The following is a 72,089-nucleotide window of genomic DNA, read 5'->3' on the forward strand; positions in this document are numbered from 1 at the left end:
ATTCAAGTGAGAGTTGATATTTTCAATATAACAAATCTACTTATTGGAAGATCATTTATGTTTGTAACTTTAAATATATATTAAAGGATATTTTTAGAAAATTATATAGTAAGAGTGTTGATCTTTGGTATTATCATCTTAGAGATACATATACATATACACATACATCAAGTCAAATATTACCTAGATCACATTGAGATTGAAATATTTCGTGAAATAATTTTTTACAAAGCGGGTGTAACATCTTTGCAATCTACAAAGTTATCTTTATATTCAAGGATCTAACCTAAGATCTCCAAAGCATTGTTTTTATACAAACATTTTTAGGAGAATTGATAAAAGGGGTTTGTGTGTTAAAGCATATCATACATAAACGATTATATTGTTTCATACATTCTAAGCTTCAGATTTTATCATATGCTAATGTATTAGGAATTTGAATTGTATTCATGAGCTTTTGTTTGGAAGCATTTTTTAATGTTTTTACAAATTCTATTGTATACACGGTTCGGTGTGTGAGCTGGGGTTTGAGGAGAAAACTGTATCTCTTGTAAGCAGCGGAGGAGGAGGGAATTGTACCTCTTGTAAGTAGCGGATTGTAAGGGAAGCTCCGTCCCAATTTAAGGAGCAGGGATTTAGTGAAATCCTTAAGTGGTTGCTCAAGGCGAGGCGTAGGTCGAGTTGGCTGAACCTCATAAAAACCTCATTTCGCTTCTCTCTTCCCTTTACTATTTACTTTTAGCACTATATTTAAATTGGATGTATTGCATATGTAGGTGGAATAACCTTGCACACAATTAATTGGGTAATTAAGAACTCATTGGTAAATTGAATTTTCTTTTGTTATAAATCCCTGAAATTGGTTTGCTAAATATATAAGTATGGATTAAAAGGTAAATAGAGTCAAAGAATTTGAAAATACCCAATTCACCCCCCTCTTGGGATTACACCTAACTCAACAATTGGTATCTGAGTGAGTTTACATAGACTTAATAGTTTATTTGTAAAAAGATCACATGACACATATCAGTGTAACTTCATTCGGTGAGGGACACTCATCCACTAGATCACCAATTTTCTGTGGTGTAAATTACACCTATTGGAAACGTAGGATGAACATATATCTACTGAACGTAGATTGGAAGGTTTGGAAAATAGTGACTAAGGGAAATCACATTCCCATGAAAGTAATTGATAAGATTAATGTACCTAAAACTAAAGATGAATATACTGAAGAGGATTGAAAGTCAGTACAAATCAATGCCACTGCCATGAACTTACTTTTCTGTGCATTAGATGTCAATGAATTTAATAGGGTAATGACATGTAACTCAGCTAAAGAAATTTGGGAAAAATTAGAAGTTACACATGAAGACACTAAGGAAGTCATAGATAGTAGGATAGACATGCTCACTAGTAAAATATGAAGCATTTAAAATGACTACTGATGAATCTATACAATCCATGTACACTAGATTCACTCACATCATTAACTCTTTAAATGCTCTTGGAAAAACTTACCCTACTTATGAGTTGATCAGGAAAATACTCAAGGGATTACCTCCAGTGTGGGAAGCGAAAGCTATGGCAACAACAGAATGGAGAAATCTCAAGGAGATTTTGGTGGACGAACTCATTGGATCGCTCATCACCTATGAGCTGGCAATAAACAAGAGGAAAAATGAGCAAAGCAAAGCAAAGAAGGTCATTACACTTAAGGCATCATCAAACTACTCAAGTGAAGGAAGTGATTTCGAAACAGATGATGACATGGCCTTGCTAACAAAGAAATTTGGGAAGTTCTTGAAGAAGAACAAGAAGTTCAACAGAAGAAGACGCTGAAAGTTGGTTGGGATACTCACAGCACTAGTGGTTCAAAATCCAAATCCAGTGACGACGAGATTGCCAATCTGTGTTTAATGGCACATGATAACCTTGAGGTACAATCATAATTTTCATCATCTTCTAATTATTCTAGTGATTCTGAAAATGAAAACGATATGATTTCATATGATGAACTGAAACAAGAATATCTATACTTTATTAAAATACTTGAGAAGAAAACAAAGAAAATTTCTGAGTTAAGAAGCAAAGTCAAAGAACTTTCAAATTTAATTGAATGCCAAAATGAATCCCATGCATCTTTCATAAAAGATAAAGATTTGAAAATTGAGAACTTAGAAATGGATTTGAAAGATAAATCTGAAATTATTTGTAAATTTACTGAAGGACAAAATAATTTTGAAAAGCTCATAGGATCTCAAAGAAATTCCCTAGAAAAGGAAGGATTCGGTTTTAATGGAAAGGAAAATCTAAAGAATAGACATCTTTACATGGGTTATTTTAGAAGATTTTCAAAGTCATATGTTCCAACTAAGAATTATTATAGAAATACTACATGCTTTAAATGTAGAAAGTTAGGTTACATACAATTTGATTATCCTTTCAAAAATAAAGATGTAAAATTAAGAAAGTATGGAAGGTCAAAGGTCAATCTAGCACTAACCCCCCTAGACCCAAGAAATTTGGGTACCAAAGTTAGTTATTTGATTGTATCTTGCAGATATACTTAAGATCAGCATCCTCAAAAGAGAGATGGTATATGGATAGCGGATGCTCACGACGCATGATTGGGGATAAAGTGAAGTTCACATCCATCACACCCAAGGATGATGGGTTTGTTACTTTTGGAGATAATGCTAAGGGAAGGATCACAGGTCTAAGTAAAGTCGGTAATGATTCCTCACTCATTATAGATGATGTTTTGTTAGTTGAAGGTTTAAAACAAAACTTATTGAGCATAAACCAACTATGTGATAAAGATTACATGACAAGTGCACTGTTGAACACAAAACTAATAATAAGCTATTGTTCACTGCTAAGCGTCATGAGAATGTATATACCACAAGCTTTGATAACTCAACTTCACAGAGCATGACATGCTTATCTGCTATAAATGAAATTAGATGGATTTGGCATAGGAGACTAGGACATGCAAACATGAATTTAATCTCAAAACTTGTTAAGAAAGAATTAGTTAAGGGGCTGCCTAAGACTAAATTCGTGAATGATAAAATATGCGATGCATGCCAATTGGGAAAACAAGCAAGAACAAGATTTAAGAAGAAGAAAGTAATCTCCACTATTGGGCCACTCCAAATGCTATACTTAGACTTATTTGGTCTAAACCCAATTCAGAGCTTAGGAGGAAAATCATATGCCTTTGTCATAGTTGATAACTTTTCAAGATTCATATGGGTATTATTCTTAGGGCACAACAATGAAGCATGTGAAAAATTTATAAACCTGTGTAAGAAAATCCAAAATGAAAAGGGATATACAATTACTAAAATTAGAAGTGATAGGGGTAGAGAATTTAAAAATCAAGGCATGAAAGACTATTGTAATTCATTAGTAATTGCCCATAATTTTTTAGCTCCTAAAATACCACAATAGAATGGTGTAGTTGAAAGGAAGAATAAGTTTATACAAGAAATGGCCAGAACTATGCTTAACGAACATAAATTACCTAAGTACTTCTGGGCTGAGGCAATGAATACCGCTTGTTATATTCTAAAAAGAGTATTGATTAGACCATCTCTTAAAAAGACTCCTTACGAATTATGGAATGACCATAGACCAAACATATCATATTTTCATGCCTTTGACTGTAAATGTTTTCGTACTTAGAGACAATGAACACCTAGGAAAGTTTGATGTGAAATTTGATAAAGGTATCTTCTTAGGGTATGCATTAGATAGTAAAGCCTATAGAGTATATAACAAACGAACATTGACAGTCATAGAATCTATTCATGTAGTGTTCGATGAATCAAATCCCTTCTCCAAAAGAACTGATGAAGATGAAATTGAATTAAACAAGGAATTTGAAGAACTATCCATTAAGAATGACTCATAAAAGAAAAATGAACATAAGGAACCATCCATTGAAATTGATCAAACTAAAAATGAGGTTAATGAACCACCTAGAGAATGGAAATATATAAAGAATCATCCCATAGATCAAATAATTGGTGATCCATTACATGGAGTAGCCACTTGATCCTCTCTTAGGAATATGATGAGTCATTTTGCATTTCTATCTCAATAAGAACCTAAGAATGTGAGTGATGCTATAGAGGATGAATCTTGGGTGTTGTCCTTGCAAGAAGAGTTAAATCAGTTTCAGAGGAATAGCGTATGGACACTAGTTCCCAGACATGAGAATAAATCAATCATAGGAACCAAATGTATATATAAGAATAAGAAAGATGAACATGGAGTAGTTGTGAGAAACAAGGCTAGATTAGTAGCTCAAGGATATAATCAAGAAGAAGGTATAGATTTTGAAGAAACATTTGCACCTATAGCTAGAATGGAAGCCATTTGAATGGTTTTAGCATATGCAGCTTTTAAGGATTTCAAGTTATATCAAATGGATGTCAAAAACGCATTTTTAAATGGTTACATAAATGAAGAAGTGTATGTAGAACAACCTCCAGGTTTTGAAACCATAAGAATCTAGATCATGTTTATAAACTAACAAAAGTCTTGTACAGTTTAAAGCAAGCTCCTAGAGCTTGGCATGAAAGGCTAAGCGGGTTTCTATTAGAAAATGGGTTTATAAGAGGAAAGATTGATACAGCTCTATTCATAAAGACTAAGAAAGAAGATATTCTCCTAGTGCAAGTATATGTAGACGACATAATATTTGGAGCTACGAATAAAGAACTGTGCGATGAATTTGCCAATACCATGCAAAATGAATTTGAGATGAGCATGATGGGTGAACTAAATTTCTTCCTAAGACTTCAGGTCAAACAAGCAAAACATGGAATATTCATAAATCAATCAAAGTATATTAGAGACCTACTCAGAAAGTTTAATATGGAAGATGGAAAAATACTAGGTACACCTATGAACACTTCATTGAAATTAGACAAAGATAAACAAGGTATACCAATAGATGTCAAACTTTATCGTGGAATGATTGGTAGCTTATTATACCTGACTGCCAGTAGACCTGATATAATGTTTAGCGTATGTTCGTGCGCAAGATTTCAGTCTACCCAAAAGAGTCACATTTTTTAGCAGTTAAACGAATACTTGAATACCTAATAGGAACAGTGGAAATTGGATTACGACATCCTAAGTACACATCTTTTGAGATTCTCAGCTATTCAGATGCTGATTTTGCGGGTAGCAAAGTGGATAGGAAGAGCACAAGTGGTACTTGTCATTTCTTAGGAAATTCATTAGTCTCTTGGTTTTCCAAGAAACAAGATTCAGTAGTTCTTTGCATAGCTGAGGCTGAATACATAGCGGTAGGTAGTTGTTGTGCTCAAACACTATACATGAAGCAACAACTGAAGTATTTTGGATTAAGTTATGAAACAATTCCTATAAGATGCGATAATATGAGTGCAATTAACATCTCGAAGAATCCTATACTACATTCACGAACTAAGCATATAGAGATATGACATCACTTTCTTCATGATCATGTACAAAAAGGGGATGTAACACTTGAGTTTGTATGCACGGATGAACAATGGGCAAGTATATTCATGAAACCACTTGCGGAGGATAGGTTTATCCAAATTAGGCATGAATTAGGTCTCATGCAAAGTCGAGAGGTTGTCTAGAATTATGTTAGATGATATAATTCAGGGGGAGCAATGTCACTTACGATGTAATCACTTGGTATCATAATAATCAAATGTTCGGTATTGCATTAATCCACAATTGGTATCAATAATTCGACATAACATTTAATCAACATTTGGTATCCTCATGTAATCTTTGAAATTTATGCGTTAGTACGAGGGACAGTTGATGCCAAAAAGCATGAGAAGGTTTTTTTTTTTTTGAAACTAATGATTGAACACGTTTAAAATCTTAAGATTTATAAGGGGAGAAAAACATAAGGGTACGTCTACTAATGTTTTATTATTTTACACCTTTTTTTTTATGCCAAAATGGGGAGAAAATTAGGAGCAAAAATAATAAAAATTAGGACAAAAAGCATAAATAAGAGAAATTGAAAAATTAAAACTTGGTGTTGGGGAGAAATATCAGGAGCAAAAACTGTTGGCAAAACTAATTGTGCAAAAGGGGGGGGGGAAGTATAATAACAAAAATTGTTGAAACATCATGAGCATATTGTCATTCATTGAATATTTGATGCATTAATTGAGGGGGAGCCTTGTTTGGCAAAACCCATTATATATATTTTTGCTAGTGCATTTGTCATTATAAAAAAGGGGGAGATTGTTGACTTTACGAGTCTAATTCGGTTTTGATAATGACAAATCACTTGGTATTTGATCTGTGCATTGAGTTTGTGAATAAGACTTATATTAAGCGTGCACAGAAGGATAACGAGTCATGGAAGCCTTAAAGTAAAACTTACATATCTTGGTAAGATCCATGAAACTCAAAGAATACGAGAACCAAGATACAGGCGGCAAAATTCAAGCACATCTTGGGAATGGGTACTTAGACCTTATGTATTTACATTTTCGTATGATTTAATTTGAGGCTCAACATATACCTTATAGTGATTTTAGGACTCATGCATTTCATGAACATCATTAGGGGACATTCATGGACTTAGAAATAAAATCAAAACCCTGAAAAATGTTTTTATAAAAGAGCCAAGAAAAAAAGTAAAATAGATTTCTGAACCGGAAAGAAAATATACAAAATTGGGGACTTCGGTTGACTGAACTTTAAGTTCAGTTGATTGAAAAATTTCCTCAGACGTCTGAAGAATAAGCTCGGTCATCTGAAGTTTTATGGGTGAAAAACAGAAACTGGCAGAAGCACTTCGACCGTATGAACTTGACACTTCGGTCGTCTGAACTTGACCTCGGTTGTCTGACCCTGTGTCCAGGCTATTTTTTTTCGAAAGATAAAATGACTTCAATCGTCTGGGCTCTTGACCTTAGTCGTCTGAACTTGTAGGAAAACTTAAAATTTTAATTTTTATTAATAGAACTCACGAGCTATCTCATTGATCCAATGGTTGAGGTCAATTCTAAGGGTAATATACTATAAATTCTGAATATCTAAACCCTAATACGTTAGCTAAGACACACAAGAAGAGAAGAACACATCATATTGAAAGAGAATAGAGGAACTTATGTTGATTGATAAACAATTGTTTGCTTGTCACTCTACATTCATCTACGTTGGGCAAATCTACTCAGAATATCTAAGTGGAACTCAGTTACTCATTTGGTTCTTCATTCGGGTATTGAGGTTTGATAAATCATGTTTTTATTAAGAGTTAGTTGGATAGAGTTTTTCTTATACAATCTGATCTACTTGTTGATATCCATTTTTCATAGAGTATATAATTGCAAAATCTACTTTCGAATTCTTTTTAAGAAGTTAATCTTGTGTGTGCATCTAGAAAATCATTTCATTAAGAAGATTACCACTTGAGAAGAACTTTAGGTATTGATTAAACACTTTTGATTCAAGTGAGAGTTGATATTTTCAATATAACAAATCTACTTATTTGAAGATCATTTATGTTTGCAACTTTAAATATATATTAAAGGATATTTTCAAAAAATTATATAGTAAGAGTGTTGATCTTTGGTATTATCATCTTAGAGATACATATACATATACATATACATCAAGTCAAATATTACCTAGATCACATTGAGATTGAAATATCATTGAGATTGAAATATTTCATGAAATAATTTTTTACGAAGTGGGTGTAACATCTTTGCAATCTACAAAGTTATCTTTATATTCAAGGATCTAACCTAAGATCTCCAAAGCATTGTTTTTATACAAACATTTTTAGGAGAATTGATAAAAGGGGTTTGTGTGTTAAAGCATATCATACATAAACAATTATATCGTTTTATACATTCTGAGCTTCAGATTTTATCATATGTTAATGTATTAGAAATTTGAATTGTACTCATGAGCTTTTGTTTGGAAGCATTTTTTAATGTTTTTACAGATTCTATTGTGTACATGGTTCAGTGTGTGAACCGGAGTTTGAGGAGAAAGTCGTATCTCTTGTAAGCAGTGGAGTAGGAGGGAGCTGTACCTCTTGTAGGTAGCGGATTGTAAGGGAAGCTCCGTCCCAATTTAAGGAGCAGGGATTTAATAAAATCTTTGAGTAGTTGCTCAAGGTGAGGATGTAGGCCCAGTTGGCTGAACCTCATAAAAATCATGTTTGTCTTCTCTCTTCCCTTTACTATTTACTTTCAGCATTATATTTAAATTGGACGTATTGCATGTGTGGGTGGAATAACCTTGCACACAATTAATTGAGTAATTAAGAACTCATTGGTAAATTGAATTTGGTTTTGTTATAAATCCCTGAAATTGGTTTGCTAAATATACAAGTAGGGATTAAAAGGTAAATAGAGTCAAAGAATTTGAAAATACCCAATTCACCCCCTTCTTGGGATTACACCTAACTCAACAGACGATTTCCAAAACAATCACTAATAACTGGCTATTAGTGACGAATCCTCTGAACCATTATTAATAGTGTTAGACAAATTATTTTCATATTTTTTTAAATAAACAACTATTAGTGACAGTTTACAAAACCGTTACTAATAATTGGCTATTAGTGACAAATCCCCTGAACCGTCACTAATAGTGTTAAATAAATTATTTTCATATTTTTTTAAATAAAAAAACTATTAGTGACGGTTTCAAAAATTGTCACTAATAACTGGCTATTAGTGACGAATCCTTTGAACCGTCACTAATAGTGTTAAATAAATTATTTTCATATTTTTAAAATAAAAAAACTATTAGTGACGGTTTCAAAAATCGTCACTAATAACTGGCTATTAGTGACAAATCCTATGTACCGTCACTAATAGCGTTAAATAATTTTATATTCTTTAAATTAAAAACTATTAGTGATGGTTTAAAAAACGGTCACTACTAACCGGCTATTAGTGACAAATTCTCTGAATCATCAGTACTAGTAGTGCTAAATAAATTATTTTCATATTTTTTAAATAAAAAAAAAACTATTAGTGACAGTTTACAAAACCGTCACTACTAATTGACTATCAGTGACGAATTTTCTAAACCGTCACTAATAGTATTAAATAAATTATTTTTATTTATTAATAATGACTAGTAGTTACACTTAATCGTCACTATTAGTGACGAATTCAATTCGTCTCTAATAACCCAAGAATCGTCGCTAATGTTTTCATTGGATAATTTCTACGTGAAAAATGGCTTCCTATGATAGTTTGAGCGAGAAAACTGATTTTTAGTGACGAAATTATTGGTGACATTTTAAAACCATCACTAATAGTGTTGTATTAGTGACAGTTACTAAAACTGTCACTAATGCTTACACTATTAGTGACGGTTCTTAAAAACGATCACTAATACCCATTTTTAGTGATGAAATTGAATCCGTTACTAATACTTTCGTCACTAAAATCTAGTTTTTTTTGTAGTGATCAATCAACCGACCTTCAAAGGCTCAGTCAACCGGCCCTTGTGGCTAGCCAATTGAATCCACGAAGGGTTGGAAATCACCTAAACTCAGTCGATCGACACTTTGTTCAGTCCACCGAACCTCTCAGTTTTGACCATTTTTCCAGCACTAAACAAGTTTAATTTTCAATTAAACAAATTCTAAAATACCCTCTCCCTCAATGATAAAAAATTCCAAAATTCTATATATACTCCTTCCATAAGCTTTATTAGCAACTTTGATTAGCCAAGAAATTCTCTAAAATATGTTGGGTTATTTTTAATCAAAGTTCCCCCATACTCATTCTTTTTTAAAAATCTTTTTGGGGTAAATCTTTATACTCTCTCCTACTCTCTTTCACTCATTCTTTTGAAAAATCTTATTGGAAAGAGGGAATTTATTTTAGGGCATTTATTTCTTCATCCATAGCAATTACTCTCATTTAACTCTTCATTTTTGAAAATCATCTTTAGAGAGTAAAGCTTGTGTTTCTCCATATATTTCTTCTTGATAAATATTTCTGGAGAAACATCTTGCTGCTTTTGAATCTTTGAGCACTTATTTTCATATACATATTTTTACTCAAAGATCATCATTATCATTATGTACAAAAAGCTCTTGAAAGCAAAATCCTAAGTTCTCCTACATTTTTATTGAAAAGTATTGTTTGGAGAAATTTTATTGGGTTCAAATCTTTGAAATTTTTTATCATATACTTTATTTCTAAAAATAGCAAAATTATTTTGAGAAATATACTCTTACTTTACTGAGCCTAATTTCATATCATACTAGAATACATTTTAGAGCTTTCAATGTGCACATCTCTGCTTATTTTTAAAAGCATTCATTTGTAAAAAAATTTATTTGTAACGGTTTGGCTCAGCCTGAGATTGAGCCGGGGAGACTCCACCCCATAAGGAGAAACCAGTTTAGCTCAGCCTGGGTAATTGAGTTAGGAGGTGCACCTTCCTGTCAAAAGGTGTATGACTTGGTTTTGCTTGGAAAGTGAACCAAGGTGTCTCTACCTCGTAAAGAGAACTGGTTGTAACTCAGCCCTATAATTTGAGCTAGGGAAACTCCGCCCCATAAGGAGTACTGGTTATGGCTCAATCCTACAATTGAGTTGGGGAGTCTCCGCCTTGTAAGAAAAGTGTAAACAGCCTTTGCTTCGCCCGTTTAAGTGAGCAGGTTAGTGTAATCCTTGGAAGGTATGTCCAAGGCGGGGACGTAGGCAGTATTGGACAAACCTCGATAACAAATGTGTGTCTCTCTTTTTCTATCTCATTTAACTTTTGCACTTTAAATTCAGTATGTGTATGCTTGTTCATTTATGGTTATAATTATTTTGCATGCACACATTTAAATTAAATGAGATATGTTCCACACGTGTATGTCAGCACACATAGCTTAATCATTTTACATACACGATTATATTTTGAATGAGATATGATTTGTAGTGAATTGGTGTAATTTTAATTTAGTCAAATATTTTTAAAACCCAATTCACCTCTCCTCTTGGGATCACACCATAACTATCTAATCATGCACTTTGTCAACTTTAAGAAAAATAGATCATGCATTTAAATAAATCATGAAATACATGTTCAATTCCTTCTTCTTTTCCTTTATTTTATTTTATTTTTTTATTGCTACCTGTGCCTCTTCTTATCTATTTCTCCCCAGCTCGTACCTCTTGTTCTCAATCTAAAATCCTAAGCTCTGTAAAGATAGACCCTAATGCCAATCCTCTAGCCTCTTTTTGATCTCAATCTTTCAATCTTTCATTTTTTTTTTTTCAATCTCAGTATCCAATTCTTTCTTGATTTCAATGAGGTATTCCTGTTTTTCTTGTCTGTCTGTTTCTCCTTGTGCAACTCACTATTTACAGGTTAAAGAAAGAACTTTGCTTAAAATTTGATTGACCAATCAATTTTAAATTAATCAATCAAACTTAAAACTAATTTGTAAATTAAAATTGATATGTTAATTAAATTTAAAAATCAATTAGTTTTTAATTCTGATTTCCTAACTGAAATTCTCTTGAATGTGTGTGTGCAGGTGCATGCATGGAGAAGTTGGCCCACTAGATCCCTTTTTAAATTTTCTATTATTTTTTATTTTCCATGTAAAAATTTTATTTTTCATTATATTTTTTATTTTTTTATATTTTTTTTATTGTATTAATGGATATTTATCCAAATTATGTTCTATATGCTCCGGACAAAATGAGATGTACACAGGCGGATGCTTTTCTACTTTCTCTTTTTCAATTTCAAAACTCTCAGATAAAGAGATAGTAGTCATGCTTAATTCTGGCATCAAATGATTGGAAAAAAAAATTAGATATTAATTCCTTTAATGATCAAATTACTCAACTTGTGTTATATTAACAAAAATAATCAAAATGGATTCATTAAGTACTTCTCTTGCTTTCTTTGTTTAATCCAATTTATTTTGCATGGCACTCAGTCAATTGCTCCATCTGTTCTTTTCTTCTTCTTCTTTTTTTTTTTTCTTTTTTTTTTTTTCAAAATTATAGTGGGGATTCCTTGTCATGGCGTACCTTCACTCTGTGTTTGGAAACATAATATTCAAATTTAAAATTTAAAATTGAACAGATTTGAATAATAATAATAAATTAAATTAAACTTTTGCAAAATTCATACAAACACCACTTAAAACCTCAACATCTCCACTCCCAAACACCACCCCAGCCTCAGGAATTCTCTTACTTTGAGAAGCAGATCGAGGGGAGTAATAGCTGAGGTGAGTGCATACCCTTTTGGAAGCGTACTATTTAAAAAAATTGTTAGTATGTCTATATATATAAGAGAATTGATTGCTAGCTTATTATGTAACCATTAATACCACACCCATAAGAGAGACTAGGTGGCATAGAGTGAAGAGCGTTGAAACTTTCACTAGGCAAGATTAATAAATGCAGTGGAAACTGCTGCAATGGTTGCCAAATTGACTGAGCATAGCTTCCCAACTGTCTGCTTAATTAACTGCTTTAATGTCCATTAATCCCAATTTCACCTACCAGGATTCACAAGTGTCTGCATGGCTTTCCTTTTATATATGATTTTTGGATCCATTTTTGTTGGGTAGGAATTAATTAAACGTCTCTCATTGAAATTTTTACTTACCCCGACTGCAATAATAGTTTTTACTTTATACTGCTGCCCCACTCCTGAAGAGGCAAATCTCTCCCATGATAGATGTTCCAGCTTGAGTTTGAGTTTTTTGGGGCTCCAAGCATTTCAATTGACCTCAGACATCACCCTTAAATCGTCATTAATTGAAATTAAGGACTTCAGAAACCATGATATGATACTAGGAAAAAAAATCCCTCTGTCCACACAAGTGCGCACATAGTGCTTTGAAATCTTTCATTAAGTAATCCCTTCATCAATAGCAAAGTGCGATTATGGGCATCAACAATCTTTGTAGATTAAATGGTCATCATCTAGAAAGAAATTATTGATAGACATTTAAGAGTCAAATGTAACGCACACGGTTGTATGTGTGTATATATATATAGAGAGAGAGACAATTAATGCACACCCAAGTTGCAAGCTAATGGAAGTATTCGATCAAACTATACGTTAGTAGTAGTACTATAGTAGATGGTTAAGAAAACGTGCAGATCGAGACAAGCATAGCATATATATATATATATATATATAATATTATAGGGATAGGTTGAGTTGAAGATGGAACCCAGCTGGGAAGTGTGCATGCAATATATCTAAGGGGAAGTAGTAGTAGTAGGAGTCCTTGTGGGTTTACGACGTCCCTGGGTGTAGATGTAGTCCAAGTGAGCCTCTGCCACAACCCTTCTCTTCAAGCATTCCTCATCTCCACTCCCACAATCTTCCTCCCCTCCCATCAGCTGCTGCAACTGTTCCAAAACCACCACACGCATGCAGAGTGTTGTTATCGAAGATCAATAAAGTCAGATTCATTTGCTAATTAGAAGAAGAAGAAGAAGAAGAAGAAGAAGAAGAAGAGGAAGAAGAAGAAGAAGAAGCATACCCCTGAAGAATCGTTGTCTTCAATCTCTACATGATCAGAATTTCCACCGGTTGTTTCGTTGAGCTTCACCCCCTCTGACCCTGCAAGGATGATAAAATCTAAGTACTTGGACATCGAAGATAAGTTGATGATAATGATGACTGAGTCGATTGGTTACCTGTTTGTTTGGTTGGTGGGAAACGGGCTGATGTTTTTCCAGCTGAAATAATTAGGAATAGAAAGAGAATAAGAGGACGAAATTGATATTGCTTCATTGCTTCACCTTCAAATACACAGCTGAGAGAGAGAGAGAGAGAGAGAGAGAGAGAGGGTGTATACAGGGGTGAAGAATGGGGAATGGATGCTGGAATATAAATACATGGAAGTGAAAACTAGCTAGGGCCACAGTAAGTCACGAGATAAATGCGTAGCTCCCCGTAAAGGGAGTTAGCTAGAATGGCTCTATGCATGATGAGTTGGGTTGGGTGGGCCAAGCCCATTATCACCTCACAGCCACCCCCCCGCCACCCGCAGCTAGCCACTAGTGCATGCATGATGTATGTGTTTGTACCTGCGTCTGCGGAGAGAGAGAGAGAGAGAGAGAGAGAGAGAGAGAGAGAGAGAGTGCTAAGCCATTGTCACATGCAATGGTGGTCTAAGCAAAGTCCCAAAAATCCAAAAAATCAATGCAATACAGCAATGGTGTTGGACAGCATCTACAAGTCAACCTTTTGCGCTTGCTGACAGCTATTTGCCACAATCACATGCTTTGCCTTTTATAGTGATCTTACACGTGGCAGTAATCTCATATACAACTAGTTAATAGATACCTAACATTTATTATATTTTTACAAAAATAACAATGACAAATTATTATGCTCATTATTTTTCTAAAGCTCATATAATTTAATTTGAAACAAGCCTACACCAATAGCTTCAATAAAAAAAAGGCAAATATTTACTTAAATTAATTCCACTCTTAGGTAGATCCTCTTCCCATGAAACCTTAATTTAAAACCTTACCACTTCTTTTTAGAAGGTAAGAATATATCAAAACTAAAGTCCCTAATGTTGTAATAACTTATTGATGATAATATCTAATTAAATTGAAGAAATTGTTTGTTGTGTGAAGAAATTAACTCTATAAACTATTTAAAAAATTATTATAAGTTAATTAGTCTGTTTAAATGATAAAGAAAAAATTTGACTTTGATGATTTCAAATTTTAAGTATGATTCCTCAATTATGATTTGATTACTAAGTTACAAAAGATGTATTTCATTTCCTGATTTCATGTGTTCTAAATGAGTATGAAGGATTTGTTTGAAATTCTGAATCATCAAAATAAATAAATAACCCATGAGAAGACATTTATTTAGGGGTGAGTAAAAAACTTTATTCAGAAAAACACAAGTATAAATTCAATTAGATTGAAATGGCATCCCACGCATTGGTTACATATTGTAAGCCAACTGGTCTGCCTGCATGGGTGAGTATATTACATATTGTAAGCCAACTGGTCTGCCTGCATGGGTGAGTATAGTGGCCACGCCAGCACTATCCTCATTCCTCAGTGGTGTCAGACGATGCACCACCTTCTGCCATTGTCTTCTGTCCTTACTGCTTGATCAGCGTGCCATCTTACCACCAATCTCTCTCTCTCTCTCTCTCTCTCTCTCTCTCTCTGCGCTTGTCTTCTGTCCTTAATGCTTGATCAGTGTGCCATCTTACCACCAATCTCTCTCTCCCTCACACACACAAGCACACACACATACACACACAATTGCATGCATGTGCATGGATTATTAAGAAAAATCAGATCTATATTCTGTGAAGACAGATCGATATCTATTCTTTAGAAAGTATATATATATATATATATATATATATATATATATATATATATATATATATTGGGAATTGAGTTTGAATGAACGTTTGTAAGATGTTGGTCTGCTAGCCTCACGCTAGTCTGATTAGAAAACATGCATGGTTTAATTTAATCTATTTACCCATCTTACAATGAGAAGGCTGCAGGCATTGTACGTGCATAGGGCAACAATGGCTTTACAAAACTATTTTATTAAGTTAGAAGTGCAGCTCGTGACTTTGTTGATCCTAAAAACACGAGTTTGATTTCCCTTTAAGACATTACTCTAACGATTTCAAAAATATATACATAATTAGAGTAAAAAGTCTTTAAAAAAATATTTTTTATTATTATTAAAATAAATTAAATTAGTAATTAATTAATTAATTAATATAAGATATTATATATATATATATATATATATATATGATCACGATGAGGATGAATCCTGAACGATTGATTCGCCCATCTCGTCGCGGCCGCTTCTGCACTCTTCCTACCCTCATCGTGCCGCAACATTCTCTCCTCCCCCGGCGCCGCCACCACGTTCTCCCCTCTCTGCCGTCCGCCGCAGCTTCTGCACTCTTCCTACCCTGCTGTCACCATCGTGCATCTCTCCTCCCCTAGCGCCGCTGCTGCGTTCTCCCATCTCCGCCGTCCGCCGCCACTTCTGCACTCTTCCTACCCTGTCGTCACTGCCGTGCACTCTCCCCTCCCCCTCGCTACTAGCACTGAGCTGTTCGTGCCACTGCACTCTCGCAAGTCAATGGATGCATCTCAAACTTCTTTTGTCTTTTTGATTCATCCATCTCGCCGCTTGTCAAATCTCCAAGACATTGAATTACTTAATCAAGTATGTCTCTCTTCAACCATTGCATAGTCTAGGGTTTCGCTTAAGTTAGGCGCCTACGATGGCGGTGCCCGTCGACCCTCTAGTGGGTCCTCCACCAGTGGGGCCTCTTTCGAAAGTTGGTTCAGGACTTTTGTCATATACCCATGTAGTATCACGTTCTCATGTTGTTAACCCATCGTCTTCCTCTTTTAAACTAGCCATGAGATATCCTATCGATGTATATGGAGATATTGGATTCATTTTCTCTGAGGTTGAGATGAAGAAGGTGACAAAAGACTTCCGGTTTGCGTTAGTTTTGAAATTTTTGCGCTCTAGGCCATCCATTGATGTTATTCATTTGAATATCATAGTCTTGGGGCCTTTTGGAGATTCCTTCTGTTAATTTCATGGATGATTTTCACGTACTGGTTTAGATAAATAATGAACGAGATTTTCTTCATTGATGGTCTTGTGAAGGAAGGCTTTTGGCTAGGTTTCTGTTTCGTCTTTTTTGATAGAAAAGGATTTCAATTTGAAGTAGGAACCATCCTTGGCCCCTCAATGGTTATTTCTTCCCAGTCTTCTAATGCACATGTATAGGCCTGATTGTTTACAAATTCTAGCCACGAAGTTTGGTTGATATCAGGGAACAGGACAATATGCTCGGCTTAACCGTATTCACTAGGGCTACAAGATGAAGGAGAGTGCTACTGTGTGTTGGGAGAGGTAAATTTATTGCCAGATAGTCTCAGGTTCACAGATGCTGTCCCAATTGTGTTGTTTCGCCCCTCATGCAAATCAGATTTGGCGGCAGGAAGTGAGGTACGACCCGTAGAGGGGTGTTCGAGCGCCCCCAAAACGGTCATGCCCCCGCCTTCCCCCGGTGGCTTCCTGTATAGACAAGCGCCTTAAAGGTGTATATGACGGAGTGGGGGGTTACGCGAAGGAAACAGAAAATTGGGGTAAGACGTATCTAAGCGTCTCGCGATATGACAAAAGCCTACATAAAGAAATCGACAAGCCGTTGGCGTGTGAAGCCTTTGGATATAACGGGAAAAGAACGTTCAAAGAGAATTGATGCGAGATCCATGCATCACTACAAAAAACCTGTATGGGTATTAGTGCGGACCCCTCCATCACTAATACGCATAAATCGTCACCTAATATTAATGACGAATTTAATGCGTATTAGTGACGATTTTGGTAATAAAACGTGTCATATGTACCGTTAACGCCTACTAACTTTCCTGTGACGAATTAAATATTTCGTCTAATAATGGAGTATTAGTGACAGACTAATAACCGTCACTAAAACCCTAATACCGTCCACTATAAATTCTAGAACATCTACGGCTCACTCAACATTTTCACTAATAGTAGGGTATAGTGCCGGAATTACAAAATTGCGTCGGGATTCATCCTGGCCTTCGTAGCGGATTCAAATTCGTCATAATTTTGGTCTGGCTTCGTGACGACTACAAAATTCGTCACCAATGTATGCCTATCGTGCCGACTTTGAATCCTTTCACTCCTCAGTAGCCCCCTTCCCCCCTCTTACTCTCCTTTTTTTTCCGTCTCCCTTTTCTCTCACCCGTCTCTCCTCTCTTTTCGGCCTCCCCTCCCTTGCCCCCCCCCTCCTTCCTCCCCCTCTTGTCCCTCCTTCCCCCTTCCCCCCCTTCCCTCCCCTTCCCTTCCCCCCGACCTCTCCCGATCTGTCGGCTCCCCCCACCCCTTTCACCCTCTTCCCCCCGTCTCCCACCTTCTCCATCCCTTCGAGTCAGCTCCCCATTCTTCCCCTTCCCCCCCCAGTGTTTCTTAGATTCAACAACACATCCATGTCCCCCTTCCCCCCCCGATCACACCCTCGCCGGCCGTAGTACTCCGCCGCTGTGGTCTGGCCTGCCCTGACCGCGTATGTGTTCTGCCCCCCGCGCCTTCTCCCTTTAGAGCGTGCCCTTCCCACCACTTCGTCTCCACGCTGGCGGGACGCGTGCACGTTCCGTATCATCCCTGACCCTACTTCTCGCCCTCCTCACTTGTCCCCATTTCCTCCTCCTGCTCTTCCCCCCTTTGTTCAGTTCGGATCTCCATAATGAAACAAATCCTCTCATATTTCCCGCTCACCACGGCGTTCCCCTCTTTCCCCTCCCGTTGCACCCTTGCCCGGTCGCCTCTCCGTGACGGGCTGCCCGGGCTTGCCTCCCCCTGGCGCTACCCCCCCCCCCTCTTCCTACCACTCTCTTCCTCTGCTGGCGGTGACTTCCCCTTTTACCCTACTTTGCCATTGGTCCACCCGCGTGCCTTTTGTCCTGTTCTTCTTCTTTTTTTACCTAGACACCCCCGGCTATCTCCCGTAGGCCGGCCCTACGCAGTGGCTAAAAAGTGCAGGGAGAAGCCCAAACAGGACAACCAACCAAGGTGCACTATACACCAGTGGAGCAGCCAAACAACTCACTTAGCCCACCCCACACAACTGAGTAGCGAACAAAATCTAGAACACTGCCAACGCAGCGCAATCAACCCATCGAGAACTTTGCTTCTATTCATACTCATAGTGGCAAACATAAGTTATCTCTTCCGATTGCGACCCTTTAGTTATGGAGGTTGTTTTATCTTGTATTTTTTTTGTGTCGATAGATTTGAAGTCATTGCGTGTAAACAGGAATAGTCTAATGAAAACGATATTTTACAATCAGGGTTCTCTGCGTGTGTCTTACGACCTTTCAAATAGTTGATTACTTTTAGGCATGCAGGTTTAGTTTGTCCTTCTACATAATCTTCCACTTAATAAATTTATGTCTAATTGAGTCCATCTGTTGCCGTGATAAGCTAGGTTGCGTACCAGCGGTTTTAATTTGTTTTCCAACTTTCTTATTTTTAATTATTTAATTTTGTCTTCTTCTTCCTCCGTTGCATCCTACCCCCCCACCCCACCAATTTTGGAACCCTCAGATACGTTGGTCCTCGCGGGCCCGCTGTGCCCCTAGCCTTACCCTGAGGCGACGACTTAAACTAGGCGGGCCTCAACTAGGAGTCATGTTTCCTCTATGCTCTCCCTTTCGCTTCGCTGCCTTTGCCCAGGCGTAATTTGCAGGCCCTTGCCAACCTGCACAACCCATGACGCGGCACCGCTAGCATCGCAGAGCATACCATTCAATTTCGGGAGAACCTAGCTAATCCCCGGCGTGCGCATAGCTTATCTATACATACAGCACGACCTAGCATATACAAGTTTGGTCTTCCGTAGCCCCGGACTAGCTGGCTATCGCTGCCTCCACTCTTTGTAAAATACATTCCCAAGCGCCCGGTATATAATGCACACGGTTGGCACCCAGGTGAATCGCACAATGTAGGCCCAGTTTTGTCTATCAGGAAGTAGGAGTGCAAACCACTGCATTGTGAAACCACTCTTTGCCTCGGAGACAGGACTTTGATTCCTGCCAATGATGCTCAAGTAAAAAAACTCAATAATAAATACCCAATTGAACATCGTGCACTTCGCCTTTTGCATATTATCATAATTCCATATACAACTGTGCCTTGCATTGCCAACTTGACTCCGACCTTCTTTTGTCCCCTGTCTTATGCTCCAGGCATGAATGGGGATGCTCCACTCACCCACGTTATTCCTTTAACATTCATTTTACTATCCTTATCGTTGACATGATTTTTTGGGAAAATTTTTCACGCAAATTTTTTGGCCGCATGTTGTTTGTAAGAATTAGCATTATTTTCTAAGAACCTGTACTGCTATGTTCCAATAAGCTTATCCAGACTTCCCGGTACACGAGCACTTATCCCCTACTAGCATGCCCATCCACATCCCCTGCTTTTTTCACCGCCGAGGTGCAGCGCGACATTTGAGATAGCATGCACCATCATGAGAATAAAAACTTCCCGGACTTAAGTTAGTACATGTCTCACTTCACTTCAGGAATATCCATAGCTGCAAGAACACAGTGGAAATATGAGTCCGTGTCGTATATTATTCATTAGGGACTTGGACCATGAACTTATGATAGAAGATGCGAGCCTACTAATTTAAATAATTATGAGGATAATGCTTCCTCTGAGGTTATTAAGTCTCTTCCAACTTATGCCTTTTCACATTTTCACTCTTAGCCAAGTTGTTTCTAATATTTTCAATGATTCGGATCGGCCAATGGAGAATTTTATGAGGCTCTTCTAGAACCCAAAAACAATAAATGAAGTTCTTTGAATGACCTAAGCCTACATTGACCTCTCTAGTATGGCAATGCGCACGTTCACTCCTCTTTCCCCCCTAGTATTTACTAATTCCCTTCAATCAAACCGATTAAAGCATGTCTGGGCTAATTGCTCCGACAAGGACACGGACAAAGGCCACTCGAGGCCCTCCGGCACAAAGTAACCCAACACAAAATACGGCTCGGACACCGGAGTATACAGCGCATCAACCTGTCCCCTTCGATCACCTACCACATAAAAGGTGCCTTTGCACTGCTCCACGCCTAAAAGAAACGAAATCCTGGGGGGCGAAAACTAAATCGTAGCGCAACCAAGCCAGATGGTTTTCATGGAAGAGTTAATGTGCTATTCCTTGTTCTGAAATCATGATGCACCCCCATCATCGATCAATTTATTGTAATCTCGAATATTATAATGTAATCGTAGCAACATTAGTCTTGTTAAAGTAGATACAAATAAGATAGTTGCTCAGATAATCATTACAGTAAACCTAGAAAAGAAAAAAACAAATTCAGGGAATATAAAACATATTACATCTTTAGCAAAAACCCTAATTATCACAAGAATTTATTCTTTTTAGCTTAGTTTTGGCAATTTCAAACCTTCTTTTGCATAACACATTTTTAAAATACTCATATCAACACCATCACGCAACAAATTCGATAAGCTTAGCATGGCATTAAGAAAGCGTTGTAAATCCTGAACTTCAAACATAGAAAGAACTAAAAACAGGTCCACCATTGAAGAAAATTAGAAAAAAACAGAAGCCAAAAACAAAAGCACTAAACTTCATTGCCGGGCATTGAAGTAATAACATTACTTGGCCCAACCTTGAACAAGTTTTTTACCCACTGTAGCTTTAGCTTCCCAAACTTACCTTTTTTCCTTACAACATAAGGACATCAATTCATGTGCAATCAAAACATACCTGCTTGAAGGCTAGAAGGCTTCCGGCGGTTGATCTCCTCAGTGAAGGCGACGGGGATAGACCCGGAGCCTCAGCGGAGGCGACAAAGAGATGGCGAGACTGAGAGAGAGGGACCAGAGAGGTTGAGAGATATGGAGAGACTAAAAGTGTGTGTGTGTGTGTGTGTGTGTGTGTGTGTGAGAGAGAGAGAGAGAGAGAGAGAGAGAGCGGAGAGAGAGCGGAGAGAATGAGAATATACCTTGAAGGCCTCCGGCGGTTGATCTCCTTGGCGAAGGCGACAGGGATAGATCTGAGCGTCAGTGCCGGTGGGGAGGAATGGAGATGGACATACATCGGAGAGATGAAGAGAGATAAAGAGATTGAGAGAGATGAAGACAGATGGAGAGATTGAGAGATGGACATACTGAGAGAGAGATCGAAGAGATGAAGAGACATGGAGAGATTGAGAGATTGAGAGTGGAGGGAAATGAGGAGGCTTGGAGGGAAAGCTAGATTGGGGAACCCGCGTGCGGCTTTTTAGTGTAAAACTATTAGTGACGAATCTTAAAATTCGTCGCTAATAATGTTTAATAAAATTCATTTTTTTTAAAAAATAAGGGATTGATTAGTGACGATTCTCAAATCCGTCACTAATAAGGGTTCAATAGTAACGAATTTGTATAATCATCAATAATAGTCTGAAACAAATTTTTTTTTTATTTTTTTTAAATAAGTGAAGTATTAGTGACGGTTATAAAATCCATCACTAATAAGGGGCTAATAGTGACGAATATACAAATTCGTTACTAATAGTCTGAATTTGTTTTTTAATTTCTTTTAAATAAGGCAAGTATTAGTGACGGTTCTCAAACCCGTCACTAATAATAGGCCAATAGTGACGAATATGTATATTTGTCACTAATACACTAAAATAAAAATTTTTACTTTTTTTTAAAAAAAGGAAATATTAGTGACGGTTCTCAAATCTGTCACTAATAAGGGGCTAATAGTGACGAATCTTCACATTCGTCACTAATACTCTGAACTAAATTTTTTTCTATTTTTTTAATAAAAGAAGTATTAGTGATGGTTCCCAAACCCGTCACTAATAAGGGGTTAATAGTGACAAATCTGAAGATTCGTCACTAATACTCTAAACTAAATTTTTTTTTAAATAAATGAAGTATTAGTGATAGTTCTCAAATCCATCACTAATAAGAGGCTAATAGTGACGAATCTTTATATTCATCGCTAATACTCTGAACAATTTTTTTTTTATTTTTTTAAATAGTAGTAGTGACGGTTATTTAACCATCACTAATAAATGTCTTTTAGTGACGGATTTAATTCGTCACTAATACCGTAGAAATCGTTGCTAATATTTTTTTGAGATAATTTTTGTAGGAAAAATGGTTTCTCGCTATATTTTCAGGTTTTAGTGACGAAACTATTAGTGATGGTTTCTAATCTGTCACTAATAGTGCCGTATTAGTGACGGTTACCAAAACAGTCACTAATACCTACTTTTAGTGACGAAATTTTATCCGTCACTAATAGTTTCGTCACTAAAAACTAGTTTCTTTGTAGTGCATTGCTGAAGAACCTTTAGAGGTGGATCATGTTCAAGAGGGTGCAATGACATCACAAATTTTTCCAGTGGTTGAGACAGCTATGCAAAGTGAGATGGAAGAGGGCGAGTTTGTTTATGAAGAACCGAGGCTTGAAGTGGAGATTTTGCAGATGAACACAAAACAGTATGAGATTGAGCACAAGGTGGAGATTGTTGAACTAGTCCTAGGTGCTCTTGACATTGATATGTCGATAGTGTACAATATTATAGTAGTGCGTGATCAGTTGATGACATCTTGTAACATGGTTTTAGAAATCTTGGAACAAGAGTGTACAATCATGCCCGAGTATGTCCTACATAATTGTGAATCAGATTAGGAGGTAGAGACAAATACTTTGGAGAAACTCCCATTGGAAAAAGGCTATTTTTCGAATGATGATTTACATGTTCCGCTTATTAAGTTAAAGGATATAAATGGGCAAAGTGAGAAGAAGGTCTCAACGGGTTATTACCCATCCAAAGAAACTTGATTTATGATTAATATAATTATAGTGTGGAATGTGCAGGGTATAGGCACGTCTAAAATCTGTTTACAAAAGTTAATGAGGAAATTTTTGCCTTCTATTTTGGTTCTTTTAGAGCCATTTTCTGATGAAAGTGTGATGTTGTAATGGGTTGGCTTTCTAAATTTTCCAAATTTTTGTGTGAATGCATTGATAACGAGTAAACTTTGGATGTTTTGGGAAGAGGAAGTGCACTTTGAGTTACAACATATGTCTAATCAAGTTATTTCGGCCATTTTTAGTTCTGTGGACTAGAATTTCATGGCTTCATTTGTTTATGCTAAATGTTGTCAAACAGATTTCCAGCAACTTTGAAATTATTTGGAGTTTGTAAAGAGGGATGGTTGCCCTCGGTTAGTGGTGGGAGGTTTTAATATCATCCGTTCATATTCGGGACGTATTGGCGATCATACGAGGCCATTATCGGCTATGGAGGAATTTAATACTTGCTTGGACATCTGTGGTCTTATGAATTTGGTTGTTACTAGCAGCAACATGTCTTGGTGTAATGGTCACACTAGAAATTCTCAGAGTTGGGTAAAACTGGATAGGGTCCTCTATAATTTGACTGTTCATCAATCTTTGCCAAATATGTATTTTGAGTATGGACGTAGGAGGACTTCAGATCATAACCCATTAATTATTTGGTTTCATAGAAATTTGCATCAGTATGGTCCTTCTCCCTTCAGGTATCAGAGTATGTGGAGCACTCATCAGTCTTTTAAGTCCTGCGTGGAGGAAGCCTGGAGGGAGGAATCCCATGGCATGGGTCTAGTTAGACTTGCTACTAAATTAAAGCATATGAAAGTTGCAATCCAAAATTGGAACAAGCAGGTATTTGGACATGTGCATTAGAGCATTAAAAAACTGGAGGAAACTTTGGAGGTTCTAGAGGCTCAGCTGCAGGAAGGGTATTCTCTAGAAATTAAGGAAGATTTCTTCATTTCTAAACTCAAGTTGGAAGCTTGGGAAAGGAGGGAGGAGATTCATGTTTCTCAGATAGCCAAAAAGAAGTTGTTGGAGGCGAGAGATAATAATACAAAGTTCTTTCATGCATTTGTAAACCAAAAGAGGAAAGAGGCTATGATTCATTCATTGAAGCTTCCGAATGGAGAAGTGTTGGATTCTATGGAGGTTGTTCATGAGGGTGTCGTAAGATATTTCTATAATTTCTTAACAGGTGCAGGACCCAGTCAAACAGCTTACCTTGATGATATTATATCTCCTATGGTTTTTGAAGAGTAGAATATTGCTCTTTGTCGTGCTTCGTCCAAGGTGGAGGTAAGGGATGCTATTCTTTCTATCCCTAGAAATAGTAGTGTAATGACTCGAAGAATAATGATATTTAAATAATAAAGAGTGAGGGAAATGGAAATAGAAACAGAAGGAGGTAGCATACTTTGTCGACGAACAAAGGGGATTAGTCGATGAGGGTACGAGAGGGTCTCGTCAATGAGGGTATGTTTCGTCGACGAGAAAATACTGAGAGAATGTTTTGGGCGATTCTGAATTTTTTCAACGAAGAGGGGAGTTCATCGATGAATTTCCAATTAGACTCGTCGACGAGATGACGTGGCTCGTCGACAAAAGCAAGAGTATAAATAGCCCTAAACTTGGTTTAATCGCAAAAATTCGACGAAAAACTTCCCCTCTCTCTCTCTCTCTCTCTCTCTCTCTCTCTCTGTCTCTCTCCTACGGTCTCTCCTCCATCTCTCTTCGATTTCGGCCCCATAAGTCATCGGATCGACGATCTGAGGCCACCACGACGCTCCTAGAGAAATTCTTTCCAAGTTTACCAGAGCGGATCGTCGGTGGAATCAAGTTGAATTTCTTCCCAGAATTAGGGTAAGGCCTTTTAGTCAGTTTTTGACCTTCTGGCAGTTGTAGGAAATGATGAGGATAAAGAAATAATGATATTATGTTCTAGCAAATGTTGTTTTCAGGGTGTTGAGTTGGAAGCCCTATGGGTGTTGGACCAGTATACAGTAGGAGCTTTTCAATAGTCAGGTAAGGGAAATATGTTATGTTAGGAAATCTTTTTCTTACGATTTCAGCACGAACTATATATTTTTATCAAATTATTATTCAGATTATATATTTGTAGTTTCCAGAACTTAATAATATTAATATTTATTTGTATGGCTTGAGTTGATAACAAAACAGTACTATATTTATAGAATTTGTGAATATCATATTTATAATTATTAATAAAGGTACCATGATATTTGCATGTTTATAAAATGACAAATTTTTTTAGTGTACAGTATACTCAAAAATATGCATTTTCAGTCATTTCAAAATAACACGTATATCAGTACCATAACGCCCCAATAAGAAGGCATTCAGATAGTAGTTCAGTTATACAGAAATAAGATTTGCAGTCAATTTCTTTAGAATTTCAGATAAATTCTATGAGGTTATAGTTTTTTTAGAAACCACAATAAAAACAGTATATTACAGATATCAGTTACCTGTATAGTATCAGACCCTAATAGATCAGATAGTAAAGCACGGTACCATAGCTACAGATATTCAGTTCAAAGTGCAACCACTTTTCTCAGACAGTAAGTGGTATGAGGTTGATCCAGCCCACGTCAGGACAAGCTCTCCATTAGATATGGATTGAAGTGGCCGAACAGACTGTCAGAGTTCAGTTGACTTACCCTAGTCGGCCAGCCAGGATAGGTCCCGCCTTTGGACCGAACAACCCTATCATGAGGGGTTAAATCCTGACATACAACCATCCATGGAAATTTCTCAAATATTATGAGTATTATTAGACTTTCAGAAATAGTAGTATTAATATGAAAAGTAATTTCATATAGATTGTCATGTTCAGTTATGTAGTTAATGGTTTTATTCTACGTTACGTAATATCAGCACTTTTGGATTCATTTATTCATAATATTCTTAAATCAAATTATTTTTACCAAACTATAGCTTAATAGCCACACCCTAGTAATAGCATGTTTCGTCTTACTCAACATTGGCTCATCCCAGTGTTGAATTATTTTTCAGGTGAACCAGTTAGGCGAGCGGAGCATACTCGCAGGTAGAGGGTGTAACATCCTCAAAATTCTTATCATTTTTTTTTCTATATATATATATCCATACCTAAGCAACGGAAACACAAATCATACCACCATTTACATATATATTATACAATACAAAAATCCAGTGTATATCAACCATAGCCATACAAAACTAACCCCTCCAGCATCATCTACCCAAAAATATACACAACTTTGTCAAAAACTCCCTATAACCAGGGTAATCAAAATACTCTCTATCCGTGAGCCTGATCTACTCGCCTAATTGGCTCACCTGAAAAATGTTAAAGTAATGGGGTGAGTCGATGCTCAGTAAGTGGAAATATGCTATTGCTAGTGTGTGGCAACTAAGTTAAGAATACTTTTTAAGTAGCAACTGAACTGTAATACAATAAATAATTCGTAAAACATGTTTTCTTTTCACAATTTAAAATATAATTGTATCATCTATATTTTCTACTTTTCATACTGTTAATATCATACTATACTTATCATATACTGTAAAACTGCATGCATATACATAACTGTGCTTTATCCCTTAGACTTTGTACATCATGATTTGAGCCCTCATGACAGGGTTGTGCAGCCCGTAGGCGGGACTTCATCTGGTCGGCCCTCCAGATAAGTCAATATACTCTACACTACCTTAGCCCAGCCAAACTGCATCCACTCTTAGGCTCGGGACTGGCTACTACCTCGTCAAACCGGCCCTCTCCACCTAGTGAACTGGGGAGCTGCATACTCTCCGAGCACGGCTGATGGTACCCACACACTATCTGAGATATGTGGTTGCACTCTATCTGTATATAGCAATGGTACCGTGCTCTATATTCTATATCTGTACTGTATCTGTCTGTAATATTTCTACAGGGATCTGATACTATATATATATATATATATATATATATATATACATATATACACTTTACTGTTTTCATTATGTTTCCAAAATTTCCATAACGCTATCTTTCTGTACTGTAAATACTGTAATCTTTGTATACTGTATATGTAACATCTTGATGCTACCTCTGTATATCTGTCTGTATACTCTGTATGTTATGGTAATAGGAAACATGGCATGCTATAACTCTGTATATACTGTTCTCTATAAAGCTGTAATATATATACTGATCTGAGTAAAACTATATAAATGTATATATATATATATATATATATATATATATCTGTTTTATGAAACTATTCATATAAAAGTTGTATATGCATGTATATTTCTCTCTATAATCTCTGTGAACATATAACTATATCTGTATACTTTGTATAACTCCATATACTGGAAAAACTATATAAACTACATATACTGTCTATATCTGTGTATTCAATATAATATGATATATTATAAAAGCTATATAAGTTCTTCATCACATGAAAATCTACTCAAGCCACACAAGCATTTAAACTCATATTTTGTAAAAATTGTATAATAAAATGGTATATATATATATATGTCTAGAAATTTTTGATATCATTCTTAAAACTTCTGGCATAGCATATTTCCCTTACCTTAACTTTGAAAAGCCGCAATAAAATTCTAGCTCTATACTCGTAGGGTTCTTAGCTTAACATCCTGAAAAAAAAAAATCCCCCAGAACAAAATATCAGTACTTCCTTACCTGCAACATTTTTTATAACTGAGGGAAAGACAAATACTGAATAAAATGTCTTACCCTGAGATTGAGACGAAATTCAACCCAACTTTTCTAACAATCGGCTCCGACAGACTTACAAAGAACTTCGCTAGGAGCGTTGTGATAGCCTCAAATCTTCAATCCGGTAAGAAAAGGTCTTGAAAATGAAGAGAGAAGGAGAGAGGGACATAGAGAGAGAGAGAGAGGAGAGGGTTTCTTGTGCTGTTTTTCATCAAAAATCTGGGTTAAACACTATTTATACTGTGGCTTTCGTCGACAAGACACGTCATCTCGTCGACGAATCTTACAGTAATTTCGTCGACCAACCTTACTTCTTCGTCGACGAATTTCAGATGTCCTAAAACCCCTCTCGGTATATTCTTTTCAACAAGACGTGGCTTCGTCGACAAAGTCCCTTATGCGCTCGTCGACGAATCCCCTGTATTAGTCGATGAAACACTGTGCAAAAATCCCGAGTTGTTACATTCTCCCCTCCTTATAAATTTTGTCTTCGAAATTTACTATCTGTATTTCCATCTATACACTCCATCATTCTGTAAAGGAAAAAGGTCTACTTATTTTATTACCTACCCTCACTTGTGGCGGAGGAATATCGTGGTTACATTTATGTTCTAGGAAATTACACATATAAAACTAAAATCTATCTACTAACTAAAATCAATACATATACCTGCAAGAAAACTTATCTAACTATTATACTTTACCTGAGTACCTCTATACCTTTTGGAACAACTGCGGGAATTTCTATCTGATCTGCTCCTCGAGCTCCCAAGAAGCTTCCTCTATAGCGTGATTCCTCCACAAAACTTTAACTAACTGTATTTCTTTAGTGCGTAAAGTCTGAACTGTCCTGTCCAAAATTTGTACTGGTACTTCTTCATATGCCAACAAATCCTGAAGCTCTATCTCTGCATAGCTAAGGATGTGGGATGGATTTGGGATATATTTCCTTAACATAAGTGGGTGGGGGAGAAAGCTAGAGAAATCGATAAATCAGGTTTTAAACTTTGGTACACTGGAAAAGAAAAACATAAGAATGGAGTAGGCATTATTATAGACAAAAACTTAAAAGATAGCGTTGTGGATGTAACTAGAGTAAGTAATAGAATTATAAAAATCAAAATGGTATTAGGACAAGAGATAATAAATATCATTAGTGCTTATGCTCCTCAAGTTGGCTTAGTAGAAAATCTTAAGAGACAATTTTGGGAAGATATGGATAGTATTATACAAGGCATACCAGGGACTGAGAAAATATTTATAGGAGGAGATCTGAATGGACACGTTGGAAGAGATAATAAAAATTATGAAAGGATACATAGAGGATATGGATATGGAGACAAAAATGAGTCTGAGGAGATGATCTTAGACTTTGCTATGTCATATGATTTTAGTATAATGAATACTTGCTTCAAGAAGAGAGAAGAATACTTAATAACCTTTAAAAGTGGAAAAAATAGAAGTCAAATAGATTTTTTATTTGATCGTGTAGATCGTGTATCATGCAAGGATTGTAAAGTTATTCTAGGTGAAAGTCTAACCACACAACATAGAGTCTTAGTGTTAGATATATGCATTAAAAAATGGAAGAAAAAGGATATAATAAACCAGTGTAGGAGAACTAGATGGTGGAACCTAAAAGGAGAAAATATAATAAAATTTAAAGATAAAATGATCAAAATGGGGATTGGACCTTAGAGGATGGGATAGATTCAAATACTCTTTGGAATAGATTAGCTAGCTCTATTAAAAAGATAGCAAAAGATATTTTAGGCGAATCAAGGGGAAGATTCTCAAATAGCAAAGAAAGTTGGTGGTGGGATAAAGATGTACAAAAAATCATAAAGACAAAAAGAATTTGGTATAAAACATGGCAAAAATGTAGAAACAGAGATAACTTTGAAAAATATAAGGAGGCAAGAAAAATGCAAAAAGGTTCGTTAGTGAAGCTAAATATAGATCATTTAATAGTTTGTATGATAGATTAGGTACAAAAGAAGGGGAAAGAGATATGTTTGAACTTGCTAAAGCTAGAGAAAGGAAGAACAAGGACTTAGGAAATGTAAAATGTATAAAAAGTGAGGATGATATTGTCTTGGTTAAGACGAAGATATTAAAGAAAGATGGCGAAGTTATTTTAGTAAGTTGTTTAATGAAAACCAAATAGAAGGCTTAAATTTAGAATTGTCAAATGAGGAAAAGACTAAAAATATAAGATTTATTCGAAAAATTAGAGTTAACGAAGTTAAGTTTGCACTAAAAAAAGATGAAAAATGAGAAAGCTATGGGACCAGATAACATCCCAATTGAAGTTTGAAAATGTTTGGGTGATAACGGAATTATATGGTTAACTAATTTATTTAATACAATTGTAAAAACTAAGAAAATGCCAGATGAATGGAGGAAAAGCACTTTAATACCTATATACAAAAATAAAGGAGATATTCAAAATTGTAATAACTATCGTGGAATTAAACTTATGAGTCATACGATGAAATTATGGGAAAGAGTAGTTGAACAAAGATTAAGGTTAGAAACGAAGATCTCAGAAAATCAATTTGGTTTTATGCCTGGGAGATCTACCACAGAAGCTATTTATCTTTTAAGAAGATTAATGGAAAAGTTTAGGGAAAAGAAGAGGGACTTGCATATGATATTTATTGACCTTGAGAAAGCATATGATAGGATACCTAGGGAAGTTCTATGGTGGGTTTTAGAAAAAAAGGGTGTATGTTGTAGGTATACCGATGTCATTAAGGATATGTACGATGGAGTAATGACTAGTGTAAAGACTATAGATGGAGAAACTAGAGAATTTCCAATTACCATAGGTGTACATCAAGGATCTGCTTTGAGTCCTTATCTTTTTGCTTTAGTGATGGACCAATTGACTAAGAGTATTCAAAAGGAGGTTCCATGGTGTATGTTGTTTGCAAATGATATTGTATTAATTAACGAAACTAGGGATGGAGTAGAGGCTGATTTAGAATTATGGAGAGAAGCTTTGGAATCTAGAGGCTTTAAGATAAGTAGAAATAAAACAGAATATATGAAATGTAATTTTAGTAATGATAGGAGGAATATGGGAGACAAAGTTAAACTTGATGATGAAGAAATAAATAGCACTTGTAGATTTCGATACCTTGGATCTATTATGCAAGCTAAAGGAGAAATTGAAGATGATGTAATGCATAGAGTTAAAGCAGGTTGGTAAAATGGAGAAGTTCTTCAAGTGTTCTATGTGATCGTAGAATACCCTTAAAATTGAAAGGGAAGTTTTATAAGACAGCTATAAGTTCAGCTATGCTATATGGATCAAAATGTTAGGCGACGAAGAAACATAATATCCAAAAAGTAAAAGTTGCCGAGATGAGGATGCTTAGATGGATGAGTGGTATAACATTGAAAGATAAATTAAGGAATGAACATATTCGTGGTAAGTTAGGTGTAGCTCCTATAGAAGATAAGATAAAGGAAGGACGACTCAGATGGTATGGACACTTGCAACATAGGCCTTATAGTGCACCTATGAGGAAGAGTGACTTAGTTACTATGGGGGGCAGTAGAAGGGGTAGGGGTAGACCTAAAATAACTTGGGAGGAGATAGTGAGTAAGGATTTAATATCTTTGAATCTATCAAAAGAAATGGTCCATGATCGCATAAATTGGCGGAAAAGGATTCATACAGCCGACCCCACTTAGTGGGACTAAGGCTTGGTTTTTGTTGTTGTTGTTAACAACATGAAACATGTCATGAATTCATGCCAAAGCTGGCGGCAAAGCTAGCATGTAGGCAGCTGATCCTATTCTCTCAAGTATCTCAAAAGGGCCAATATACCTAGGGCTTAACTTGCCCTTCTTTCCAAACCTCATAACTCCTTTCAGAGGAGCTATCTTAAAAAATACTCGATCTCCCATATCAAATTCTAACTCTCGGCGTTGAGGGTCTGCATAGCTTTTCTGCCAACTCTGTGCTGTACTGATTCTTTCTTTAATTAATCAGACTTTGTTAGATGCCTGTTGTATTATCTTGGGACCCAAAACTCGCCTTTCACCTGCTTCATCCTAAAAAAGAGGAGAAAGACATCTCCTGCCATATAAGGCCTCGTATGGAGTCATGTTGATACTAGCCTGATAGCTATTATTGTAAGCAAACTCAACTAACGACATAAACTGAATCCAACTGTCTCCAAAATCAAGCACACAAGCATGAGGCATATCCTCCAGTGTCTGAATTGTTCTCTTAGTCTGACCATTTTTCTGGGGATGGAACGAAGTGCTAAAAGCTAATTGTGTACCCATGGCCTCCTGAAAACTTTTCCAAAATCGTCAAGTAAACTGAGGATCTCGGTCCGAGACTATGGATACTGGTACTCCATGAACACGAACTATCTCCTGAACATATATTTCTGCCAATCTGTCCATGGAATAATCGATTTTAATAGGGATAAAATGGGCAGTCTTCATCAAACGATTAATAACTACCCAAATTGCATTCAGTCCCTATTGTACTGGTGGTAACCCCGTACGAAGTCCATCGAAACGTGGTCCCATTTCCATTCTGGAATGAACAATGGCTGCAACTGTCCTGCTGGTTTCTGGTGCTCAACTTTAACTTGTTAACATGTGAAGCATTGCTGAACAAACTAGGCTATATCCCTCTTCATTCCACTCCACCAGAAATACTCTCGCAGGTCCCTATACATTTTAGTATTTCCAGGATGGACCGTGTATAGGGATCTGTGAGCCTCCTCTAGTATAGTTCTCCTAATCTCAATTTCTGCAGGAACACATAGCCTAGTACGGAATCGTAGTGCTCCATCATCTGATATGCTGAACTCCTCACCCTGACCATCATGTACTCTAGCCATCACTGTTGCCAACTCTGCATCATTGCCCTGAGCTGCTTTAATCCTCTCGTATAGTGTAGGTTGAACTACTAGACTGACAATAACCTCCTAAGGACTCTTCTCCACCAATTCTATACTGAGCCTCTCCAAATCCACCAGAATTGAGTGTTGAATCTCCATAGCTGCCAGTACGGGCCCCCCTGATTTCCTGCTCGAAGCATCTGCACTACATTTGCTTTTCCTAGGTGATAACTAATCGTGCAATCATAGTCTTTAATAAGTTCTAGTTACCTTCTTTACCTCATATTCAATTCTTTCTGAGTAAAGAAATATTTCAAACTCTTATGATTCGTGAAAATCCCACACTTTCCACCATATAAATAATGCCTCCAGATCTTGAGAGCATACACCACTGCAACAAGCTCTAAATCATGGACAGGATAATTCTTCTCATATTCTTTAAGCTGCCTAGACACATATGCAATAACCCTGTTATGCTGCATCAACATGCATCCAAGACCCTTCAAAGAGGCATCATTGTATATTACAAAACCATCCTCCCCTAATGGAATAGCCAGTACTGGAGCTAAAACTAACCACTGCTTTAGCTCTTGGAAGCTCTGCTCACAATCATCAGTACATTTAAATTTTACATTTTTCCTCGTAAGTCGTGTTAATGGACTTGATAGCTTGGAGAAACCATCCACAAAGTGCCGGTAATAACCTACTAATCCCAGAAAACTCTTGACTTCCTGAACATTTCCCGGCCTTTCCCAATTCACCACTACCTCTATTTTACTTGGATCAACTGATACACCTGCTTCAGAAATCACATGGCCGAGAAAAGTAACCTGCATTAACTAGCTCACATTTCTTAAATTTTTCATATAATTTCCTTTCCCTTAATACCTGCAACACCAGTCTTAAATGATGCTCGTGCTCCTCAAAACTCCTCGAGTAGACCAGTATATCATCAATAAACACAACCACAAACTGGTCCAAATACTGGTGGAACACTCGATTCATCAAATCCATGAAAATTGATGGTGCATTATTCAACCCAAATGACATCACTAAAAACTCGTAATGCCCATATCTAGTACGAAATGCAGTCTTCGAAATGTCCTCTACTTTAACTTTCACCTGGTGGTAACCTGACCGCAGATCAATCTTAGAGTAAACCTGGGTCCCCTAAAGCTGATCAAATAAATTATCGATCCTAGGGAAAGGATATTTATTCTTGACTGTTAGTTTGTTTATCTCCCTATAATCAATGCATAATCTCATGATTCCATCTTTCTTTTTCACGAATCACGAACAGAACTGGCACACCCCAAGATGACACACTGGGCCTAATGAAACCCTTATCCATCAATTCCTATAACTGTTCTTTCAATTCCTTTAACTCAATTGGAGCCATACGGTACGATACTTTAGATACTGGGGCAGATCCCGGAAACAAGTCTATAGTGAACTCAATCTCATGATCCGGTGGCAAAATAGGCAATTCTAATGGAAATACGTCTGGAAATTCCCTCACTACTGGTATGTCAGCTTGTCTCAATACTTCTTTTAGAAATCCTTTTATGTATATGACATACCCCTGGCAACCAACCTGTAGTAGTTTCCTCACCTGAATAGCCGACACCAATTGTGGTGAAGCATGCACACTTGAACCCGTAAATCTAAATTCTGGCTCACCGGGGGTCCGAAAATTACTTCTTTCTGATGGCAATCAATACTAGCGTGATAAATAGCTAACCAATCCATATCCAATATCACGTCAAATCCCTTCATATGCAGGATCACAAGATCGGCTAAAAGCACTCTCTCCTGAATGCTTACTAGAAAATTCCGAAGTACCCTCCTACATCTAATCACAGATCCCATTGGCATACCTACAAACAATTCTATTTCTAATGGTTGTGTCTCTATTCCAGCTATTTTCACATATCTCGCTGATATAAAAGAGTGGTTGGCACCTGTATCAAACAAAACAATCATTTTATATTGTAAAGCAGTAAGAATACCTATGACCACGTCTCCTACTGTCTCAGCGTCTCCGATATCAATGTATAAACCCTCACCGGCATAGTGTTCCTCTGTTGACCACCGCGGGGTGCCTGATACCCACCTCAAAATGGTCTGGGAGCTTGTGCATAATTCAAAGGCATCTGACATGATCGAGCCATATGACCAGGCCTCTCGCATCGATAACAAACATTTTCCCCTAGTCAGCACTCACCAGGATGTCTCCGTCCGCATCTAGAACAAATGGCAGGAAGTTGTCCACCCTGAAATCCCCTATGCTCTACCATCTATCTCTGGCCTCCGCAAAATCTACCTCCTCTCCAAGGGCCTCATCTAGGACCCACATGAAAACTTGAGGGCGCAGCCCTCTTCTTCTGACTCCGTGTCTCTGTCTCTATAGATAGACTCTTCTCAGCTATAGTGGCTCTGTCAACCAATTCAGCAAAATCCTGAATCCTCAATACCGCCACCTATCTGTAAATATCACGCCTCAAATTTCTCTCAAACATTCTAGCCTTCTTCACTTCATCGGGGACAATATATGGGCAGAAAGGAGAGAGCATAATAAATCTCGCCGCATACTGCAGGACAGTCAACGACCCCTAGGACGGACTCAGAAACTTCGTACTCGAGCATCTCTGACTGAAGCAGGATAATATCTATCAAAGAACATGTCCCTAAATCGGGCCCAGGTCATCTGCACTGGTATAGCCCTCTGCTCCTCCAACAACCTGGTGGCTACCCACCATTTCTCGACCTCCCCCGCCAGCCTATACATAGCATATAAAACTCTCTACTCATCGATGCAATGGAGTACTGTCAGAATCTTCTCTACCTCCTACACCCAGTTCTCCACAACTACAGGATCAGTCGCTCCAGAAAAAGCTGGCGGATTCATTTTCATAAATTTCTCTATGGTACATTCCTGAGCTGAAAATGGACCTCCCTACGCTCTAGAGCTCCGCGCTATCTTAGCCATAACTTGCTGAGCCACACTACGTAGAACAGCATCTGAATCCCCACCTGCTGCTCCAAAAAGACCAACACCATCATCCCCACTAGCGTGAGCATTATTGCCTCCTGGGTCCATCCAGCAAACACATAGAACACCGTTTCAAAATTCTATCTTCCTATAGACCCAACTTATTCAACTAAAATACCAAATCCTCTATTAACTATTCCTCTTGATCCTAACCCCAAAATCCACTCTTGCAACCCAAACACATGACTCGTCGACAGTTTACTATGGTTTTCCTAAAATCTTCATCCTAGGAAAAACACATAAACTATCACAAAATCCCATATTCAGATCACAAAATAAAACCTCAAATCTTTTCCCCATATTCTGGTATTGTTTTCCGCTGCACTCTAGAGTCTACAGAACCTAGCAACCTAGGCTCTGATACCAAAATGTGACATCCTCAAAATTCTTATCATTTTTTTTTTCTATATATCCATACCTAAGCAGCGGAAACACAGATCATACCACCATTTACATATATATTATACAATACCAAAATCTAGTGTATATCAACCATAGCCATACAAAACTAACCCCTCCAACATCATCTACCCCAAAAATATACACAACTTTGTCAAAAAATCCCTATAACCAGGGTAATCAAAATACTCTCTATCCGTGAGCCTGATCTGCTCGCCTAACTGGCTTACCTGAAAAATGTTAAAGTAATGGGGTGAGTCGATGCTCAGTAGGTGGAAATATGCTATTACTAGTGTGTGGCAACTAAGTTAAGAATATTTTTTAAGTAGCAACTGAACTGTAATACAATAAATAATCTGTAAAGCATATTTTCTTTTCACAATTTAAAATATAACTGTATCATCAATATTTTCTCCTTTTCATACTGCTAATATCATACTATACTCATCATATACTGTAAAACTGTATGCATATACATAACTTTGCTTTATCCCTTGGACTCTGTACGTCATGATTTGAGTCCTCATGATAGGGTTGTGCGCGTAGGCGGGACTTCATCTGGTCGGCCCTCCAGATAAGTCAATATACTCTACACTACCTCAGTCCGGCCAAACTGCATCCACTCCTAGGCTTGGGACTGGCTACTCCCTCGTCAAACCGGCCCTTTCCACCTAGTGAACTGGGGAGCTGCATACTCTTCAAGCACGGTTGACGATACCCACACACTATCTGAGATATGTGGTTGCACTCTATCTGTATATAGCAACGGTACCGTGCTCTGTATTCTATATCTGTACTATATCTGTCTGTAATATTTCCACAGAGATCTAATACTATATATATATATATATATATATATATATATATATATATATACATATACATATATATTTTTTACTGTTTTCATCATGTTTCCAAAATTTCCATAATGCTATCTTTCTATGCTGTAAATACTGTAATCTGTGTATACTGTATAGGTAGCATCAAGATGCTACCTCTGTATATCTGTCTATATACTCTGTCTGTATACTCTGTATGTTATGGTAATAGGAAACATGGCATGCTATAACTCTATTTATACTGTTCTGTATAAAACTGTAATATATATACTGATCTGAGTAAAACTGTATACATGTATATGTGTGTATATATATATATATATATATATCTGTTTTATGAAACTATTCATATAAAAGCTGTATATGCATGTATATTTCTCTGTATAATCTCTGTGAACATATAGCTATATCTGTATACTCTATATAACTCCATATACTAGAAAAACTATATAAACTGTATATACTGTCTATATTTGTGCATTCAGTATAGTATGATATATTATAAAAGCTATATAAGTTCTTCATCACATGAAAATCTACTCAGGCCACACAAGCATTTAAACTCATATTCTGTAAAAACTATATAATAAACTGGCATATATATGTCTACGAAATTTCTGATATCATTCTTAAAACTTCTAGCATAGCATATTTCCCTTACCTTAACTTTGAAAAGCCCCTATAAAATTCTGGCTCTATACACGCAGGGTTCCTAGCTCAACATCCTGAAAACAAAATCCCCCATAACAAAATATCAGTATTTCCTTATCTACAACATTTCTTATAATAGAGGGAAAGACAAATACTGAATAAAAGACCTTACCTTGAGATTGGGACGAAATCCAACCCAACTTTTCCAACGATTAGCTCCGGTAAACTTGCAAAGAACTTTGCGAGGAGCGTCGTGATAGCCTCAGATCTTCAATCCGGTGAGAAATGGGCCCGAAAACGAAGAGAGAAGGAGAGAGGGACATAGAAAGAGAGAGAAAAGGGTTTCTTGCGCTGTTTTTCATCAAAAATCCGGGTTAAACACTATTTATACTACGGCCTTTGTCGACAAGACACGTCATCTCGTCAATGAATCTTTTAGTAATTTCATCGACGAACCTTACTTCTTCGTCGACGAATTTTAGATGTCCTAAAACCCCTCTCGGTATTTTCTCGTCGACGAGACGTGGCTTCGTCGATGAAGTCCCTTATGCGCTCGTTGACGAATCCCTTGTATTCATCGATGAAACCCTATGTAAAAATCCCGAGTTGTTACAGAGGGGCTGTTGTATTGCCCTTTTTGAGAGTGAGTATTTTTGGGTAGCATGTTTTTGTAAACCCTTAGTATCAGTAAGGGTAATTTCAGGAAAACTGTGATGATTGTATATTGGGGGTTGGTTTGACACTCTGTTATTGTATTATGTGTTGTTTTATTTTGTATGATTGGCCTTCTGGTGTTTAGGTTAATGAATGAATTTAAAACTAGGGAAAAATAGTTTATTTTATTAGCAGGTCGTTTCGAGTAGCCCAGGTCTGGATGGCTTTGGTTCGACGTTTTTCCATGATTGTTGGGATATTGCAAAAGAAGAGGTGATCGATGCAGTTAGAGATTTTTTTTATGGTCTTCTCTTCCTAGACTTTACTTTGCATCTTACACTATTCTAATCCCAAAAGTTCAGAATCCCTAAAGTTTTGATAAGTTTAGGCCGATTAGCCTTTGTAGTGTTATCTATAAAAATTTTTTAAAAATTATTGTTGTAAGGATGACAGGTTTATTGTCTGCATTAATTTCTCCAGAGCAAGGAACTTTCATTCCTGGTAGAAGTATATTTGAAAATATTACATTGGCACAAGAAATGGTTCATTCTCTGCATAAGAAGTCTAATGGTAGAAATGTAATGATCAAAGTAGACATGGCTAAGGCTTATGATAGGGTCGATTGAGATTTTTTAAACTTGGTTCTGAAAAAACTTTGGATTTTCCTAGAGATTCTGTGGTTTAGTGGCGGAATGTGTTTCCTCTCCTTGGTTCTCCATTTTGATGAATGACACTTATAAAGGTTTCTTTGAACCTTCTCAAGGGCTTCGCCAAAGAGACGCTCTATCTCCTTATCTGTTTATTATGTTAGCTTTACCGTGATCCCAAGAGGGGGGGGGGTGAATTGGTATTTTTAAAATTTATCTCCTAGGTATTCCTCCTGACAGCACTATGTTCACAAACCTATGGTCAATCTAGTGCAAGTAATATAAATATATCAGAAATTAAGTAAAGCAGTTTAATTATTCACACATGCACTAGAAAGCAATAAAGAGAGTGTGACACACAGATATGTTATCGAGGTTTGGCCAACTGCCTACGTCCCCGCCTTGGCTAACCAGCACAAGGATTATCATAATAACTTACTTACTTAAACGGGTGGAGCGACACCTATACAAACCAGGTCAAATTATCACAGGGCTGACCTCAACCTTAACCAATCCTTACCGGGCTGGATTACCGCCCCCTCAGGCCACGCCTAGAATCTCTCAGATATGCAATCAAAAGGTACAGTATAAGAGTGCTTTCACGTAAAGCAGATATGTACCACAAATGCACACAAACACACACACCACAGATGATTTAAAAATGTAAGCTCAATGTGGTCTAGATATTTCAACTCTTAAATATGTTTTCTATCGGTGTAGTGAGTACATGAGAGTGTCAACAATCAATCTTTGTATTTCAAGATGTTCTCAATCAAAGGTTCCCAAACAAAGATATCATGCAAGATTCAAATATCCCAAATAGCAGAATATATCAATCACGTGAATAGTTGTATATGCTTGGTTTGCAAGATATATATGAAATCTTTGTATTTCAGCAGATGATATAGACTTGTACGGATATTGCTATAAAGATTAATATAACACACACAAATACCTTTTCACAAATATATCAATATGAATACCACAAGATATTTGAGTACGTTTGAAAGTATTTTTGCAAGCCCCAAACAAATACGAACTTCCTAAGTTATTACAATGAGAATGCAATACTCGGAAGTTCACCACAAGTCTTCTTAGGGTAGGCTTATTGGCAAAGCCTCCTAAGAAAACTTAGGTTACGCTCTCGAAGAAAAATCGATTCAAATATGCAACAAATGAGAGAGCAAACCTCTAAGAAATAACACTCAATACACTTACAAATGTTATAGATAGATGAAGAAGGTAAGCTTGAGTGGATTTTGAAAGAGTATGAGCAGTGAGAAATATTTTTCTTTGTGAGAGAATTTTATTTTGGGTTTTTGCTAATTGATTCTTAACTCTCCTAAATGAAAGAGTATATATAGACATACCAAAATATTTGACCGTTGGGGACCTATTAGGGATTATTGGAAAAGTTTAATGACATTTAAATCAATTTAACCTTATTTAAAAATATTTAACCCGCGGTAAAAATGATGGCAACCCGAGAGGTCTGGTCGACTAGATCAATTTTGCTCGACCAGGACTTATATGGTTCGGTCGACCAGGGAGTTTTTGAACTGAGAGCTCGGTCAACCGGAAGTGGGCGATTTTCCAAATTTCTGAGGTTCGGTCGTCCAGACCTTTTTTAACTGCCTGGTTCAGTCGACCAGACTGCTGGGAATTCTCCCGAGGACCCTCCGATCGACCAGGTAGTTGGAGTACAAAAGTGGTCGGTCAACCGGGAGGTCAAAATGTTGACTCCTAGGCGGTTTAGTTGACCGGGGTCAAATGAACTGTAAGGGCTCGGTTGACCGGACCGTGGTCAACATGTTGAACCGGACCGGTTTCGGTCGACCATGAGGAAATGGCCTGTGTGGGTCGGTCGATCGAAAGTACAAAACTTGTACATTTTTGTCCCTTTTCAAGCATGCAATTACCTAAGTCAAATATTCAAACATATGTATGCATGAGTGAGTATCCTAGGGTCATTTGTGTCCAAAATTAAGACACCGAAAAAATCCGGTGTCAGTAGACCGGAAAGCCCTAAGGTCATTTCTAGGTCACTATTTGGTTTGAGCTTACTAATTAAATCATGCATGTGTTGTGTATGCTTATTACAAACCAAATTACCTAATTTACTATTACAGACCAAATGTGCAAGAGAAATATATATATTACAACATTTAATAAAAGATTTGTCCTGAGTTCTTCATTTTCTCCATGTGCATGTGTATTATGATTTTGATAGTTTTGGTTCCTGCACATATTCTCAAACACCCATTAGATATATAATGAGTATTTGTCATAATGAAAACCTTGCATGACCCATAGGGTCAATATATTATTTTATAGGAAGTTCTTTCTTGGCTTCTAATGAAAAATTTTATGGAGAATAAGTTAGGGGCTTGCTATCATCCTCATGGGGCGCCTTTGGTATCTCACCTACTCCATGCGGATTACATTCTTATTTTTTCCAATGGTAAGACAAGTTCCATTCAAATGCTTATCAAGACTCTTAAGAAATATAAGGATTGGTTTGGCCAAATGATGAATAAAGGCAAATCAAGTATTTTTTTTTTCCAAAGAGAATTGCTTATGCTTGAAAGCAATCCTTGTTAAGGATGTCTAGCTTTGCGAAAGGATGGTTCCCTGCTACAGACTTGGGTGTTCCTTTGGTATTGGGTCATCTTATGGCCCGTAGTTTAAAGCCTCTAGTTGTTAAATTGAGGAAAATGATAGCGAGTTGGAAATTTAAGCTTTTATCTCAAGGGGGCTGTAACAACCCGGGATTCTTACACATGGCCTCATCGACGAACACAGGGAATTCGTTGACGAGCGCATAAGGGGGACCTCGTCGACAAAGACAAGTTTTGTCGATGAGAAGATACTGAGAAGGGCTTTTGGGACAGTCTGAAATTCGTCGACGAGGGAGGAAGTTCATCGACGAAATTATTGAAGGACTCGTTGACGAGATGACATGTCTCGTTGATGAATCCAGTCATATAAATAGCCGAAACTCAGATTTTTTTTATCAAATTTTAGTGCAAAACCCTCCTCTCTCTCTCTCTCTCTCTGTCTCTCTCTCTCTCTTTTTTTCCTACGACTCCCTCCTTTTATCTCTTCGGTCTTGGCCCCATTTCTCGACGGATTGAAGATCTGATGCCACCACGACGCTTCTGACAAAGTTCTCTGCAAGTTTGCTAGAGCAGATCGTGGGAAAAGTTGATTTGAAATTCATCCCAAATCCAGGATAAGGTATTTTGTTCAGATTATGCCTTGTAGTTATGAGAAATGTTGTAGGTAAGAAAATACTGATATTTTGTTCTAGAGGATATTGTTTTCAGGATGTTGAGTTAGGAACCCTGCGAGTATAGAGCCAGAATTTTATAGGGGCTTTTCAGAGTTAAGGTAAGAGAAATATGCTATGTTAGGAGATTTACTTACGTTATCAAAAAATTTTATATGTATGCATGTATACCAGATATTATACAGGATATGAATTTTTAAAGCATGTGTGGCCTGAGTATATGATATTGATATGGAGTTTTATGTAGTTTTTCAGTATTTCAAGTTATACAGATATAGTTAGATAATTGCAGATTTTATATAGATACAGTTTATTTCAGATGATTACATAGACAGTTATATATATATATATATATATATATCAGTATACAGATATTTATTCAGAACAGTATATACAGTGTATATAGAAAGTTATGTTTTCCTAAATGCCATAACACTTAGATCATATAGAAAGGAAATACAGACAGATTATATAGAAAGGAAGTACAGACAGATTACACAGTTATAGCATCAAGATGCTACAAATATATATATAGTATCAGATCCCTGTGAAAAGATTACAAACAGATAAAGTACATATATAGAATATAGAGTACAATACCGTTGCTAGATATAGAAAGAGTGCAACCACATATCTCAGATAGTGTGTGGGTACCGTTAACCGTGCTCGGAGAGTATGCAGCTCCCCATTTTGCTAGGTGGAGGGGGGCGGTTTAACGAGGTAGCAGCCAGTCCCGCGCCTAGAAAAGTATGCAGTTTGGCTGGGCTGAGGTAGTGTAGAGTATAGTGACTTACCTAGAGAGTCAACCAAGTTAAGTCTCGCCTACGAGCCGTACAACCCTGTCATGAGGGGTCAAATCATGACATACAGAGTCCCAGGGAAAGAACACAGTTATGTATATGTATACAATTTTTATAGCTTTTATTGTATATAGTACGATGTAGCACTATGAATGATAGAATGTTCAGATGATACCAATGTTTTAAGATATTATACATGTGTTGTACAGAATTGCCAGATTATGCAGTTTTCAAATACTATTATTATAATTTTATGACTCGGTCGCCACACACTAGTAATAGCATATTTCCACTTACTGAGCATTGACTTACCCCATTACTTTACCATTTTTCAAGTCAAACAACTAGGCGAGCGGATTAGGCTTGCGGATAGGAAGTTTACTTGATTACCCTAGTTGTAGGGTGAGTTATGACAGAGTTTTTTATTTTTGAGGTAGATGATGCTGGAGGGGTTTATTATGTATGGTTATGGCTTGTATATAATGGATTCTGGTATTGTATAGTATATATATAAATGGTTATATGATTTGTGTTTCCGCTGCTTAGGTATGGATGTAGATATACATATATATATATATATATATAAATGATAAAAATTTTGAGGATGTTACAGGGGCCGCTTCGTTTTAATTAAGCATGTATTATCATCAATAGCGGTTCATCAATTGGTAGTAATTGACATTCCCAATATTGTCTTCACAAAGTTAAATTCTATGTTATCGAACTTTTTTTGGAGTGGAGAAAATGATAAAAGAAAAAGGAAATGGTGTTCTTGGCCTAATGTATCTAAGCCTGTTTGTGAGGGTGGTTTGGGTATTAGGAGTTTTGAGGAAGTAAAAAAATCATTGCATATGAAGTTTGTGTGGAGATTGTTAACTATAGATAATCTGTGGACTCAATTCTTTAAAGACAAGTATTTGAATAATAGACACCACTTGAAAGAAATAAAGCTAGATAAAGCAACCAGATTTTGAAGATTGATTGCTCGTGTGATACCTAAAGTATTCGAGCATGTTCGTGTTCAAATTAAAGAAGGGTCGGCTTCTTTCTGGTTTGATAGATGGTTAGCCTCTGGTCCCTTTTGTGCTAAGGTTTAGAAAATCAAAAACCATAAGCTACAAACATGAGATTGTTAGGATAGAGATGGGTGGAATGTTGATTTATTAGTGGATCTGTTCGATGAAGAACAGACTGAGGAAGTAATGAACTCAGCTATTTCTTGCAAGAAGGGTCCAGATACAGTAATTTTAGAACCTTCAACAGATGAGAAATTTACCACAATAAGTGCTTGAGAAATTATAAGGGAGCGTAAAGAGGAATTTTTTGCTTCAAAATGGATTTGGCATCCTATGTTGCCAAAACGAGTGTCAATTTGTATGTGGAAGTCTTGGTTCACCTGTCTTCCAATTGATACTCATATTCAAGAAGTAGGTGTTTAGATGGTCTATCGGTGTGATTGTTGTTCAAATGACAAGATTGAATCTCTAGACCATGTGTTTTGTACGAGATCGTTTGCTTAGGAGGTATGGAAACAAGCAGCAGTGGTGTTGGGTGTTAGTTGTATGGCAACAAATACATGGAAAGTCGGGGTTAATTTTTGGTTTAGGTGTGCAAGATGGACCTCACAGTTAGGCATTTTGGTAGGTCTCATACCTAGTTTCATCATTTGAAGACTTTAGACTCATCAATGTAGAGTCAGGATGGAATCAATTCATGATTCGGTGAGAACTATGTGACTTGATATTAAATATTGGCTAAGATCCATTTCAGACAAGTTAACTAAATGTGCTCCTACTTCTTGCATGGATATTGCAGTCCTTCGTGCTTTGGATATTCAAGTAAAAAATGTGAGGGTTCGTCTTCCTTGTGTAGTCAGATGGTGTAAACCTGGGATAGGTTAGGTTAAGTTGAATGTCGATGGAAGCTGTAGAGGTAACCCAGGTAATTGTGGTGGTGGAGGCATGATAAAAGATGAAAGAGGATTATTTAAAGCAGTTTTTTCATCATTAATGGGTTATGGAACCAATAATATGGTTGAATTGAAAGCAATTATTATACGGATTAATCTGTGCATAGATCTCAGATTTGATCAAGGGGAGATTACGTGTGACTCTGCTTTGTTGGTTCAGTGGATTAGTTCTAGGAAGTGTTCGTCTTGGAACTTATGGGAATTGTGGGAAGAACTTGTGTTAGCATTGAGAGGCATACATTACAAAGTGGAACATGTTTACTGGGAGGCGAATCAAAGTGCAAATTTCTTTGCTAAGTAGGGTGAATATGGTATATCTCGATCATATCTTTGCCAAGATGACCTTCCACAGCAAATCAGGGGAATGATTTGATTGGATTTTTTGGGATTTCCTTCCTTACGCTCGTGATGCTTTGTGCTGGTGTTTGTGAAGGTTGGCGTGGTTGGTTTATTCTTAAAGATCTTCTGGAGTTTTTTTTGTTTTCCACTTATAGTTGTTTAGTTCTTATTTATTTGTTTGGTTGTTAATCATTGGTTTATTGGTTTTGAATTGATTGGTTAAGTCAGTTTTAGATTCTTGGGGTTTGATTTTATTTTCCCCAAGTCTCAAGGTTGGAACCATGGTATTCCTTCGCCATAAGTGAGGGGTTTTCTAATAAAGATAAGAGGTGCCGCCCTCTTTTTCTAAAAAAAGAAAAAAAATGAGGATGAATCCTCATCTGAAATTTAATTTGAGATGAGGCAGCCCTGTGCCTCTCTCTCTCTCCCCCTTCCTTATCCTAAGTCGTCCCTCTCTCTCTCTCTCTCTTCTATTAATTAATTAATTTATTTATTTATTTATTTTATTTCTTAATTTTAAAGAAATCCCTAAAATTACGAAAATACCCTTACACCAATTCTTTATAAATAGGAAAGTTCTTAATTCATTTTTCATAGAAAATTTCATAAAAGAGTTGACTGAAAGGTAAGGGGGCTAGATTATGTTAGATTTTATTTTAAAACATGTCTGATTTAAATTAAGTACGTTAATTTAATTATAACTGTTTTATTCAAATATATACCTGAACTAAATTAAATTAAATTACACAAATTTGATCATATATGTTTTTTATTAAATATATCAGAGTTAAATTAAAATATGTGGATTTGAACATGCCTTCGTTTTTGTTTAAATACACCCGAGCATATTATTATAGATTTTCTTAGGTAAATTATAAAATTATAATTAACACGCAAATCGTGTGGCATGAGTTTATTTTATAATTGAGCAAGTTCAAGATTTTTTGCGGTGTTATGTTTATTATGATTTTTGTGGTGTTATGTTTATTACGTGATTTATTACGAATAATGATGTAGTTTTATTACATATTTTATATTTGGAAAATGATGAGATTATTATACTATTTTTATTTCATAAATTGTAATTATATGTTTTAAGAACTCTCATGGCTCAAATGTGATGGATGCTTGGTACCGTAGCTACAGATGAGTATGAGTGTAGCCACACTGCTGTGGAAGTGTTAGCAGTGGATAGTGGATTTGTCCTGAGTGCACACATGCTTCTAGACCAGGATGTGATAGAAAAATCGTACTTACAGACATGTTACAGTTTGATTTAGTTTGGTCGGCCAACCAAGATAAGTCCAGTCTTCGGATCGCACAACTCGGCCATAGGGGTAAACATGACGTGCATAGGTCAAAAGGAGTTTTTTATACATATATAAATATTTATGTGATTAGGGCCATTTATTGGGCCTAAATGATGATTTGGATGAAAAAAGTATGCAAATATATATATATATATATATATATATTTATATATGGTCATATTTGAAGGGCTTACATGATGATTTTTAGGTAAAGAAAAGTATACGTGTATATGTGAACAGAGCCCCAGATAATAGAGCTAAATGATGATGTGAAAGAAGGGTATAATGGGAAGTATATATATTTATATGCATACGTCTACTTGGATAAAAATGATTTACAATTATTCAAATGTAATTTTAACAGTTAAATTGTTAAATGAGTTATCTTTACGCTAGAAAGCTCATTTTAGCCATACAATGGTAATAATCTAGCATATACTTACTGAACGTCGTCCCACTCCAATCATTATTCCATATTACTGATAGAATTGAAGAGCGTGCCGAAAATCAAAGTGGCGTAACGAAAGCGTGGGTGAGATTAGAAAGAGTTATTTAAGATAAATATTAATCTGGTTATATTTTTAATGTTTTGGAATTTTTATGGATGTTAAATTTGATATTGGATATACTGTTGTATAAATATTTTTAGTACTCTGGTATAAATATATTTGAGGTCTTCCATTGTAAAATTATTTATAGGTTCGGGTCACTTCAATTACACCGGTGAATTACTAGAGGTGTGTTAATGAACGAGCGGCTTTCACCCCCTTAGATTTGGTGCTGCACCATAATGTCTAAAGTGACACGATAATGGTTGGAGTCCCCGAATTATCAAAAAAAATTATAATATTACGTCAGCTAATATGAGTAATAGTCTTCATCGTTAGAAGAAATCATAACATTAACTACCTTTTGCATGTAAGAAGAAAACACAAAGGGAACTTGTTACTTATATTTACATTCTCTCAACTATATTGTTTAATCTCGTACGTGGTTGTATATATTTGGATTATTTTAAGGAACAAAGTCATTTTTTCTCTTAAAGAATCCATGGGTTATTGGAGATTATGTTAGAAGGATTTAAATAGCCTAATTAAATGGTCTAAAAAATGTAAATTTAATTTTTTTTGTTTTCTTAATTTAATTGGAACCACGTGTGTATATATATATATATATATATATATATATATATAAATATATATATAGATATATATATTTATTAATTCTCATAATTCCCTTGGCAAGTGCTAGCTAGCAAGGCTAATGGTGCACTAGTGTTACATATGACAAGTTGGCACCACAATTTTATCTTTCATTTTTTAGATTATTAGGAAAAATTATAGTCGAACTAATTTTTGTATTTTTAATTTATTTCTTCACACATGCAAATGCATTATGAAAAAATGACTTTGAAGTTTGATTCGAAAGTTTATTTTGTCCCTAAGTTGCCAATCAAATTTAGCTTTAAATTTAATAATACATTATTTTACATCAACAAATTGTCAAATATTGATAAATTTATATAAATAATTAATATTTGTATGTATTGTATGTAGTACATAAAATTTTTTAAAAAATTTAACAACATGTGTATATAAATATATTTGCAGCTTTAAATGAGAAAAATAAAATATAGACGTAGATCATGCAAATGTTGAATGAGAATTTAAAATGTAAAATTTGAATAAAATTTAAATACTTTATTTTGTAACATATGGGAAGTTGAATGTTTTTTTTTTTTTTTTTTATTTATAACGAAACCCCAATTTTATTGATAGCCCTCGTTTATGGTGGAGGAATGCCTTAGTAACAAGCAGAACACATGAGATTTACATATAAACTATAAAAACCATCTCAGACATCAAAACTAATAATAAAAACCAATACAATAATTCAAATAATCCAATCTAAACGTATCAAAACCAAACAAATCAAATTTACATGTGTGTGTGTGTGTGTGTGTTTATATATATCTCAGACATCAAAACTAATAAAAAAACACAATACAATAATTCAAATAATCCAATCTAAACATGCCTATATGGAATCAAAACCAAACAAATCAAATTTACATGTGTGTGTGTGTATGTTTATATATATATATATATATATATATATATATATATATATATATTATAATTATAATTATAACATTTTATTATTGAACACTTTTGGTTGAAAGTTGGTGAGAAAAATTGTATTGAATATTTTAAAAAATGATTCCATTCACCTTTCTAATTTTAATGTATAAAATATATATATAAAAAAAATGTAATATGATATAAATTTTTAAATTTTTGAATAATATAAATTAAAATTAATTATATAATTTTAGTGAATGTAAATACAAAAAAAATAAAATAAAGAAAGTAGGAAGTAACAATTTAGATTACTTTTATAATACAAAATTATTGAGAAAGAAAGTGGTCAAAAGTGGTTGAGTTGGAACTCATTTATTAAAAAAATTATTTAGTGGAATTCATTTATGTTGGGATTTTTAAATTTTTTCTCATAAAAGATTAAAATATAATAAAAATTTTTAATGGGGACTAGATGTGTGGAGAGAGAGAGAGAGAGAGAGAGAGAGAGGAGTTTAAAAAATAAATTAATAAACAAATATTAGTAGGGGCCACAAGGGGCCCACCTTGGTTATACACTAAGAGGAGAAAAAAAGAGAAGTTGAATGTAAAATAAAACAAAATAGTGGTTTTGTTGGGCCCCTTCCTTTGTCATGAGAGAGAGAGTGGGACGAGAAAGAGAGGGAAAATAGAGGGGGGGGGGGAATCAAGATGTTGTTGCCAAAAAAAAAATTCAATGTCACCTTTGAGTACTCAGTTTGCCTCATTTTTCCAGATTTATATATAGTATAGATGTTTAAAAAAATATATATTAAATTTGAGCATATTTATCAAATTTGATAACAACCTAAATAAATAAAGTTTCAGTTTAGGAATATGCTCCCTGCCACGTACACAGAGAAAATATTAGGCACACCAAGTGTATATATCAAATATAGAATGATTGCCATTACCTATTTAGTTAAAATATATAGATATAACAAAATCATGTTAGGTATAGTGTATACATCTAGTGCATTTAATAATTTTTCACATAGCTAATATATGTTGATTAATTTCTCCCATGCATGAATAGAGGACAACAATCAAATTGAGCCAAACCGAACTTCAGCATTTTCAAGCTTGACTCATTTAAAAAAGAATGTTTTAAATAGAGCTCAAGTTGGGTTTGTTAATTAAAGGAGTCGAGTCAGACTTATTCTTGTCCATCTCATTTATTAATCAACCTCAACACGAGCCTAAACTTGTAACGCCCTGACCCGCCACGTGGGCTCGAGATGCTACTTTAGTGACGTATGTGTACCTGATACCAACTCATCTTATATGAAACACATATACACAGCAAAAATAAAATACAAAATCGTCAAATTACATTATCAAAGTTGTAACTATCTTTATACACAAATATCTCCATTTTCACATAATTACATCCTATAAAACTATACAAAAATAAAATCTCTGTCCACACACACCACCTATATAAATTTAAACCACTAGTCTGACTCCTCTAGCCTGCTAGACACGGTCCCTAGGATTTCCTGAAAAAATAGTTTGTAAAGTAGGGATGAGACATAGCTTAATAAGGGAACGACTAAGTTAATGTTAGTGTGTGACCATCATGAATTTAGTGCACAGAAAATAATCAGTTCACTAAGTAGATAAACAGATTTATGAAATCATTCTTATTTTACACTCACACACACAATTAGTCGAGGATAAGGAAGATTACCCGCCCATACAAGTAATTTCCCTCTGCTCTAATACCATTACTGCTACTAGGGCACTCACCTTTCTCAGCAAGCCCTCGAAGTTATCTTATTAATTATCCGTATTCACATAAATTAACAGATATGCATATAAGACAATTCCTTGGGACTAATCGCCATGTATAAACCCCCATGGTCAGGGTTGTGTGCCTCGAAGGCTGGACTAATGTCCTGGGAGATCCACCCAGACAATAGTCATTTGTACTTTCTACTAACATACTCCGCAAGTATATGCAACTCCAGTTGCTAGTCTAATTGCCCTTACCTAGGAGGGTACATTCACCTCATGTAGACAAATCAGACAAGGCCACCCTACACCTCTCAGCACAGGTGTAGGCGCACACGATCACATAACAAATCCCTAACAATGGTACCGTGCCTATAACTCACTGGTCCTCAAAGTTCTTAGAGCATATCACGTAATTTAGATAATAGAATCACCATTTAAAACATCAATTCACATTTATTTCCTGTTATTCCAAAAACCTGGCGGGGGCCACAAAATATAACCCGACTTATAGCCGTCAATTAAAACTCAATCATTGGCCATCAAATAATAATCGTGGCCCTTGGCCAATCAAACAATACCCGGCCATTGGCCGTTATTTCAAACTCCTGCATTTCATAAATAGTTCCAGTATTTTTGCACTCATTTCCAGTATTTCTCAAACAATTCAGTATTTAATAATTTCCAACTCATTCAGATCATCTACCACACAATTTCATATTTAAATGCACTTATATATATATATATATATATATATTCAACTGTCCACTGTTCATTTTATATAAAATTACATATCATATATCGTAATTTTGTAAAATAAATCAATCTGAACGGGGGTTTTCAAAAATAACCTCCAAATTCTAAAATCAAGTTATATATATAAGCATAACAATTAAATTGATTCAAATTTCATAAAATTACTAACTTAACTTAATCCCCTTACCTGATTTCTTAAAACTACGCCAGCAGCAACCCTAGAACAATGCCTGCGGTGCTCACTCGAATCCTGATTCAATAACCCTAATTTAAATCAAATCAACTATAAATAAAATATTTTAACATTTCCTAGGCCCATAAATTTAAAATAACAATTAAACCCCTGAAAACAACAAATTTCCTTAATTCCCTAAATCTCACTCTCGCTTTGAAGTAGTGTTTAGGACCCCCAAATTGAAAATTTTCTCTGACCAAAATGACAACGATCGAGAGTAGAACCCCATGGTGGTGTCCGATCATCGATTTAGACAAAGATTCAAGGAGAAATTGAGGAAAGAGAGAGAATAAACCTTTCCCCAGAAGTGGTGCCTACGTCGCTCCCACGACAAATCCGCTCCAGTAGGAATGTCGGTGACGGAGATAGGAACCCAGCAGTAACTTCTGATTTCCGATCGGTGGTCATTAGGCTAGAGAAATCAAGAGAGAGAGAGAGAGAGAGAGCACAGAGATGACACAGTGGGGCGTGTCTCTGCTGCTTTCCTAAGGAAGTAAGCTTCCTTAGGAAGCTTACTTTATATATATAATTTACTTTATTATATTATAATATAATATAATATAATAATATATTATATTATATTATTTAATTAAGAATTTATTTATTTATTTACTTATTTAATATATTTTAATTTTTTTATTATTATTTTTATTTTATTATCATTATTATTTTTTTTTTAACTTTACTACATCCTCTTGTAGTAATTATTTTTGGGGCATTACATTCTCCCCTCCTTATAAAAATTTCGTCCTCGAAGTTTGTTAAACACAACCCCAAATAAAATCTATCGTTAACCTACAAGTTTTGAGTTAATCTTTTAAACCACTTTATTAGAACTGGTAACTAACATAAATCGATGGATTATACATTTTGTCCTAATACAACTTGCTTCAGCACCACCACTCAACAACTTCAATTTTCATCTCCAGTCTTCAAAAGATCTAACACCAACATAACCTTAGAAGAATCAATAGATAACTATCCTTTGATTATGACATAACCCAAAATTTTCATATTATTTGTCTAGAACCCACATTTCCTATTTAGTATATAACTAATGTTCTCATAATGTTTGTAAAATTAACCACAAATGTTGTTCATGCTTTTCTTGAATCTTTGAATACCCCAAAAATCATCAATAAAAATTATAATAAATTGATCCAAGTATGGTTGAATAACTTGATTCGTCCTATCCATGAAAATGTGAGGTGCATTGGTAACCCCAATTGGTAACACCAAATAGTGATCTTACTGTGTACTTAATTCTTTCTTTGGGATGTGTAATTCCCAATTCTTAATTATAATTTAATTTCCAATCAATCTTCAAAAATTTTGGGATTTTACCAATTAATCAAATAATCCACCAATCCTTGGAAGTCGATACCAATTCTTAATGTAACATGATTCAACTTCCAATGATTAATGCATAGCCCCAAAGTCCCATTATGTTTCTTAGTGAATAACACAGGTGCAACCTATGATGATATACTAGGTCAAACAAATTCCTTGTCGAGAAAATTGTCCAATTACACCCTAGGTTGTCTTACTTCAGTTGATGTCATTCTATATGAAGCAGTTGACATAAGCTCCGTTCCTAACACCAACTCAATATTAAATTCAATCTCCTCTTGGAGGTAGCCCTAATAAATCATCTGAGAAGACTATCTAAAAATTAATCACATATGGGTAAAGAAGTTTAGGATTCATTAACTCATATATTTCTTTCATTACTACTACAAACCCCAGACATGTGCCCAAATTCTATCCTTTCACAAGCACTCCATTTGGATCTCCAAGTACAACTTTCTTTTGGAAATAATCAACTAAGTGTATGATAAAGAGATAATTATTCCATTTATAGGATTGCATCCTAATCCACAATATTCATGTTAATAAGTCAACTGGGAAGTCATTTTCCATTAAAAACTATTTTAAAATCAGTTCTAGCTCATAGCCTCAACCCTCAACATCTCTTACCTGTTACATAGATTCTCACCAATGGTTAGCCTCATCCTTAAACAGAGAACTTGCAATGATGACTCATACTCATCAAGGATCTTACCTGCTGGAACATCTCAAACCAGGATGTGTAATCATTTGCCTGTCAGATCAATTGTATAAAAGGCACTTCAAAACTCTCATCATACCTTTGTAATTCATTTTAAGTAAAAATTATATGAGCTTTTGAACATTCCTTGGAATTCTAATTATCCAATTCCTTTTCAATGTCATACTAATGCACATTCTTACCCTTTTAAATCAAGGAAAGGTATCATTTTCCTACCAAATGGGTTCCTAGGTTTTCCTTACTTCCAACAGTTTTAAGATTCCACATCTAGCCTGTGTTGGCAAACATTGAATATCAAAATATAGTTGGAAAATGTCCTCAATGAAAAACAATGATTGCAATTATGGCAAGTCTAAGTCCTGGTATACTAACTCAAGCCAACCCTGATCTTACTCCAATGATTGGAAAAATATGCAATAAACACGTGTCTTGGCTTTTAGTACAGAATACAATACTAATGAAATTGTTTAGTCAGCTATGATCAGTGATCGGACATTATCTAACAGCATAAATTTTATGTTAATTGGACTAGGAAGGAAAATGTGATATTCATTTGTGCTAGAGAGTTGCTAATGGAAGAAGGATTAGATTCTGAAGATGGCTTCAAAAGCCACAATCAATTACAGACAACAACTGAAGATTTCACATTAGTCTGTATACGAATCAAATCCCAATCGAGCCAATGTCTAAAGAGTCAAATTGTTGTCTTATTGCCAAGTAGGATTCACATAGGATAGAGCGAAAAGATAAAACTCCAGGTCCTAACATGTATGGTTTTCCTTCTAGATAGTAGATTGCTAAAGGTCCAAGCATCATTATGATTTTTTCTTCTAGGTAAGTTGCTAAAGATGATTCGGTTTGGTGTTATTTGGTTCATAGGATCCTTTGGAATACTTGGCAATGTGATGCCCATGACATCTTAATTCTCATATTTGTTTCCAGGTTATGGTGATAACATCACTTCCCAATGAATAAAGAATTTCCACAAAATATAGGAGTCCAATTTTGCCCACTAGAATCTTACATTTGTATTGGCATCTTAATTTTAGGATTAAACTGTCCCTATTTGTCTGACTTATGGAAGTATGAAAATATGTATTCAATGCACATTCTCATTGACCCATTTATACAACAATGTAGCGTGATCCTGCGACTGGCACCGAGGAGCCACTGCCAAATCTTTATCAGAGAACGCAACAACAGCGATCGTAGGAGTGGTGCGACGGTGCGCAGAGCAAACATGTAAGTCATATTAAATATGTAGTTTATAATTTGATTCAAAATCAACTTGTGGGTATTCTCATTTATTCTCTTTTATCATTTTCATGACTGAAAATAGGCACGGATGGTCTAGTTGAGAGATGCACCTATTGAAGAGGGGAGCCAGCAAATGACGGATTACCAGATAATTGCTCAGGTGCTTGGGGAACGAGATGGGGACTGGGTGAAAGGGCTTGGAAGTGGATACATCGCCCCCACAACATCGTCTTCAATGGGTGCGGTAGCTCGTGCTAAGCTAGAACGAGCGCGTCGACAGGCCGAGACTCGGGCGGATGAGATGGATCAGCAGGTGCAAACGGTGGAGCTGGAGAACCAGGAATTGAGACACTTGGTGTCTAACGTCACATTGGAGAACTAGAGTTTGAAAGAAAAGGTGTCCACCTTTGAAGCCACTCTCGCAGCTATGATGAATAGGCAAGCGCAGTTCGAAGAAATGATGCACCGATCTCGATAAGATGATACAAGTGGCTCCTCTCATTAGAAGGTATGTCAATGTTCTATTATTGTGCATTGAAAATTCAGCATCTATACCTCATAGAGTAGAAATTTTTAGATAATACTCTAATACATGGATGTTTGAATTGATAGGTAAATCCATCTAGAAGCATGTTTGAACTTATAGGTAAAATACGTTTATTTCATGATATATAGCATATTCTTACTGCATATTAATTTCAAAGATTAACTTAATTTTGTATGCATTTTGCTATATATTCTCCTACACATTAATTAGGTATCTCACTGTACATAAATATATTCATCATCACATAAAGATTTGGAATCACATTACACATAATTTATTTGTATAGTATTTGTGTGCATATATAAATATTTGTAGAACCTACCTTGAACTTTTAACTATTTTACGACAAGGAGCTTCAAACTTATACATGAAGTACGTGGGTATGCTAGTATGCATGTCATTGCAAATTAATATTTGAAATTTAAAAAAAAAAAACTCCATTTCAAAAGTGTATGCTTAAAAAAATGAATAAATTTTGTTGGTTTTCAAAACAGAGATGAATATTAATTTGTTTTTTTTTTTAGTAAATGAAGAAATGAATAATAGGTAAAAGTTATATCCTTTGTTAGATGGTAATATTTATATCCCTTGTTAGATTCTTAGTACTTCATCGGATGTAATAAATGAGTCCATTGTAAATTCACTATGCATTAGATGTGTTTTAACGGTTTCCTGGTAATATTTTCTTGATAGATGATATTATGTTATATGAAATGTATATTAAACTACTAGAATACATGCTTGTATTGAACACCAACTACATGGCTGATGCAGTACATTGTGAATTGCATGCTGGTAGTGGATTTAGGTTCTCGCATGCTCAAACTCACTGGTATCTACATGATACGTATTATTGTGATTTGTTTTCTTGAATCTATCAAATTTTAGTTCAGGAATTTTTTTGGAAAATGTCCAATTTACAGACGGCATGCTGCCGAAATTTCGATAAAGTTTTTCCAAAATAAAACCATGTACAAAGAAACGTATGCATTATCAGTAAAAAATTAAAGTCATTCTAACTTGTGTCTCTCACGTGTTGATATTCATAAGAAAATAGGCAATCTTAGGCTTATCATTCAAAATCTAAAACACTTGGCTAAGAACAACAATGTATAAAATACAGTGAAAGGTCAAAAACTAAATGCCATATAAATAAGTGAAAGCCACTTATAAACATTAAAACCCATTAAAGAATCACAACTGGAAACCTCCTATATATTGAAAACTTTTATAGTCAAACTCAAGTTAGTAAATTAAATCCTAAGGACCAAAGACAAGCTCAAAAATCTCCAACAAAGCAAAGGCAATCTTAAAACCTTCTGAACCAAGATTCCACCACTATCACTGAATAGAAGAAAAACAAATCATAATCCATTTCCTCAATCTATAACCAAAGCTTTTTATGTCCATAACTGAATCCAAGAAACCCCAACTCAATCTATCACAAGCCTTCTCATAATTTAAGTAACAACTTCATGCACAACCCAAGTTGTATCAAGAATGCTTGAGAAGCAACCTTCTAGACAAAACTAGAAAACCTTAGTCGAATTGTAATTTAATGTTTTCCTCGTAATATTTTCTTCATAGATGGTATTATGTTATATGAATTGTATATTGAACTACTGGAATACATGCTTGTGTTAAACGCCAATTGCATGGCTCATGAAGTACATTGTGAATTGCATGTTGGTAGTGGATTTAGGTTTTGGCATGCTCAAACTCATTGATATCTGCATAATGCGTATTATTGCGATTTGTTTGTTTGAATCTATCAAGTTTTAGTAAAATAATTTTTTAGAAAATGTCTAATTTACGGACGACATGTTGCCAAAATTTCGGTAAAGTTTTTCCAAAATAAAACCATGTACAAAGAAACGTATGCATGATCAGTAAAAACTTAAAGTCATTCTAACTCGGGCCTCTCACGTGTTGATATTCTTAAGAAAAGAGGCAATCTTAGGCTTATCATTCAAAATCTAAAATACTTCACTAAGAACAATAATGTATAGAATACAGTGAAAGGTCAAGAACTAAATGTTATATAAGTGAAAGTCACTTATGAACATTAAAACCCATTAAAGAATCACAACTGGAAACCTCCTATATATTGAAAACTTTTATAGTCAAACTCAAGTTAGAAAACTTAATCTTAAGGACCAAAGACAAGCTAAAAAATCTCCAACAAAGTAAAGGCAATCTTAAAACCTTCTGAACCAGGATTCCACCACTATCACTAAATAGAAGAAAAACAAAAATTAATCCATTTCCTCAATCTATAACCAAAGCTTTTTATGTCCACGAATGAATCCAAAAAACTCCAACTCAATCTATCACAAGCCTTCTTATAATCTAAGTAACAAGTTCATGCACAACCCAAGCAGCATCAAGAATGCTTGAGAAGCAACCTTCTAGACAAAACTAAAAAACCTTAGTAGAATTATGTTTTAACGTTTTCCTCATAATATTTTCTTCATGGATGGTTGTTGACTCTATGAGTCCAATCTGGTTTTAATAATGACAAATCACTTGGTATTTGATCTGTGCATTGAGAATGTGAACAAGAATAATATTTAGCATGCACGGAAGGCTAGCAAGTCATGGAAGCCATGATGTTTAAAGAATATACATCTTGGCACAATCCATGGAACTAAAAGAGTTGAAGAATGAAGATGCAAGTGGCAAGTTCAAGATTGTCATGGGAATGAGTATTTAGAACTGGATGTTTTTACATATTTCATATGATTTAATTTGAAGCTCAAAACATATCTTAGACTGACCTTAGGACATCTTTAGGGGATATTTATGGACTTAGAGATTGTTTTTGAAACCCCAGAAAATATTTTATAAAAAGGTCAAGCAAGAGAGCAAGACAGATTTTTGAAAGTAAAAAGAAAAATCTAGAAAATGCACTATTCAGAAGACCGAACTCCCTGTTTAGTCGTTTGAAGTGTCAACTTTAGAAGACCAAAGTTAAGTTCAATTTTTTGAAGAATTTCTTCAGAAGACCGAAGATTAAGTTCAGTCATATGAAAAATTACTGGAGAAACACATAAACAGGAAGAAGCATACCAGAAGACCGAACCCTGACTTCAGTAGTTTGAACCCGCAACTTCAAAAGTCGAAACCCCAACTTCAGTCGTTTGAACCTTTGTCTAGGTTAATTTTTTCAAAGCTCTAAGGAACTTTAGTCATCTCAGCGCTTCACCTCAGTCGTCTGAACTTACGGGAAGATTAAAATTTTGATTTTTAATGAGAGAACACGCAGTTATTTTCAAAATCAAGTTGATCCAACTGTTCGAAATCATCCTAAGGGCAAGGTTACCTATATAATCAACATCTAAACCCTAATGCCCCCAAGAGAAGGAACCTTTGGCATACAATTGAGGATACTGTAAATTTAGCACAATTTGGGAGAACTTTGATCACACTACTAAAGTTTTTGCTTGGGATTTCAAAGTTTATATGTCAAATCTGAGCTAAGGCTATCTTGATCTTCAAAAGGCAATCAAGCAATCATTGTGCTTTCATTTTGGTATTGAGGTTTGGTAAATCGATTTGCTTGTTAATATTTATTCTCAAAGGGTTTTTAATCTCAAAATCCATTATTGAATATTAGTTGAGAGATTGATTTTGAGTGTGCTTATATTAAATTGTTTTGACAAGATCACTATTCAAGAAAAGTTTTCACCATTGGTTAAACAGTTTTGATTCAAGTGTGTATTCAGTTAAAGACTCGATATTTTCAATATTACAAAACCACTTGATTAAATATCCTTAGTGTTCACAACTATATATATTATTAAGGGATATTTTTTGAAAAATATTATATTAGGTTTGTTGATCTTTGGAACTCATATCATATATATACATAAATTTGCATATTACAAAGATCATATTGTGTTTGGATACTTGGAAGAAAACTTATTGATTTGGATCTTTACTATAATCAAGACAAATTTTTTAATAAGATCACACTTGGTATTCGTGCATCTAATAAGTTGGACTAGAATCCTAATTTCTCCAAAACTTTTACTTATACCATTATCTTGGGAGATTCGATAAAAGGAAAATTGTGCAAAGCATATTATTCATATAACGATTATGTTGTTACATACATACTGAACTTCAAGTTTCATCATATGGATATGTGTTAGGATTTCAATTGTACTCACTAGCTTTGTTAGAAGCAATATTGAGTTGTTTTGTATATTTGAAATTCTAAATTGTAATCACAGTTCGGATGTGAATTAGGTGAGGAGGAAGCTGTGCCTCTTGTAAGCAGCGGATATAAGGGAAGCTCCGTCCCGGTTAAAGGAGCAGGGATTTAGTGGAATTCTTGAGTGGGTTGCTCAAGGTGAGGACGTAGGTTGAGTTGGCTGAACCTCGTAAAAATTGTGTTTTTATTCTCTCTTCCTTTACTCCTTTTATTTTTCACAACGTATTTCAATATCTATCTTGCATGTGTATGTTGAATAACCCCACATGCACTTAACAATTAATTGGGCGAAAAGAATTCATTGATATAATAATTTAAATCAGTCTTAAACCCCTGCAATTAATTTGTTAAATACAAAAATAGGGATTAAGTGGTAAGTAATATTAAAGGTTTTTAAAAATACCCAATTCACCCCCCCTCTTGGCATTACACCTAAATTAACAATGGTATTATGTTATATAAATTGTATATTGAACCACTGGAATACATGCTTGTGTTGAACGCCAATTGCATGGCTCATGTAGTACATTGTGAATTCCATGCTGGTAGTGGATTTAGGTTCTTGCATGCTCAAACTCACTAGTATCTGCATGATGCGTATTATTGTGATTTCTTTGCTTGAATCTATCAAGTGTTAGTGTGGGAAGTTTTTGGGAAATATCTAATTTACAGACGGCATGCTGCCGAAATGTCGATAATTTTTTTTCAAAATAAAACCATGTACAAAGAAACATATGCATGATCAGTAAAAATTTAAAGTCATTCTAACTTGTGCTTTCATAAGAAAAGAGGCAATTGTAGGCTTATCATTCAAAATCTAAAACACTTGACTAAGAACAATAATGTATAGAATACAATGAAAGGTCAAGAACTAAATGACATATAAGTAAGTGAAAGCCACTTATATGAACATTAAAACCCATTAAAGAATCACAACTCGAAATCTCCTATATATTGAAAACTTCTATAGTCAAACTCAAGTTAGCAAATTAAATCTTAAGGACCAAAGACTAGCTTAAAAATCTCTAACAAAGCAAAGGCAATCTTAAAGCCTTCTGAATTAGGATTCCACCACTATCACTGAATAGAAGAAAAACAAACCATAATTCATTTCCTCAATCTATAACCAAAGCTTTTTATGACCATAACTGAATCCAAGAAACCCCAAATCAATCTATCACAAGCTTTCTCACAATCTAAGTAACAACTTCATGCACGACCCAAACTGCATTAAGAATGCTTGAGAAGCAACCTTCTGGACAAAACTATAAAACCTTAGTTGAATTGTGTTTTAACGTTTTCCTCATAATATTTTCTTCATGGATGGTATTATGTTATATGAATTGTATATTGAACTACTGGAATACATGCTTGTGTTGAACGTCAACTGCATGACTCATGCAGGACATTGTGAATTGCATGCTGGTAGTGGATTTAGGTTTTGGTATGCTTAAAATGTTTTATTTTGTGAAAACAATCATATTTCATATACAAGTTTTATTGGAAAATGTCTAATTTACAGACGATATGCTGCCAAAATTTCGTTAAAATTTTTCAAAAAAAAAAAAATCACATACAAAGATAATTATGATAAATGAATGTTAAAATATTTTTGAAATGATGAGTGAAAGTTGAATGAAAAGTCATTTCATTAAGTCCTACATTTGCATCTATGAATATACATGACATATTATTTGCTTTTAACTATGGATAAGCATTATCATTTGTCCACCACCCGGGATACTTTGTTTTGAGAACGAGTTAAAGTGTTTACATGCGTGGTTTGATGCATGCAACTGTATATATTTATACGTATGCCATTCACATTCATTTCAACTATTCGTTTAGGGTTGAAAATTATTGTATGGATCACTCTATATTTTTATTCTTCATTATACTAAGCGCCAGATCTCCATTTGTATACTAATTTTTTTTTTTAATGATTCTTAATTTGTAGGACTCGCGGCTGTCAAAACATCAACACGATGTCATGCATTCACTACAGTCATCGGATGCAACTTTTGATTATTTCTTTATAATTTTTATTGTTATTTGAAAAAATGTAATTTCTGTATTATTTTTGAAATTTTTTTTCTTGTCTGAACAAATGTTATTTTTTTATTTTAATTGAATTTGTATTTAAATTTGAAAATTTGAATAATTTATGAATTTTGTAGTAATCATGGTTTTAGGTTATGTATGTGAAAATGTAATTACAGATTTTTACAAAAATTAATGATTAAAAAAAATCGTATAAAAAAAATTTTAATTTCTTAATTATTAGTGAAGCATTCAAACTCGTCACTAATAGTACGGTATTAGTGAAGGATTCAAATTCGTTACTAATATCCTACTATTAGTAGCGAATTTTAATCATTCACTAATATTGTACTATTAGTGACGAATTTATAATTTGTCACTAATACCCTACTATTACTAAAGAATTTGAATCCTTTACTAATATTGTACTATTAGTGACAAATTTGAGCCTAACCGATGTAGAATTTATAGTGACAGTATTAGGGTTTTAGTGACGATTATAATCCATCACTAATACTCCATTATTAGTGACGAATTTAAAATTCATCACTAATAGTTAGTAGTAATGGTAGATATAGCAAATAATTTAAAACCGTCACTAATACTTATAAATTCGTCACTAATGAATTTATATGTATTAGTGACAGATTTGATCCTTCTCTAATACCTTGATTTTTTGTAGTGATCATGGGTAACCTTTTACATATTCCTGACATCAGTCCATTCTTGGGTACCAAGTGGTAGACATTTCACATTGATTCTCCATAAAATCCCTCCTGAGACGATAAACGAAGTCTCCCTATTGTTTTGTTCACAAAGCCACCCTGAGATAACACCAATCTCCATGCAGTCTTGTCCACAAAGCCATCCTGAGATAACACTAATCTCCCTACAACTCTGTCTATACAAATCTTCAAACCAAAATCCTTCTTGGCCATACCCAACACATTCATATCAAAACCTTTCAACAAAGTTCCCAACTAATCAGCCTCAGTCAAAGCCTTCCCAACCAATAACATGTCATTCACAAACAATAGATACATCACTCCCATGCATCCAATCACCCACTTCCCTATTGGAAGGCTCACCAACTCCCACACGTGATTCTCATGCAAGAACTTCATCTCGTCTACCATAACATTTATCCTTCTATTTTTCCCTTTGTCGTGTAATGCAACTTGAAAAATAGTAAGAACTTTGCTGCTAGTAATAATGAATCAATAAAATACTAGAATGCAAAATTTATACTTGAGTGGTGGTCTGATAATGCACATGGGTCATCCTACTTGTCTCCCAAACTAAAATTCCCTGCAATATGAACAATGTCATCTTTACCCTAAGTCAATAGCTCCACCTGCATCACATACCCATTTATATTGTGATACTATTAACTCGAGATAGAACTCCCTTGAAAAGTAAGGTGTAGTCCAAAGAGGGGGGGTGAATTGGATTATAAAAGTTTCTTTTAATTCCTTTTAAAAATCCTTAACCTTATTTTATTTCTTTTAACCAATTCTTGACTTGTTTGTTTAATTTATCAATAACACAAAAACTTATTTCCTTTATCCAATCAAAAACACAATTAAACAACCAATCAATTAAGCACAATATTCAAACCAAACAACCAATTAATTTCCTAAGTATAAGTTAACTGCGGCACTATTAGATTAATGGAAGTATGCAAGATTGAATACTCTTTGGAATATAAACACATTCAAACTTTAAACCATTCGGCCACAATATACCAAAATATTAAATTCAACTTTCAACTTTTGTTGTCAGCCCTGGTAATAAATTTGAATTAAGCCCTGTAGTGAATGATAATTTGTGTTTGCTGATGTGAAGCCTTATATTTTGCTTAATATGATATGTAATATAAAATCCAACACAATATTCACACTCTTCCCAATATTCAAAATTCAAATAAACTTTCAGTTAACTTATCTTTGGGATGTTTAACCAAGTAACGTACTCCCATATAGTTTTCGTAAAATATGGTTTAACCGACGTACTCCCTTTCGGTTTCTGCAACCCAAATCAAAATTAAACTTTAAGTATACTTGATTTCCAAATATACGTAGTATATATGATTTTCAATTTAAACCATCCACACAATTTAAATATGTACTGAAAATAAAGAGTAAGGGAAAGAGAGAGTGAGACAAAGATTTTTACGAGGTTTAGATTATACCCAGCCTACGTCCTCGCCTTTGGCAAACCACCAAAGGATTAACTGAACTCGTTCCTTTGACGGGCGGAACAATACCTTTACAACACCCCTTAGTTAAGGGTAGAGTCTGCCTTCTCCAAACGATGTCTCCTCGTTCGATCACTCCTTAATTAGGCTAGAGCCCGCCTCTCTAAGCAATATCCCCTTGCTTAGCTAATGATCTAAACAATCCTTGAAATCGTCAATCTACAAGAAATAAATCAAATATTTATGTACAAAGAATTTTCTCCTCAAAGAGTTGATTAGTACAACAATTCAGAACTATATACTTCAAAGTAAATAACAATATGAAATTTAACTTGAAGCTCAATGAAGTATATCACCGATTAATTCTTTCAATGATTAAAAGATTTATAATTTGTAGCACAATTCCGGTGGATGAAGATCAGCAAAAACTTAGTTGAATTTGTACTAATTGAGAGCAAGAGAGAGCCTTGAGAATTTGAGAGCAATTGAGAGAGATTTTGAATTTTTATTGAATTGAATTCTTGGTGCATTGATTCAATGATCTTTGAGGCTTATTTATAGATTTTAAAAAGTATGTACCTTGATCCCCAAGTGACTTGGAGTATTCCCCAAGTTTTCACAAATTTTGAGCCCCAAGCAACCTCATTTAAAAATTTGACCGTTATGAAAAAAATTCAAAACAGCCGCATGACAGATGACTATCCATTTTTGGCAGTCATCTATCCAGTTAAACCAAAGGGACAGTAAGGTGGAAATCAACTATCCAAATATGAACAGACGCCTCAAAGTGCACTGGTAGTCGGTTGTCTAATTCTTGATAGTCGTCTGTCAGGCTGTCAACTTCGAGCACCTTTCAATCGTTTAATCATAACCTTTTTTGTGTAACTCCAAATTTTACGTTATTGGTGTCAAATGAAAACTAAGAGAAAATAGTAAAACTTTCATGTTGAACACATTTTAAAATAAATATTATTGGATGGAGAAAAAGGTACATCAATGCAGATGTAGAAAAATTAACAGCATTTGAGAAATCCTCTTTTTGGTGCTTTTCATTTCAAGAATGATTCTAACCTTTTTTAAACAATTTTTGACCTTATAAAAACATTTTTCAAGTATGTTGAAAAGTATCTAGGTCCAATAAATTAACCTAAGAGATTCATGCATCCATATTGAAATTCTTTGAAGTACTTACATGATATTTCCTATAGACTCTTTCAAATTTTCAATTCTTGAATTCCCTGAGGTCTTTATGTTTGCTTCATCTTTCTTTGATCTTTCCATGTTAATCACTTGGGCTTTCATTCTTGAAACTTTTTCTTTAATATTAATGCTCTCATTGATCTTCAGGTTTTAATCCATGCCTCAAGCTTTGATATAATCGTCCTTCTTTGAAGTACAAACTTTCATTAATTCTTTAACCTTGCATTCATCCTTGAGTCCTGAAAATATATCACTTAAATAAAGCATCTTAAGTTCTACTTGTTTGTTAGCATCAAAATAAGATGTTAAGCCTTGTAAGACCAACAATCTCTCCCTTTTTGATGATGACAAATAAGAAACAAAAATTGGAGTGAGTCTTAAAAAGACTCTCCCTTTCAATAAGCATCATCTTAATAATATTTACAAGATCAATATCAATTTCAAAAACTCTTTTACAGTCATGCTTATCACTATCAAATACTTCTCCTTTTGATATATATTATATTCATGCTCAGTTTTTGCTTTAAAGCTTCTCCCCTTTTGACATCCATCAAAAAGGAAAAAAAATGATTAAGTTCAAGTAAAATCACACGTTGAGCATATCATCAAACATGCATATCAACATATGTACACACTCAATTTATTATTTTTCAATATAGCATGTGTAGTGTGTTTTAATAGTCATATCGTTACTAACAACTTTTTCTTCCTTTGACATTATTCAAGATATCAATTGTTAATTTTATGATACCAATTTAACAAAATATGTGATACCAACTGAAAAATATGTGATACCAATTTAAAATTTAATTCATGATATCAATTGATTAATAAGGAAACGATCATAATATAAGCAATAAGTCATAACACTCCCCCTGAATTTAATACATTCCGTTTTGTTACCAATTATGCTTTTATCATCCCATGTTTCAAAACATTGATTCACATCATATATCAAATATCAATATCAAGCTAATATCATCAATGTCATACTATGCTCATAGATATAATCATACTTGTCATACTTAAAAGACAAATTGAACTTCTAGATTTTGATACCAAGTGAGCTTTTAAATTTTGATACAAAAATTTTTTTTAAAATGTGATACCAAAAATACTTTATAGATACTCAAGCTACTATCACATCATGCATAGTTTATGGATATCAAAGTCATTATCACATTATGCAAGCTCATGGATACAAATATAACTTATTATATCTTTCATAACTCATAAATATAAAGAACAGCACAAGACAAATTTATCCACTTGATTTATTATTAGCATGCATGGTCAAGAATTAATCTTATGTCAAAATTCATGCTTTGCTCAATAATCTTATGCTCAAAAAGTGAGCCATAAATTATCAATATAAGTTAAGTCAAGTCAAATCATACACATGTAGCATATAGCATATCATATAGGCATGTAAGCATGCAGCATATAACATTTCATTCTCAAATATCGCCTGTCAACAAGGGGCAGTCGTTTGTCACTAAACAATCAGGCTTTTAAAAATGAATAGAAGGGTTACAGATGACTAACAAAACCTATGCAGTCGTCTCAATTGTCACTGACAGTCATCTGTCAACAACTTGACAGTCGTCTGTCATACTCCTTTCTACTTAATTAAGGTCCTTTAATTTGTCAGTTGACTGTCCATGACAGGCGTCTGTCAACCAGTTGTTCCTCATTTCAAGACATTTTTTATTTCTCTCTTCTTTGTTTATTTAGACTTAAAATCTCAATTCGTTCTTCTTTGAAAAATAAGTTTCAAGACTTAAAACTAAGGTCTCTAAGTCTTTTTGCCTAGTGAGCTTCAAAATGAAAAATCATACTTGAATCAACTTGAAATACTTATGTAATAAGCTCAATTTGATATTTCTTAATATTTTCTTAGGTTAAGTTTTGTTAAAAATCATCCTATGATTTTGGCCAATAATGTCATTTTGAATTTGTTATAATGAGCTATTAAAACTCATCTTTTAGTTTTTCTACTAGTTTGTTTGTTGATCATGAATTAAGTTACTTTCTCAACTTTTAAAGGGGAATGACTTAATTCATGGAGTTTTTCATTTATGAACTAATCTTTCATCTTGGTACCCATACTTTCTTGGGTCTGGTAGGTTTCACAAGGGACGTTTCTTTTACTCTCCATATTTGTTTAGTATTTACACCCTTTCTCTTAAATGGACATTCAAATTTTATATGCCCATTTTTCTTGCATTGATAGCATATGGTGTTAGTGTAAGCATTAAAGGATGTGCTTGCATTATCTTTGGAGGCTTTTGAGAAATAACCCATGTAAAGATTCTTTTTCTTTTTATTTTTAACCCAGTTAAATCCAATGCCTTCTTTATTTAAAGTCATCCTTTGTGAGCCTATCATTTTGTCAAAGTTTGTTTTTCCTTTTGTAAAGTTATAAATGATCTTTTCTTTATCTTTAATCTAATTTTTGAGATCATTTAACTCTATCTCTTTCTTGTTATCAACCTTCTTTTGAGATTTCTCAAACTCTAGAGATAATTTTCTTATTTTATCCTCTAATTCAGAAATATACATATCTTTCTCATATATCGTAGAGGATAGGGATCGAAAGTCTTCTATCATTTTTTCATTCTTGCATTTTAATTCTTTGATTTTCAAGTCTTTTTTCCTTTTCAGCAAGATTTTTAGATTCTAACTCCTTTACCATAGCTTCATTCTTACTTTCTATTTTTTTGATTCTTGAATCCTTTTCTCTTTCAGTAGTTTTAAGAGATTCTAACTCTTTCATCATTCCTTCATTCTTATTTTTCAATGAAGTATTTTTTTTGGGTACTTTAATTAACATTTTTTGCACCTTGAATAAATCATTTTGAAGTTCTTCATAAGATGGCATGCTTTCATCATTGGATTCATCACTTCAAGAATTATTTGAAGATTTAGATGAGGAGCTTTCCTCATCATCCCAAGCTATAAAGCACGTATAAGCAACCTCTTGGTCATTTGATTCATTTTCTAAACTACTTGTACTCATCATGTCCCAAGTAGTGGCTTTCATGGTCTTTTTCTTTTTTTTTTTAGACTCTTTCTTAAGTAGTAGTGGACATTCTGGTTTTATATATCCAACTTTGTAGCAATTATAACATGTAGGAGTTTTATCCTTTGATTTCTTGCTAATATCTTTTTCTTCTGATTCGGTATCTTGGTTTCTTCTTTTAAATTTGTTTCTCCTTCTTTGTATCCTTGCTAGCTTTTTAGATATGAAGGCTTCTTCATCTTCATCTATTTCACTACTTGAGTTTTCTTTTAAAGCTTTAAAGGCTATTGAATCTTGAGCTTTGGTTTTTCCACTCTTTTCATTCATTGCCATTTTATATGTGAGTAAAGAACCTATAAGCTCATCTAAGGAAGTGGTTTTCAGATTTCTTCCTTCAGTTATAGTAGTGACTTTTGGTTCCCATACGGTTGGTAGCCCTCTAAGAATTTTCTTTATCATTTCATAAGTAGTGTAGGTTTTTCCTAGTTCATTTAGGGAATTTATTATGTGAGTAAACCTAATAAACATATTAGTTATGGATTCATCCGGGTTCGTCCTAAAGGCTTCATATTCACTTGTATGCATATCGATCCTATTATCCCTAGCATCTATAGTTCCTTCATATGTTACTTCAAGTTTATCTCATATTTCCTTAGTTAATTTGCAAGCCATTACTCTATTAAATTCATTGACATCTAAAACACAATATAGAGCATTCATAGCACTAGAGTTTATTTGCAACATTTTATAATCTCTTTCAATCATGTCTTTCTTTTCCTTAGGTATTTGTTTTCCATCTACTAATGTGGTAGGAATTAGATCACCATCCGTGACAACCTCCCAAGCTTTCCAATCCATGGTTTGAAGGTATATTTGCATTCTCTTTTTCCAAAATGTATAGTTGTGTCCACAAAATATTGGTGGCCTAGTTGAAGATTGTCTATCTCCAAAGGGAGCTACACCTAATTGAGCCATTTAGATCTTTTTATAACTACAAATTAAGATTTGCGATAACCTCTCTCATTTACCAATTGAAAAGTAAGGTGTAGTCCCAAGAGGGGGGGTGGATTGGATTATAAAAATTTCTTTGAATTCCTTTTAAGAATTCTTAAACTTCTTTTTTTTTTTTTAACCAATTCTTGACTTGTCTCTTTAATTTGTCAATCACACACGAACTTAGTTTCCTTTATACAATCAACAAGACAATTAAACAACCAATCAATTAAGCACAATATTCAAACCAAACAACCAATTAATTTTCCAAGTATAAGTTAATTGCAGCACTATTAGATTAATGGAAGTATGCAAGATTGCATACTCTTTGGAATATAAATACATTCAAACTTTAAACCATTCAGCCACAATATATCAATATATTAAATTCAACTTTTAGCTTTTGTTGTCAGCCCTGGTTATAAATTTGAATTAAGCCCTACAATGAATGATAATTTGTGTTTGCTGATGTGAAGCCTCGTATTAATTGATTTGCTTAATATGATATGTAATATAAAATCCTACACAATATTCACACTCTTCCCAATATTGAAAATTCAAATAAAGTCTCAGTTAATTTATCTTTGGGACGTTTAACCAAGTAACGTACTCCCGTATGGTTTCCGTAAGATATGGTTTAATCAACGTACTCCCTTTCGGTTTCCGCAACCCAAATCAAAATTAAACTTTAAGTTTACTTGATTTCCAAATATACGTAGTATATATTATTTTCAATTTAAACCATTCACGCAATTTAAATATGTACTGAAAATAAAGAGTAAGAGAAAGAGAGAGTGAGACGGAGATTTTTACGAGGTTCGATTTATACCCAGCCTACGTCCTCGCCTTTGGCAAACCACCAAAGGATTCACTGAACATGTTCCTTTGATGGGCGGAACAATACCTTTACAACACTCCTTGGTTAAGGCTAGAGCCCGCCTTCTCTAAACGATGTCCCCTCATTCGATCACTCCTTAATTAGGCTAGAGTTCGCCTCTCTAAGCAATACCCCCTTGCTTAGTCAACGATCTAAACAATCCTTGGAATCGTCAATCTGCAAGAAATAAATCAAATATTTGTATACAAAGAATTTGCTCCTCAAAGAGCTGATTAGTACAACAACTCAAAACTATATACTTCAAAGTAAATGACAATATGAAATTTAACTTGGAGCTCAATGAAGTATATCACCGATTAATTCTTTCAATGATTGAAAGATTTAGAATTTGTAGCACAATCTCGATGGAAGAAAATTAGAGAAAAATCTGTTGAATGCATGCAAGTTGAGAGTAAGAGAGAGCCTTGAGAATTTGAGAGCAATTGAGAGAGATTTTGAATTTTTGTTGAATTGAATTCTTGGTGCATTGATTCAATGATCTTTGAGGCTTATTTATAGACTTTAAAAAGGATGTAACTTGATCCCCAAGTGACTTGGAGTATTCCCCAAGTTTTCACAAATTTTGAGCCCCAAGCAACCTCAGTTAAAAATTTGACCGTTATGAAAAAAATTCAAAACAGCCGTGTGACAGATGACTGTCCATTTTTGGCAGTCGTCTGTCCAGTTAAACCAAAGGGACACTAAGGATGCAGTCGGCTGTCCAAACATGAAAAGATGCCTCAAAGTGCACTGGCAGTCGACTGTCCAAACATGAACATATGCCTCAAAGTGCACTGGCAGTCGGCTGTCCAGTTCTTGACAGTAGTCTATCAAGATGTCAGCTTCAAGCACCCTTCAGTCGTTTTATCATAATGTTTTCTGTGTAACTCCAAATTTGATGTTCTTGGTGTCAAATGAAAGCTAAGAGAAAATCCTAAAACTTTCCTTAGAAACATTTTAAAATAAAGATTATTGGATGGAGAAAAATGTACATCAATATAGATGTAGAAAAATTGACAGCATTTGAGAAATCCTCTTTTTGGTTCTTTTCATTCCAAAAATGATTCTAACCTTTTTGAAACAATTTTTGACCTTATAAAAACATTTTCCAAGTATGTTAAAAAGTATCTAGGTCCAATAAATTAACCTAAGAGTTTCATGCATCCATATTGAAATTCTTTGAAGTACTTACATGACATTTCCTATAAACTCTTTCAAATTTTCAATTCTTGAATTCCTTGAGGTCTTTATACTTGCTTCATCTTTCTTTGAGCTTTCCATGCTAATCACTTGGGCTTTCATTCTTGAAGCTTTTTCTTTAATATCAATGCTCTCATGACCTTCAAGTTTTAATCCATGCCTCAAGCTTTCATATAATCATCCTTCTTTGAAGTACAAGCTTTCATGAATTCTTTAACCTTGCATTCATCATTGAGTCCTGAAAATACATCATTTAAACAAAGCATATTAAGTTCTACTTTTTGTTAGCATTAAAACAAGATGTTAAGCCTTGTAAAGCCATTATCCCTGCATTTTTGTCCTGAGTATCTAACTCCACCTGAATTACATGTTTGCTGCTGCTGCTTTAGTTTTATGGCATTTGTTTCTCTTCCTTTACCTAAGTAAGTTGCCCTATGGCTTTCTCACCAAAAGTCATGTCCTCAATCACACCTTTGTTTGCCACATGATCACCCAAATTGCACCCACCTTTCTTATACCTCATAAATATGTACTGTCCAGATATAACACCAAATCTAGATCTGTCATCACTAGAATAGTGCACCATTGGATATCCACTCACACCCAAGTAGTCTACCGCA

The 72,089-nt window shown here is 35.0% G+C and overlaps 1 protein-coding gene across 1 annotated transcript; it reads right to left on the reverse strand.

The window, feature by feature from the left end:
• Positions 1–12,980: 12,980 nt before the first annotated feature.
• LOC131149426 (putative phytosulfokines 6) lies at positions 12,981–13,936 on the reverse strand. The gene is made up of 3 exons (XM_058099855.1): positions 13,683–13,936; positions 13,526–13,605; positions 12,981–13,391 (listed from the first exon to the last, which is right to left on the reverse strand). Exons 1-3 carry the CDS (start codon positions 13,777–13,779, stop codon positions 13,239–13,241), a joined length of 330 nt encoding a protein of 109 aa, XP_057955838.1. The 5' UTR covers positions 13,780–13,936; the 3' UTR covers positions 12,981–13,238.
• Positions 13,937–72,089: the final 58,153 nt, after the last annotated feature.

This window comes from Malania oleifera, chromosome 2, assembly GCF_029873635.1.
Source record: "Malania oleifera isolate guangnan ecotype guangnan chromosome 2, ASM2987363v1, whole genome shotgun sequence".
NCBI lineage: Eukaryota > Viridiplantae > Streptophyta > Magnoliopsida > Santalales > Ximeniaceae > Malania > Malania oleifera.

Coding starts and splice junctions, on each gene's coding strand:
- LOC131149426 (XM_058099855.1), bottom strand. CDS start 13,779: ATGAAGCAATATCAATTTCGTCCTCTTATTCTCTTTCTATTCCTAATT. Junction 13,606..13,682: donor CCCACCAACCAAACAAACAG/GTAACCAATCGA, acceptor TCATCCTTGCAG/GGTCAGAGGGGGTGAAGCTC. Junction 13,392..13,525: donor AAGACAACGATTCTTCAGGG/GTATGCTTCTTC, acceptor GTTTTGGAACAG/TTGCAGCAGCTGATGGGAGG.